Genomic DNA, 72,089 nt, shown 5'->3' with positions numbered 1-72,089 from the left:
GTTGATTCTGACTAATAGTGACTCTGTAGGACAGAGTAGAACTGCCCCACAGGGTTTCTAAGGCTGTAACCTTTACAGGGGAGCCCTGGTGACATAGTGATTAAAGTGCTTGGCCACTAACTGAAAGGTTGGTGTTACGAACCCACCAGTTGCTCAACAGGAGAAAGGTGTGGCAGTCTGCTTCCATAAAGATTACAGCCTTGGAAGCCCTACGGGGCAGTTCTACTCCGTCCTATAGGGTCCTATGAGTCAGAATTGACTCGAGACCAATGGGTTTGGTTTTGGTTTTAATCTTTCCTTCCTTTCTTCCTCCCTCCCTCTCTTCCTTTTTTCCTTTCTCCCAGACACCAACCTCCAGCGCAGATGGCAAACATTGAAGGCCTGCCAATGTTCCCCCTACTCCACGTGGTCTCCCGTTAAACTACCCATTCACGCGCCCTAAGCCAAAGCCCCCAGGTGCTCCAGGAAGAGGGAAGCCTTACATCTCATCCACCAGCATCACCTGGCCAGTGAGCTTGCGCTTTGCTTCCTGGGTGTCATGGATTGAATTGTGTCCCCCAAAATGTGTATATCAGTTTGGCTAGGCCATGATTTCCAATATTGTATAATTGTCCACCATTTTCTCATCTGATGTGATTTTCCCATGCGTTGTAAATCCTCTCACTGTGACGTTAATGAGATGGATTAGTGGCAGTTATGTTGATGAGGTCTACAAGATTAAATTGTGTCTTAAGCCAATCTATTTTTGAGATTTAAAAGAGAGAAGTGAGCAGAGAGACAGGGGGACATCATACCCAAGAAAGCAGCACTGGGAGCAGAGTGCGTCCTTTGGGCCCAGGGTTCCTACGTGGAGAAGCTCTTAGACCAGGGGAAGATTGATGACAAGGACCTTCCTCCAGAGCCAACAGAGGAAGACTTCCCCTGGAGCTGATGCCTTGAATTTGGACTTCTACCTGTGAGAGAATAAACTGTTGAAGCCATCCACTTGTGATATTTCTATTATAGCAGCACTAGATAACTAAGACACTGGGGAATAAAGACCATAGAGGAATGCTGTTCACCCCAGTCTTAGCTGGACCCATCTCTGCTGCACACATGAAGAGCTTTGTCTTCCTCTCTGCCTGGCCAAGAGTCCCAAGCAAGAGAGCCATCTAGAGTCCCACATACCTTGCAGTAAAAAACACCTGCAATGGATTGAATTGTGTCCCCCCAAAATATGTGTCAACTTGGTTAGGCTCTGATTCCTAGTATTGTGTGGTTGTCATCCATTTTGTGATTGTAATTTTATGTTAAAGAGGATTAGGGTGGGATTGTAACACTCTTATCAAGGTCATATCCCTGATCCAATGTAAAGGGAGTTTCCCTGGGGTGTGGCCCACACCACCTTTTATCTTACAAGAGATAAAACAAAAGGGAAATGAAGGGGGAGGGGGCACTTTGTACCAGTTTTGGACCCAGGGTTCCTGCACAGGGAAACTCCTAGTCCAGGGGAAGAGTGATGACAAGGACCTTCCTCCAGAGCTGACAGAGAAAGCCTTGCCCTGCAGCTGACACCCTGAATTTGGAATTCTAGCCTACTAGACTGTGAGAGAATAAATTTCTCTTTGTTGAAGCTAGCCACTTGTGGTATTTCTGTTATAGCAGCACTAGATGACTAGGCACCCTACAGGGCCGTAACCTTCCAAAGGGATGCCCAGCCAAGAGAAGAGAGGGAGAAATAGTCATCAACAGTTAGCAAGCACCTGGGGAAAGGGGCTGAGAGGTATCAGGGTCCCTGATGATGGTAATAAAAACAATGTTTGTTTGTTTTTTTTCAGTTTGCCTTCGAGTCGATTCCGACTCGTGACTACCTCCTGTGTAGGAGAGTAGAGCTACTGCGTAAGTCTTCAAGGCTGTGACCTTTCTTTCATCCAGGACACCTCTGGGTGGGTTCGAATTGCCAATCTTTCAGATAGCTAAACAAATGGCTTGCACTACCCAGGGGCTCCTTAAAAAAAAAAAAAAATACCATGCAAGTATTCTACCTTTTTTTGGTCTGCCATGCCCTCCCTCCACGAGTTATTTTTGTAAGCACACCGGGCTAATTTTTTTTACATGTTGCTGTAAAAAATTTGCATAGTGCATACCAAAATACCTGAGGTGGAGGAGGGCTAGGTTGGCAAAAAAAAAAAAAACATAGTGCATGTTATTTGTGTAAAAATACAGTGGTGATGGCAAACATGCTTTGAACCCAGATTTTGTGCCAGGCATGGGGCTAAATGCTTTATTTACATCATCTCATTAATCCCATCAACCACCTTGGTCACACAATGATGACGAGTGAGGAGCGACTCCATCCTAGGTCTCTCTGGCCTTAAAGGAGTCTGAGCTTTTAACTTTGATATACTGCTGCAGGCCAGGTTGGCAAAGCAGGGAGGTGTGGAGAAGAGAAAAGAAGGGACAGAATTTCTTTTTAGAGGTTAGGGGAAGCTTAGCACATGGAGGGGAATGAAAATTATAAAGGAAGAAGCTAGCTCTCGAGTGGAGGGTAGGCTCCCTTGAGCCTCCCAAACTGGCAACCAGCAGCCCAGAAGCTCACGGGCTCCCTTTTTCTCCCTCAGTTCCAAAGTTGAACCAACCGTGAACAAGCAAACACTTTAAATAATGTGTGTCCTTCATCTGCATCTCGTCTAGACTTTCTAACGCTCCTGTAGGAGCACGAAGGTCTTATCAGCATCTATGTGTTTGACAAGCAATAAGCTCACACTTATATGGGCTGATGGCTCTGGGTGCCTTACCAAGCTAGTCAGTAATTTCAGCTGTTGTGGGAGGGAGTTCTCGGCAGAAGAATCACACTTTCAATCCAAAATTAAAGCTCAATTTGGTGTAATTGTCCTTGATTTTATCAGTCACACAAAATGGCTGATTCCATATGCAAAAATAAATAAATAGTTGTGCCGCTTAGAAATTCCTTCTTCTTGGGGACAGATTCTATGAAGTTCTTTGCTGTTTCTCCTGCTATTTTCATCCACCAAACAGTGTTGATCTTTCTCTATCACTTTCTATTTTCTCTCCCTTCTCTGCGCTTCCCCCAGCCCTTACCAAAAAAAGAAAAGCATAGTGTCTCTCTGTGTGTCTATCTCCTCTGCCTGTGTCTTGTATAATTTTAGAATGGAAGTTCCTTAAGAGCAAGAATAGTTCCTTCATGAGAGAATGACACCCAGAAATCTGGAAATACCTATTTAAATGTTAGATTGGATTAAAGAAAATCATAAAATAGCTTTTTGTTGTTCGAGCCACAATTTCTTTGCAACATCCAGCCATAGAAACTGTATATGGGGCCTGGAATGGACTATCCCAGGCGTCTGGTGGGAGAATGTCCTCCCAAGAACAACCAAGATTTACCCTCAGAGGCAGTGATGAAGGTGGAAGATGCCCAGCCCTAGTGGCCAGAAGATCTGAGTTCTAGCCCTGACTCTGCCTCCAGTTAGCTGTGTGACTTTGGCCAAGTTCCTTAACTTCTCTGATACTCAGGGTCCTAATCAGGAGAATAAAGGGCTATAGTATGATCTGAGGTACATTCAAACGGTGGCCTGAGTGACCACTGGGAAGGGGGAAAGGAGGGCAGCCATGATCCAGTGGAGTTGATGGGGGCCCGACATCCGTGACAGGAGGGATGGAGAGGAGCTGAGGAATTTCAGAGAAATTTAGGAGGCAGAGTCATTGGGACAGTACCTGCCACTCCACATGGCAGGGCGTGACTCAGCCCTGGAGCAAGAAAACTGGATGCAATGATAGAAATGCTTTTCTGTGGGTCTCATATGGTAGCCACAGGCAGCTACTGAGCACTTGAAAAATTGTTGGTATGACTGACGTACTGAATTTTAACGTTTATGTAATTTTAACTTAAATTCAATCGTATCTGTGGCTAGTGGCTACCATGGTATTGGATGGCACTGGTAGAGATTGTCCTGAGCAGATTGTTCTATTTTCCTTCTGGGGTCTTCCTGAGGCCTGGAAGTGGCAGGCTCCCTATGCTCTGGAGATCGAAGGAAGAAGTGAACTATCCACCGTTTAAAAGAAAATGCCAGGGCTCCAAGGAAGCTTAGCCAGCATCTGGTCCAAGCCCTAATTTACAGAGGAGGAAGCTGGATCCAGCAGGTTCTGGTGATGTGGTTGGGAGGGGAAGGGGGTGGGCGGGAGCAGATAAATCGGGAAGATTCCCCCCTCCTCCACAATCTAGCAGGCACCTCAAGACCAGAACATAGACTGAGCATAAAGTTGGAGAAGTGATGTAAAGAGTGAGAAGAAAAAGAAAACTGTCTCGTGGGAGGCCACACCCCAGAAGGCCCCGGCTGCACTCCGTGGTTTCGCCCCTGCAGTACACGCGCCCACCTTACCTGCCAGCTCAGAGCCAGGATGTGTGTTCCTCAAGGCATGTGACAATGAGGGAACATTCGCTGGAAGAAGTCTGGGAGAAGAGCTGGTCCTGCCCCCGCAGAGCTCCCGGGTGAGCTGGGGAGAGTGGAGCAGGAGCTGCTCAGCGCTCCCTGCTGTCCAGCCTCTTCTCTGCACTGCTCCGGGAGGGGTCCTGTTGTCCAACGCCCCCAGAGTCACTTACCCAGGCTCTGAGACGGAAGCAGGTCCCAGGGCCAGCCCAGCTCCTGCCCACGCGGAGGCTGGGCTGTTCTCTGTGAGCCCCCACAGGGACCTGGTGCCTAGGGGAGAGCAGAGATGCTGCTGCTCAACTGTTGGGAAGAGGCTGACAGGTCATTTTAACCCGAGCGTTCTAGTTCCTGCTGGGATTGGGAGGGCCCATGGAGGGTCAGAAAACACAGATTTTTTTCCCCCTGTTCTGATGAACCACTTTTAAAACAAGAAGAGAGCAGTGGTAGCTGGTTGATTTTAGCCTTGACATTGAAGAGCTGTGTTTCTTGGTTCTCGAGGACTTTTTCCTATGATTCAGGAGTCCCTAGATGGCACAAATGATTAAGTGCTGGACTACTAGCCAAGATGTTGGTGGTTTGAACCCACCCAAAAGTGCCTTGGAAGACAGGCCTGGAGGTTGCTTCTGAAAGGTCACAGCCTTGAAAACCCTGTAGAGCAGATCTACTGTGCACACATGGGGTCAAATAGACTCCACAACAACTAACAACATCTTCCCTTCTTGAAAGACACCATGTTCTTGCATTAGCCAAGGCAGAGACATAGATGCCAACGTGGGTGAGAGTGCTCATTTTTTAGGCATCATGGTCAGCCAGGGCTGGGTCAGGTAGGAGCTGGGTTCTCCTCTGGGACACTGAAGACAGGGAGGCTCGTGGATTCCCCAGCCACTCACCACACAGGTGCTTCAAGGGGCCTGGAGTCTGCTGTTGCTCCCTTTTACTAAATCCATCCATCCAAAAGATCTCTTTAAAGTTTTAAAAAGCCAAGATGTTACTTTGCTGCCTAAGGCACACCTGACACGAGCCATGGTCTTTTCAATTGCCTCATTTGCGTGCAAAAGCTGGGCAATGAAAAAAAAGCAGAAGAAGAATCAGTGCATTTGAACTGTGGTGTTAGTCAGGAATATTGAATATGCCACGGGCTGCCAGAACAAATCAGTTCTTAGAAGAAATGCAATCAGAATGCTCCTTACAAGTGAAGATGGCAAGGCTTGCTTTGTGCACATCATCAGGAAAGACCATTCACTAGAAAATGACATCATCTTTGGGAAAGTAGGGGATCAGCAAAAACGAGGGAAACCCTCCATGAGATGGGTTGACACAATAGTCGCAACAATGGACTCAAACATACTAACGATCATAAAGATGGTGCAGGACTGACTGGACAATGTTTTGTTCTGTGGTATATAAGGTTCCCATGAGTCAGAGCCAACTTAACAGCAACTAACAGCAACAACAACAGCAACAATCCATCCATCCATCCACCCATTCTGTAACTACTTGTTAGGAAGCTTTTGTAGACACATGGTCCAGAGGGGGTGACTTCTTCAGCAGATTGCATTGCAATGTGGCATGTTTGTGAATGGAGGAAAGTCCAGCACAGTGAAGTAGCACCAAGGAGGAGGTGACTGACGAAGGATGACATGGTCCAGTTTACTGTGAAGGGCCGTAGAGTCAGGCCCAGCTTTCCCATGAGGTGGCTGGCCATTACTACGGGGAAATCTCAGGTGTAGTTTTAGTCTTGGAGGGAATCTAATTTCATGGAAGACCCACTGGAAAAATTAAGAGCCAGAGCCACAGTCCAGCCACTGCTGTCCATTCAATGGAAGATTTACTGGGTTTGAGATATATATATATATATGTAATATAACAAAATATTTGCCATTTCAATCATTTTTATGGGACAATTCAGGACATTAATTACATTCCCATATTGTGCAACCATTGTCACTATTTGTTTCCAAATTTTTTCATCACCCTTAAGCCCTTAACTGAAATTCTCCAATATCCTGTATTAACTCCTTCACCACTAGAGGTATGATCACCAAACATCACATAAGAAATTCATTTTGCAGCTTATATACCCCAATTACATTTCTTTCACAGATGTGTGTGTCTGTACTTTTAAGATTAATCTCTAATCCAGCCGCCTTCCTCAGGAAAACATTCTGAGGCCATGAAGAACATAGAAGGGAAGAAAACAGGTATCAAGAACGTGTGTGAGGTGCATGAGATCTCCTGGAGTCATTAAGAGAGAAAGCATGTCCATCTGCATTTAAAATGCACAGATTTTAAATAAAATTCCTGGGATTTGGCTCAAGAAATGGCCATTTTTTTGTCCCTCTGCCCTGAGTGGTTTTTGTTATCAGTGGCCAGAACAGGAAGCCATTTTTAGGAAAAGGCAGGGGGTGTGGAGGCCTGTGCGTGAGGGCATCCCCTGGGCTGGGTGAGCATGGGGCCCGATGAACAGTGAAGCAGGTGGGTGTTTTCTGCCTGGTGCCCGCCCAGATCCAGCTTTCTGTCTCATCAGGAGCTGAGGCTGGCTCTCACATTCCTGAAGAAGTTTGTCAGTTTACTCATGTTCTCTTCTTTGAGCAGCCAGGCAATGTGTTGTCTTAAATAACAAAACTCTACAAATGGCAGTTGAGTCTCAAAGGAAATGCCTCGCCTAAGAAATAATCTCAGTGCCAATTGTGGGATGATCATTTTCCACTCCAAAAACACACTGAAAATGTTGGCTTTTAAGACACATAAACAGTAGAAACGTGAATTCACTTGCTAAAGCTGGGAGAAGAGAAACCACATTTCCTTAGGGTGACAAGCCGAGAAAGCTCAGCTTCTGTCTTGCTTTTTCCCCAGCAGAGTTTGCCATGGTTGCTTAGTAAAGGCTACTCGTGCCTTTTCGGAGGAGGCGCTATTCCCAGCGAAGCCCCTGGGTGGCGCAAATGGTTACATGCTCTGCTTCTAACTAAAAGGTTGGCGGTTTGAGCCCACCCAGAGGTGCCTCAGAAGAAAGGCCTGGAGATCTACTTCCAAAAGGTTGCAGCCTTGAAAACCCTGTGGAACACAGTTCTCCTCTGACACACATGGGGTCGCCATGAGTCATAATCAACTTGATGGCAACTGTTTGTTTTCGTTTTAAATTATTCCCAGCACTATCTTGTAGTGTTCCTCAAGGTCATAAAGGTTAGGCACCTTAACCAACGTCATCCTGAAGGCTGGTTTTGGAGTGATGATTAGACTCTTGGGTGACGCTGCAGTTGTTTGCACCATTCTCACTCAACTTTACTAATCTGCAGTGATGAAGTGACTTGCTACCTTCCTAGCTACCTAGTGCAGCTGTAACACAAATACAAGTGGGTGGCTTTAAAGAACAGAAATTTATTTTCTCACAGTTCTGGAGTCTAAAGTCCAAATCAGAGTCTCAGCCATGTTGATTCTTCACTGTCAGTAGCCCCAGGTGTTCCTTGGTTCCTAGGCATTCCTTGGCTTGTAGATGATTCTTACCTAGTGTCCATCTGTCTTCTCCTGTATGTTATGTAACTGTGTGTATTCTGGTCCTTTTGTAACTCAGAAGTGGTTAGTTTTAGGATCCACCCTACACTGGTATGACATTAGCATAACAAAAGAAATACCCTGTTTTTAAGCAGGATCACAACTGCAGGTACAAGGGCCAGGAATTCAACACACGTATTTTGGAGACACGATTCTATCCGTAATAGTTTTGTAGGATTTTCTGTTTTTGTTTGTTTGGTTTTGCTTCTGCCTGTTGCAAGTTGCTGGAGCCAATTTGTATTCAAATTCAGAGCTGAGTTGCTTTTGCTCAGCAAGGAGTTGGAAGGTGTGCATCCAATTTATGACATTGTCACACACGTCCCCTCTCTGGAGATGGCTGGAGTGCACTGTGCATGAACTAGAACTGCAGTTCTCCCACCAAAGGAAAATGCCTGGCATTGCTTCTCAGCCCCTTCCCAGCACTGCTGTTTACAAGTGGGAAGTTGCAAACGTGCTCCATTCGCCTCGTTTCTTGTCACCTCTCTCACGCACCCTCTGAGCACATTGAAGCCTCTGTGGGCTTGTTATTGCTTTGTCTAGCTAACTGAATCATCTCCCAAATCTCACCAAATGCTGGTCTGCACCCTGATACTGTCTGGCAACAGGAATTAATTTTCCTCGTGAGATTAAGAAAAACAAAACATAGTTATTATTTTCTGTGTTTGGTAGAGAAGTAAGAATTGATGCAGTTGTATTGCCAAAATGTAACTTTATTAGTCACAATTCTTCAGAGAAACAGAACCAAAATATATATGTCCTTTCTCTCTCTTTGAATATATATATTTATTTTAAGAAATTGACTCAGCGATTGTAGGGGCTGGCAAGCCCAAAATCCATAGGTCAGGAGACAGGTTGGAAACTCTAGCAGGATATCTATGTTACAGTCTTGGGGCAGGAAACCTCCCCTCAGGAGACCCCAGTTTTTATTCTTCAGGCCTTCAACTGATTGTCTGAGGCCCAGCCATATTATGGAGGGCAAGCCACTTCACTTAAAGTCAATTGATTATAAATATTAATCATATCTAAATACCTTCACAGTAGTAGCTAGACCAGTATTTGACCAAACAACTGGGCACCATAGCCTAGCCAAGTGAGCACATAAAATTAAGCATCACAGTCACCCACAGACATCAGAGATATCCTCAGTGAAAGAGAAGGTCTATGGATCAATGCTTACCTCACTGAGCTTCTGTTTACAAGGTTAAATTTACCCTGATGTCTGAGCACAGGACTTTCTATTAAAATCACACGAGGACTTCTGATACCAGACAAAATGGAGTAAATACATTCTGCCTATTCTTCCTGCTGATTACAACTAAAAACTCTGGACAAAACGCATAATGCATTAACCACCATAAGACTCTGAAAGGTGGATCAAAGAAGACAGATGGCTTAGGACCTTGCAGTTTGAGAATAAGGAGACTGGTGGGACAAATTGTCAAGCAGTAGACTATTAAAGGTTTCAGTTTGAACCCACCCGGAAGTGCCTCAAAAGAAAGGCTCGGTGATCTGGTTCCAAAAGGCCACATGCTTGAAAACCCTATGGAGCAGTTCTAGTCTGTAATACATGGGGTTGCCATGAGTAAGAACTGACTCAATGGCAACTGATTGGTTGTTTCCTATAAATCCTGGGAAGCCAAAAATCTGGAAACACCAACTGGCTCAGACCAAAACAAACAAAACAAAGAAGAAAAGCCTGTCCCCTCTAGCCAAGCAACAGAGAAAAGGGTAGCCCTACATGACAGAGCTCTTCTGACTATACCTTCTTTCTAAAACCCATAGCCGTTGAGTCAATTCTAACTCATAGTGACCCTGTAGGACAGAGTAGAACTGTCCCATAGGGTTCCCAAGGCTGTAATCTCTATAGAAGCTGATCGTCAGATCTTTCTGCTGTGGAACAGCTGGTGGGTTTGAACTGCCAACCTTTGTTTTCTCTGGTTCCTGCATCTGGCTCGTCATCATCTAACCTCCAGTTCTTGGAACTTGAGCCGGCAGCCTGCCATCTGACCTGCTGTCTTGGGTTCATCAGCCCCTACAGCTACGAGAGTCAGGAGAAGTCTCCAGCCTGATGCCTGATCCACAGACTTGGGACTTTCCAGCCTCTACAACTGCATCAGCAATTTCCTTGAGATAAACCTCTCTCTCGCTCTCTCTATACAAACACTTCACTGGTTTTGCTTTTCTAGAGAACCCAACCTAAGACAAGAGGGTAGGGTGGAACCCTCTTAACCATCACCTTCCTGCACTAAATGAATGCCTGCAAAGATGAGGTGCCCCTCTCCTTTTCCCTTCCAACTTAAGACTGGGTAGGGGGTTATAGAGAAAATGGAGTCAAAGAAAACGATTTTTAAAGTCTGTGAAAATGAAGTCCTGGGCAGACTCTCAAGTGGCCCATGAGTAAAACTGACCAAAATCAACAAAAAATAGGTTTGAGAATGGACCTAATACTATGCAGGTTTCAGGTTGACCTCTGGGTAGCACATTCATAGGGGAGACCAGAATAGCACTACAAAGGCCTTCAAAATGACATCAACATTTAAACCACAGCCCACAGAAATGGGCTAGGATGTGTGTTCTGAACCTAAACAAGTTAACTGTCTACTTAAGTTTTAAAATTTTAATTATTTTTTTATATATAAATAGGTAACGGATCTCATAATACTCAAAATGTCCACAGTGTAACCCAAAATACCTTTTCATACCAAGAACCAGCTTTAATCAACAAATGCCAGCACTGAGATGTCACAGAATGATCTGACAAGGATTTTAAATTAGCTGTTATAAAAATGCTTCAACAAGCAGTTATGAATATTCTGGAAACAAACAGAAAATAATAAACTCTCAGAACAAAACAGAAGATATAAAGAAAAACCAAGTGGAAATTTTATTGTTGAAAAATATAATAACCAGGATTTAAATAGTCACAGAATGGGCTCAATAGCAGAATGGAGACGATAAAGGAATGACTCAGAAACTTGAAGATAAGTCAATAAAAATTATCCAACCTAAAAAACAACTAGAAAGAAAATAGATTTAAAAAATGAGTAGAGTCTCAGGGATCTGTGGGACAATAACAAAAGATTTAACATTCAGATCACCAGAGCCTCAGGAGAAAAGGAGAGTAAGAGGCTGAACATATTTTTTAAAAAAAAGGCAGAAAACTTCCCAAACTTAGTGAAAGACATAAACTTACAGATTCAAGAAGCTAAGCAAATCCCAAAAAGGATAAATCCAGAGAAATTCATAGACAGACACAGAATCAAATTCCTTGAAAATTAAAGACAAAGAAAACATCTTGAAAGCAGCCATAGATAAATGATGCATTACCTGTAGGAGAACAATGGTTCTATGACAGTGAATTTCTCTTCAGAAAACACGGAGGCCAGAAGGAAGAGCAAGAACATCCTTCAAGTGCTGAAAGGAAGGAACTGTCAATCTAGAGTTCTATAGCTAGCAAAAATTTTCTTCAGGAATTAAGGTGAAAGTAAGACCTTCTCAGATGAAAGAAATCTAAGAGAATTTGTTGTCAATGGATCTGCTGTAAAGGAATTACCAGAGGAAGTTCTTCAAACAGAAAGGAAATGATAACCGAGGGAAACTTGGGCTATCAGAAATGAAGCAAAAGCAAGAGTAAAATACCTAGGTAAACATGATAAGACTATTCTTCTCTTGAGTTTTTTAATTATTTTGATATTAAAAGGAAAAAAATTGTAACATTGATGTGGTCTCAATGTATGTAAAGGTAATATTTAGGACAACTATATTATTAAGGAAGTGGTGGTGGTAAATAGACCTAAATTGTGGTCTTAATATTTTAATATACCACTTGAAGTAGTAAATTCTTGTCATGGATTGAATTGTGTCCCCCAAAATCGTGTGTCAACTCTGCTGGCCCATGATTTCCAATATTGTGTGATCGTCCATCATTTTGTCGTCTGATGTGACTTTCCTATGTGTTGTAAATCCTACCTCTATGATGTTAATGAGGCAGGATTAGAGGCAGTTATGTTAATGAGGCAGGACTCAATCTCCAAGATTAGGTTGTGTTTTAAGCCAATCTCTTTTGAGATATAAAAGAGAGATGTGAGCAGAGAGACATGGGGACCTCATACCACCAAGAAACAAGAGCCAGGAGGATGGCATGTCCTTTGGACCTGTGGTCCCTGTGCTGAGAATCCCCTCGACTGGGGAAGATTGATGACAAGGACCTTCCTCCAGAGCTGAGAGAGAGTGAAAGCCTTCCTCTGGAGCTGGTGCCCTCAATTCAGACATCTATCCTACTAGGCTGTGAGAGAATAAATTTCTGTTTGTTAAAGCCATCCCCTGGTGGTTTTTCTGTTATAGCAGCCCTAGATAACTAAGACAGTAGTTGATACTAGTAGACTGTAATGAGTTACGTATATATGTTGTAACCCCTAGAGAAACCAGTAATTTAAAAAAAAGTACAAAGAGATACACTAAAAAACTTTATCCTATTGCCATCGAGTTGATTCTGACTAGTAGCAACTTTACAGGACAGAGTAGAACTGCCCCATAGGGTTTTCAAGGCTGTAAATCTTTAGGGAAGCAGATTCCCACATCTTTCTCCTGAGGAGTGGCTGTTTTTGAAGTGTCGATCTTTTGGTTAGCAGCCAGCGCTTAACCACTGCCTCACCAGGGCTCCTCCAAAAACATTACTGTAGGTAAATTAAAATGCAATACTAGAAATTATTCTAGTAACTTAAAAGAAGGTAGGAAATGAGAAACAAAGGAACAAAAAACAAAGGGGAAACAAACTGGAAACATAGTAAAGTGACAGGCTTAAATCCGGAAATATCAATAGTTTCCTTAAATGTAAATGGTCTAAATATGCCAATCAAAAGACAAATTTATCTTTTGGCAGAGTGGGCAAAAAAACATGATCCAACTGTATGCTGTCTATAAGAAACTCATTTCAAATATAGTGATATTGGTTGGCTAGAAGTAAAAGAATGAAAAAAGATACACTGTGTAAAACTGAATCAAAAGAAAGGTGGAGTGGCTAGATTCCTGTCAGGCAAGGTAGACTTTGGTGTAAAGAAAATTATGAGGGAAAAAGAGGGACATTACATATGATCCACCTGTTGCCATTGAGTCAATTGTGACTCACAGCAAGTCCATGTGTTTCAGAGGAGAACTGCACTTCATAGAGATTTCGTGGCTGTGACTTTTTGGAAGTAGAAACTGCACTTCATAGAGATTTCGTGGCTGTGACTTTTTGGAAATAGATCACCAGGCCTTTCTTATGAGCTGCCCTTGGGTAAATCAGAACCACCAACCTTTCAGTTAACAGCCCAGCACTTAATGATTTGCACCACCCAGGAAATCCTTACATATGAAAAAAGGGTGAATTCACCAAGAATACATGACAATTCTAAGTGTGTATGTATCAGACAACAGAACTTCAATTATTTGAAGCAAGAACTGATATAACTGAAGTGAGAAAATAGACAGGTAGTCAGAGACGTCAACACTGCTCTCTCAGTAATTGAGCCTGTTGGCAGTCCTTTCTTCTGTTGTACCACTGGGTGGGGTCGAACTGCCAACCTTTCTGTTAGTAGATGAGTGCAAACTGTTCATGTCAGCCAGGAACCTTACTAGACAGAATATTAGCCAAGAACTCAATACCACCATCAACCACCAGAATGTCATTGACATTTATACAACACTCCACCCTACAATGGCAGAATATACATTCTTTTCAAGTACACATGGAATATTCACCAAGGTAGACCATATCTTGGATCATAAAACAAACTTTAACACACTTAAATAAATCGAAACCATATAAAGTATGTTCTCTGAATATTAAATTAATAATAGAAAAATCTCCAAACACATAAAAATTAACAACACATTTCAAAATAATCTATGAGTCAGAGAGGAAGTCTCAAGAGAAATTTAAAAATATATTGAACTAAATGAAAATGAAAATACAATATATAAAAATCTGTTGGGTACAATTAAGGAAGCGCTTAGAAGGAAATTTATATCACTAAATACTTATGTTAGAAAAGAAGAAAGGACTCAAATCAATATCTAAGTTTCCATCTTAAGATACTAGAAAAACAAGAGAGAGGAAACAACAACAACAACAATAAAACAAACCAACAACAAAGTAAGCAGAAGGAAGGAAATAATAAGGGCAGAAATCAATGAAATTGAAAACAGAAAACCAACAGAGAACATAATTAGGGTTCTCTAAACTAAATGGTTCTCGAACTAAAAACTGGTTTTTTGAAAAGATCAATAAAATTGATTAACCTCTAACAAAACTGTTGTTGTTAGGTGCCGTAGAGTTGGTTCCAACTCATAGCGACACTATGTACAACAGAACTAAACCCTGCCTGGTCCTGCGCTGTCTTCACAATCGTTATGCTTGAGCCCATCATTGCAGCCACTGTGTCAGTCCATCTCGTTGAGGGTCTTCCTGTTTTTTTTCTTGACCCTCTACTTTACACCACACATGATGTCCTTCTCCAGGGAATGATCAGTCCTGATAGCATGTCCAAAGTATGTGAGATGTACTCTCACCATCCTTGCTTCTAAGGAGCGTTCTGGTATACTTCTTCCAAGACAAATTTGTTCATTTTTTAGGCAGTCCGTGGTATATTCAATATTCTTCACCAACACTGTAGTTCAGAAGCATCAATTCTTCTTCCATCTTTTCTTATTCATGTTCAGCTTTCGCATGCATACCAAGCAATTGAAAACACCTCACTTGGGTCAGGTGTGCCTTAGTCTTCAAGGTGACATTTTTGCTTTTTAACACTTTAAGGAGGTCTTTTGCAGCAGATTTGCCCAGTGCAATGCGTCTTTTGGTTTCTTGACTGCTGCTTCCATGGATGTTAATTGTGGATTCAAGTAAAATGAAATCCTTGACAACATCAATCTTTTCTCCATTTACCATGATATTCCTTATTGGTCCATTTGTGAGGATTTTTGTTTTCTTTATGTCGAGGTGCAATCCATACTGAAGGCTGTGGTCTTTGATCTTCATCAGTAAGAGCTTCAAGCCCTCTTCACTTTCAGCAAGCAAGGTAGTGTCATCTGCATAACAAAAGTTGTTAATGAGTCTTCCTCCAGTCCTGACGCCCGGTTCTTCTTCATACAGTCCAACTTTTTGGATTGTTTACTCAGCATACAGATTGAATAAGTACGGTGAAAGGATACAACCCTGACACACACTTTTCTTGACTTTAAACCATGAAGTAGCCACTTATTCTGTTTGATAATTGCTAGTGTGATTGGAATGAGAAAGTTTGAAACAAAGAAGAAGGATTGGTAGTTGGAAAATATGGCCTTGGCGATTAGAAATGATGCTGGAGATCACATGATAGTATTTTGCAAATACTTTTTTTTTTTTTTTAACAACATAAACAGTGACTATACACGTGGACCATGCCAGATGAATACACAGGAATCAAATCAACTACATCTCTGGAAAGAGACGATAGAAAAGCTCAATATTATCAGTCAGAGCAAGGCCAGGGGCCAGCTGTGGAACAGATCGTCAATTGCTCTTAATTTAAGTTCAAATTGAAGCTGAAGAAAATTAGAACAAGCCTATGAGAGCCAAAGTACGACCTTGAGTATATCCCATATGATTTGGAAACCATCTCAAGAATGGACTTGACTCATTGAACACTAATGAACAAAGACCAGACTAGTTGTGGAATGACATCAAGGACATCATACATGAAGAACGCAAGAGATCATTGACGAGACAGGAAAGAAAGAAAAGGCCAAAATGGCTATCAGAAGAGACTCTGAAATTTGCTCTTGAATGTTGAGTAGCTAAAACAAACAGAAGAAATGATGAAGTAAAAGAGCTGAGTGGAAGATTTCAAAGGGTGGCTCAAGAAGACTAAGTAAAGTATTAAAATGACATGTGCAAAGACCTGGAGTTAGAAAACCGAAAGGGAAGAACACGGTCGGCATTTATCAACCTGAAACAACTGAAGAAAAATTCAAACCTCGTGTTGCAACATTGAAGGATTCTACGGGGAAAAGTATTAAATGATGAAGGAAGCATCAAAACGAGATGGAAGGAATACACAGAGTCACTGTACCAAAAAAAGCTGGTCGACATTCAACCATTTCAGAAGGTAGTAAATGATCAGGAACTGATGATACTGAAGAAAGAGGTCCAGGCCGCACTGAATGCACTGGTAAAAAACAAGGCTCCAGGAATTGATGGAATACCAACTGAGCTGTTTCAAGAAATGGATGCAGTGCTGGAAGTCCTCACCCGTCTATGCCAAGAAATTTGGAAGATAGCTACCTGGCCAACTGACTGGAGGAGATCCATATTTATGCTTTTTCCCAAGAAAGGTGACCCAACTGAATGCAGAAATTATTGAACAATATCATTCATATCACAGGCAAGTAAAACTTTGCTGAAGATCATTCAAAAGCGGCCGAAGCAGTACATCAGCAGGGAACTGTCAGAAACTCAAGAAGGACTCAGAAGAAGATCTGGAATGAGGGATATCATTGCTGATGTCAGATAGATCCTAGCTGAAAGCGGGATGTTTACTGTGTTTTATTGACTATGAAAAGGCATTCAACTTGTGTGGATCATAACAAAATATTGCAAAGATTGGGAATTCCGGAAAAAGACGGACAGTGAAAAAAGATAGAAGACAAAAGTTACTAATATTGAGAATGAAAAGGAGAGTATTACTACAGACAATAATAAGGGAATACTACACAGGTAATAAGGGAATACTACAAATGACTCTACACACATAGATTTGACAACTTATATGAAATGGGCCATGTTGTGGATTGAATTATGTCCCCCCAAAAATGTGTGTATCAGTTGGGCTGGGCCATGATTCCTGGTATTGTGTGATTTTCCTATATATTGTAAATCCTTCTTCTATGATGTTAATGCAGGAGGATGGGCGGTAGTTGTTAGTGAGGCAGGAGTCAACCTACAGGATTAGATTGTGTCTTGAGGCAATCTCTTGAGATATAAAAGACAAAAGCAAGCAGAGAGACAGGGGAGCTCATACCACCAAGAAAACAGTGCCCGGAGCAGAGTGCGTCCTTTGGACCCAAGGTTCCTGTACAAAGAAGCTCCTAGTCTGGGAGAAGATTGATGAGAAGGCTGACAGAGAAAGCCTTCCCCTGGAGCTGACACCCTGAATTTGGGCTTTTAACCTACTTTACTGTGAGGAAATAAACTTCTCTTTGTTAAAGCCATCCACTTGTGGTATTTCTGTTAGAGCAGCACTAGATGACTAAAACAGGCCAATTCCTTGAAAACCACAAGCTACAAAAACTCACCCAAGCCCTACAACTACTAAAGAAATTGAATTCATAGTTAAAAACTTTTTGAAAAATCTCCAGGCCCAGGTGGTTCATTGGCTATTTCCACCAACTTCAGGGACTAACACAAATTTTACACAATCTCTTTCTGAAAGTAGGAAAAAAGAGAACATGGCATAATTCATTTCATGAGGCCAGCATTAACCCAGTACCCAGACAGATAAGAACAGTACAAAAAAAAAAAAAACAAAACAAAACTACAACAAAAGTCAAAACAAAACAAAAAACCAAACCAGAACGAAACAAAGTGAAAAAACAGAGAGAGACAGAACTACAGACCAGTAACTCACATGACTATAGGTGCAAAAATCCTCAGTAAAATACTAACAGTTGAACCCAGCAATATAAAAATATAGTGATACACCATAACCAGTAAAAAATAATACCATTTCTATAATATGGAATCGACTCAATGGCACTGGGGCCTGACCATTTCTATTTGTAGATGACATAATCGTGTTTGTAGAAAGTCCCAAGAACTACAGAATAGCTCCTAGAACTAAAAGTTGAATTTACCAAAATTCCAGGCTACAATTTTAACACATAAGAATCAATCATATTTCAAATGGAACAATTGGAATGGAAATAGTGATAATGTTCACCCATTGAGAAGAATGTAACCAAAGTCACAGAACACCTTTTGTAGAAATTGTTGAATGGGAACCTAAACTGCTGTGTAAACTTTCACTGAAAACACGATAAAATATTATTTTATAAAAATGATCATATTTCTATATACTGAAACCAAAATTAAAAACAAATACCATTTACATTAAAATAAAAAAAAAAAGAATATGGGATCTGAATGCTGAAAACTACAAAATACTAATAAAAAGAATCAGAGAAGACCTCAATAAAAGGAGAGGCATACCATAATCATGGATGAAAGACTCAATACAATAAAAATGTAAATTCTCTCCAAACACGCCTGTAAGTTTAACACAATTCCTATTAAAAGCTCAGTGGGATTTTTTGTATACATAGTCAAGCTGAAAGGCAGTGGAACTAGAATAGTTGAAATAACAACAACAAAATAAAGTTGGTGAAATCACATTACCTAATTTTAAAACCTTCAATATGACTACACTGGAGCCCTGGTGGCACAGTGGTTAAGAGCTCAGCTGCTAACTAAGAGGCCACCAGCCACTTCTTGGAAACTCCATGGGACAGTTCTATAGGGTCACTATGAATCAGAATAAACTTGATGGCAGTGGGTGATATAGCTACAATAACACAATATGGGATGGTCACATAGCTTGATAGAATAGAACAGAATAGAGAGTCCAGAAATAGACCCATAAAAGTATAACCAACTGATTTTTCATAAAGGTGCAAAGTCAGCTCAAAAGGAAAGGATAGTTAGTCTTTTCAACAATAGTATTGGAAAAATTAGACATCTGTTGGGAAAAAATAAAAACAAAAACAAGAAGAACCTCCACCTAAACCTTACACCTTACACAAAAATTAACTCAAAATGGATCATAGATCTAAATGTAAAGTGTAAAACTATAAAATTTTAGAAGACATATGTTGTGGATTGAATTGTGTTCCCCTAAAAAGACGTGTTGAAGTCCTAACCCCCAGTACCTGTGAACAAGACTTTGTTTGGAAATAGGGTCATTAAAGATGTTATCAGTTAACATGAGGTCATTGTGGAGTAGGGTGGGACCTAATTCAATCTGAGTGACCCTTACAAAGGAGGAGAAGAGACATAGAAAGACAGACAGCGGGGCAATAGGCATGTAAAGATGCAGACAAGAAAGAATCTTCCCCTAGGTCTTTTGGAGAGGACATGGCCCTGCTGATACCCTGAATTTGGACTACTAGCCTTCAAAACTGTGAGACCGTAATTTTCTGTTGTTATAAACTATCCAGTTTGTGCTGTTTTTTTTATAGAAGGCCTAGGAGACTAATACAACATAGGAAACAATCTTTGTGAGCTAGAGCTAGGCAAAGATTTCTTAGATAGGACACCAAAAGCATAATCCATAAGAGGAAGATTGTTAAGTAGGACTTAATCAAAATTAAAAACTTTTCTATGTGAACCAAAAAAAAAACCAAACCAAACCTGTTGCTATCAAGTTGATTCCGAGTCATAACGAACCTATAGGACAGAGTAGAACTGCCCCATAGGGTTTCCAAGGAGTGGCTGGGGAATTTGAACTGCCAACCTTTTGGTTAGTAGCGGAGCTCTTAACTACTGTGCCACCAGAGAGAAGAGATGTGAAAGATACTGTTAATAGACTAAAAAAACTAGCTACAGACTGGGTGAAAATATTTGCAAATCATATATATGAGAAAGAACTTCTATCCAGAATAAACAAAGAGCTCTCTAATCTTAACTGTAAGAAAACAAGCCATGCAGCTAGAAAATGGGTAAAAGGCTTGAATGACTCTTCACTAAATAGACTAAACGGATGGCAAATAAGTATATGAAAGATGTTCAACATCACTAACCATTAAAGAAATACAAATCAAAACCATGGTGAAATACCAATACACACCTATTAAAAAAGTTTGGCTAAAATAAAAACATATTGACAATACCAAGAGCTGACAAGGATGCAAGGCAACTGGAGGTCTTATACATTGCTATCGGGAATGTAAAATGGTACAATCGCTCTGGAAAAACAGTTTGGCAGTTTCTTAAAAAGTTAAACATACACTTATCACAAGACCCATTAATCACACTCCTGGGTATTTATCTTAGATAAATAAAAGCGATGTTCACCCAAATACCTGTACACAAATGTTTATAGCAGGACACAAATGTATACAAAAATCCATTTGCTATCAAGTTGATTTCTACTCATGGCCACCCCATGCATATCAGAGTAGAACTGTGTTCCATAGGGTTCTCAGTTACTAATTTTTTTGAAAGTAGATCACCAGGCCTTTCTTCTGAAGTGTCTCTGGGTAGACTGAACCTCCAACCTTTTTGTTAGCATCTGAGTGTGTTAATCATTTGCGCCAACCATATGGAAGCTTTACTCATAATAGAGAAAAAATGGAAACAACCCAACTGTCCTTCAACAGGTACATGGTTAAACAAACTGTGCTACATCCATTATTGTTGTTCTTGTGTGCCATCGAGTTGACTTAGATTCTCAGCAACCCTGCAGTCAGAGTAGAGCTGCCCCATAGGGCTACCTAAGCTGTAATACTTATAGGAGCAGATTGCCAGTTCTTTTCTTTCTTGGAGTCGCTGGTGGGTTCGAACTGCCAACCTCTGGGTTAGCAGGTGAGCACTTAACCATCGCATCACCAGGGGTCCTTGTGATACATTCGTATCGTGGAATAAAACCAAGGGAACAAGCTATTCTTATACGCAACAACTTAGATGGGTCTCAAGGGCGTTATTCTGAGTGAAAAAAGCCAATCTAAAAAGATTACATGCTGGATGATACTTTCAAAATGACAAAATTATACCAATGGAGAAGAGATCAGCAAGAGCCAGGGGTTAGAGATGGTGGGAGAATTATAAAGGGGTAGTTGAAGAGATTTTCATTGTGGTGATGGAACACTTTTGTATCATGATTGTCATGGTGTTTACATGAATATGCTCATGTGTTAAAACTTCACAGAACTGTAAACACACACACAGAGTACAGGTAAAAACTGGTGAAATCCAAATCTGAATAAGGTCTGTACTTTAGTTAAGAGTATTGAACCCCTGTCAGTTTCTTAGTTCCTATGATGTATTATATGTCTATAAGATATTACCATATGGGGAACCCTTGGACAAATAGGACATGGGAACTGTCTGTACTATTCTTGCAACTCCTTGTGCTTCTAAAGTTATTTCAAAATAAAAAGTGAAAAAAAAAAAATCAGAAAGGAACCAACTTCTGAATTTGTTGTTTGTTGCTGCTGAGTCATTTCTGACTCGTGGTGATCCCGTTTGTGCGCAGTAGAACTGCTCCATAGGGTTTTAAAGGCTGTGACCTTTTGGAAGCAGATTGCCATGCCTTTCTTCTGAGGCAGCTCTGGGTGGATTCAAGCCACCAACCTTTTAGCTAGTAGTCAAGTGCTTAACCGTCTTGCTCTGCAAATAAGTCTGCACGATTCCTAGTGCAGGCTTCGGACTCAGGACTGAAGAGAAGGCCCTCTCCTGCCTCTCTTCCCTTTGAGCTATCAAATTCACCCAATTTCTTGGAAACCCTCCATAAGATGGACTGACACAATGGCTGCAACAACGGACTCCGACATACCAATGGCCACGAAGGTGGTACAGAAATGGCAACGTTGCGTTCTCTTATACATGATGTTGCCGTGAGTCAGAGCCGACTTGACAGCAACTAACGACAACAACTTGAAAAACTTTTTGAGAGTGATTCAGGCAAACACTGCTGTGTCCAGATAACTGTGTGAGAGGCTGAGGATCCCTTTTCAGGTGCTGTAGAATCTTTAACCCTGCTTCGTTCACCCACTCCTCTCACTAATTTTGCTGAAAACCAATGTTTTGTGGAACTTTGTGACTAATTTTCACCAATCAACACAAGGTAAGTACAGACACAGTCTGTGCAAAAAGAAACATAATTTATTATTTTGGTGACTATCTGTGTTTAAAGGACCCTGGCGGTGCAAGGGTTAAGCATTCAGCTGCTAACAAAAAGGTTGGTGGCTCAAACCCACCCAGTGGCTCTGCGGGAGAAAGGCCTGGCAATCTGCTTCCATAAAAATTACAGCTAAGAAAACCCAATGGGGGCAGTTCTACTTTGTCACACAGGGTCACTATGAATGGAAATTGACTTGACAGCACCCACCACAACAACAATGTGTGTGTATAAACTCCAGTAGATGTCAGGGCTGTCCTTAGGAGGGTCCAGGGTTCAGGGCAACTTCTCAGGGTAGAGCAAATTACTCCATGTGCTCCCTCGCTGCCCTGAAAACTCTCCCCTCAGGGGTTCCCACAGACATGTCTCATTGGGGTGTATCTGCTTTCTTTTTTTTCTGTCTGCCCCTTCTCACTGTACACCCCTTTTGAGGGCAAGGATCTTTTCTTCTATGAAATCCCCATCCAAGCCAGTGATCACATTTGCAATATGAACTGGGTCCTGTGATGGTCACTATAGACTTCTGTCCCAGCTGATGTAGTTATAACAGCTCCCTTTGATGTGCAGCTCAGTCGGACAGAATCCCCCCAGAATGTTTGGCCACCAAGGCTGGATGTCACCATGTTGACCTCAGGACCCAATGGGAGGACTTGTCTAAGGGTATAATGAAATCCATATGATACTCCTTGTGGCAGAGGCTCCTAGTGCCCCCTAAAATCCCTTCTCCTCCTCTTCCTTTGTAGAAGAATCCCTACTTATTTTGGGAGGTGTCAATATGCCCAGCAAATAGACCACATTTCCCAGCTTCCTATGTAGCTAGGTTTACCCCTATGACTAAATTTTAACCAATGAGATACACAAAGAGGTTCTTAGGTGGGACTTCCGGGAGAGCATCTCAAAAGATAGATAATTGTTAAGTGACGTTTGCCTCTCTTGCTTCTACCTCCTGCCTAGAATCCACATGCAATAGCTGGTATTTTAGCAACAATCTTTGGTTATGAGATGACCTTCAGGATGGAAGCCAGAAGGTAAAGGTGATAGGAGCAAAAGATGGAAGGTGCCTTGTTCCTTATGACCATTGCTACGCCAGCTTGGGACAGGCTACCTGTAAACTACTATCTTCTCTTCGCTCTTACTGGCAGTTGAACGCAGTTCCTAAAAGATACACTCCTGTTTTAGACATTGCCTGGGCTGTCAGCTTTGGAAGCTATTACAAAAAGGGTATGAGGTTGCTTTGGCAGGTCTTGTTCTTAATGAACATGTGCTAGTTTCAAGAGAAACTTTGAAGAAGAACAGTTAGAGAGAGGAGAATGTAGATGCAAGAGGAATTTTGCCTTGGGAAGTATGAGCGGGGTGATGACTGAAGTAATGTGTAGAAACTTTAAGCCATACTTTCTAGGTTCAGCTGGGAGAGGGGTCACCTTCTTCTCCACCTGGATGCTTCTCTGAGTCACCCCACTGACCCCAATGAAATGAAATGAGGGAGAAGGGCAGCTGGGAGCGGGCTTCCTGTGCTGACTGTTAGCTCAGCTCCCCATACCTCGTTTTGCCAGACATGCACACACAGTGAGACTGCATTAAGCAGCAGTCAGCTTATTGCTTGATATAAGTCCGGGCCCTGATTTACAAAAGAAATAAGATGTGCAGGAAGGGAAGATTCAAGTGCATTTAGTATGGGACATTTAAATATGGAAATTTAAGGCTGTGGACAGCTCACAGCCGGGAGGAGGACTTATTTAAGCCCTAGGCTTGTATATGGGTTGCAAAGTCTGTGTCCAGGTCTTTGTGTGAAGAAACAATGAAAAAGAAGCAGCTTTTGTTCTCCCTGTATGTCACCGCAGCTCTGACTGGTGACATTTCCATAGAAGAAATCCTCTTCCCTGCCAGGCTCATGTGTGCTCTTGCCATGGTGGGTCCTGCTCTCTGCCATAATGGAGGGCAACCACCAGGGACACGTTTATGGTCGTGATGAATTTTATGGCTTCCAAGCTGAGTGAAGATTTTTTTTTGTTTATTTCTGAGAGAGAAGAAATGACATCTCATCTCTTTCTTTTCTTCCTCTACGTTTCTCTCAGCAGTTTGGCTTCATTTTACAGCTCAGTCCTGTGAGGACCATTACCCCCTGCCAGTGGCGAGAGCAGGAGCCCAGCCGATGTTGAGCCGGCCCAGACCTTGCTTGTACTAATACAACTCGAGGGTGCAATGAACCTCTTCTCTCAGCTCGAGATAGGAATTTAAATTAAACCTCATTTAGCTGGGCGCTCCCTTTTGATTTATCGGCAGATGCCTCTTGCCGTTTGAGCCTTGTTAAATTGCTAGCAAACACTTCACCGACCAGCTGTTTCTATTAAGCCAAAAGAGTGCCGTGGAGCAGGGTCAATCCCCTTGCACTCTGGATGATTCTTATATGTCATCCCTGCGGAGCGGCCACAGGGAAGGTATTATACCCAGCACCCTGGGAGATGGCTGGTTAATGGGAATGAGGGATTCTTCTGCCTGTGGGTGGGGGTGGTAGGTAGCAGGCTGCCCTGGTCGGGGACCTGCTGCTCTGTTCTGCATTCAGGGTTCCTGCAAGCCTCTGGAGGAAGGCGAAGGCCCGATGTCCAGCCCTTGGCTGACGTTGGATAGGGACCTGCCCTATGGATTAACAAGCTCAGCACGTGCATACCACTTTCCTCCACCTGTGAGCCAAGGATGTGGTTTTCCTGAACCACAACTGGCTCAGGAAAGCCCAGGCACAGGTTCACCTCACTTTATGTAACTGATGTGTTCCAAGATTGTTGTTGTTAGCTGCTGTTGAGTAGGCTTCAACTCACAGAGGCCTCATGTATAACAGAATTAAACATCACTCCGTCTGGTGCCATCTTCATGATCGCTGGTATGTTTGAGTCCATTGTTTTGGCTAGTGTGTCAATCCATATTATCGAGGGTTTCCCTTATTTTCGCTGACCCTCTACTTTACCAAACGTGATGCCCTTTTCTAGTGATTGGTCTTTCCTGATGACGTGTCTAAAATAAGTCAAAGCCTCACCATCCTCGCTTCTAAGGACATTCTGGTTGTATTTGTTCCAAGAAGAAGGTGTAAATCTACTTCCATCAGTTGTGTCACATGTATACGAATGATACCGAGTGTCCTTCTGTGGGAAGCCCTGGATGTCTGCTTGCACATGCTGCATCTCCGTGTGAACAAGGACAAGTCCCCACCCTCCGGTGGGCACGGCCCTGTACCTGCAGCCTCCATCTACTCACAGCCTTTGTGGGGTGTCTTGTCAGTGCAGGAACTGCACAGCTGCATGGGCCACCCCATTGGTCACTCTGGACTAAAGGAGCTTGACATATAGCAGAAGGCTGCCTGACCTTTTCCCTTCGCAACATGCCTTCCCCACTCCCCTGTGTGCCCTATGCCCTCTCATTGCCTGCACTCAACTCCCTTCTCTTTTCCCAAACCGGAGCCCCACCAGGTCATCACCCTTCCCCAGGGGACGGAGCACAGATCAGAGTGCGGCCCTCTTTGGGCTCTGGCCTGGCTTCTGGATCACAGGGCTTGTATGCCAGACCCAGGGACAAGGGAAAAACTTACTTCTAAGTGCAGGGACAGTGGTGATATCAATGCATGGACTTGGGTGGGACCGAGGAAGGCACAACCACCAAGATCGCTTTCCTCATCTGAGACTCTTGCTCCAGGCAGCAGAAATGTCACTGGATTTGGATTTCAGCAAAATGTCTCAAAGGCAAGATCCTGAGAATGTTCTCCTTGAGCCCAGCCTGGGACCCTTCTCCCTGCAGCTGTGGACTCGGGAGGCAGAGCCAGGTTTGGTTTAACTTGCTTGGGAGTTTTTATTGATATCCCAGGAGTTAGGCCATGTCCTGGCCGGAGTCCATCCCAGAGAGAAAGTCTACAAAGAATCTGTAAGACCTGTTATGAGAACATCATCTCTAACCCCCTTCTACTCTTGACCACTCTCAACACAAAGAACTGACATAAAATAAAACCTGGGGCCAAAGAAGAGGCTCCCGGATGTAACCTCTCCAGGGACAGCACCTTCTCCGACCACATGGTCAGACTCTTAAGGTGGGCGTTGTGCTGTGAAAGTCCCAGGTTCCTGAACTAATTCTCCCATGCAACCCCAGCCTCTGTGGCCAGGTATCCTTTCCTGCACCCTCATCAAATCCACGCTGGCTTTCCTGACATGTGACAAGGGAGCCACACACAGTGGTCCAGGGTTGTGCATGCGGGGACAGGCTCAAGGTGGGGCTAGGTTTTTGGCTTCCTCATCTGGTCGTCTCTGATGATGCTCAGCATCTTATTGAACTTTTTGTTTCCAGCAACAAGTCCAGATATTTTCAAAGAAAAGCTTCCGTTTCTTCTCTATGCCTCAGAGTGGGATTTACTTACCCTCCTAACGCAAGCCTTATTTTTAACCCCAATAAGGGTTTTGTCGTGGTTTTATTTTTGTTTTCTACTTTGTGGCTGTCTTAGTTACTTAGTGCTGGCATAACAAAAAATACCGTAAGTGCAAGGCTTTATAACCGCAAAATTACATCATTGCATAACTGCCAACCTACTGAGAATCATGGCCCAGCCAAGTTCACACACAACCTTAGCCATCCCAGTGCCCTTCCTTCCACTTCCACTTCTCTAAAGCTCACCTGCCCTTTTTCTTTCCATTCACCAGCCTTGAAATGCTTCCTGGCACTTCATTCCCTTCAGGTCAGCATTTCTGTGCAGACGTTGAGAATTCTTAGTCCCTTTCAGTTTTGTTATAGGTAGTTAAGTGTGTTCTGGTCTGAGAGGCAGGTTTCATCTCTGGGCCCTTTTGACTCAATTCTTTGTCCTCCATTATTGTGGCGGTTGCTAGGTGCTGCTGAGTTGGTTATGACTCATAGTGACCCTATGTATAACAGAGCTAAACACTGCCTGTTCCTGCGCCATGCCCACAATCATTGTTATGCTTGAGTTCGTTGTTGTAGCCACTATGTCAGTCCATCTCGTTGAGGATCTTCCTCTTTTTCTTTGACCCTCTACTTTACCAAGCATGATGTCCTACTCCAGGGACTGATCTCTCCTGTCAACATGTCCAAAGTATGTAACATGTAGTCTCATCATCCTTGCTTCTAAGGAGCATTCTGGTTGTGCTTCTTCCAAGACAGAATTTGTTCGTTCTTTTGGCATTCCATGTTATATTCAATATTCTTCGTCAACACCTCAATTCAGAGGCGTCAATTCTTCTGTATTCCTTATTCATTGCCCAGCTTTCACATGTATATGAGGCAATTGAAAACACCATGGCTCCGGTCAGGTGCACCTTAGTCTTCAAGGTGACATTTTTGCTTTTCACCACTTTAAAGAGGTCCTTTGCAGCAAATTTGCCCAATGCAATAAGTCTTTTGATTTCTTGACTGCTGCTTCCATAGGCGTTGATTGTGGATCCAAGTTAAATGAAATTCTTGACAACTTCAACCTTTTCTCCATTGGTCCAGTTGTGAGAATTTTTGTTTTCTTTATGTTAAGGTAGAATCCATACTGAAGGCTGTGGTCTTTGATCTTCATTAGTAAGTGTTTCAAGTCCTCTTCACTTTCAGCAAGCAAGGTTGTGTCTTCTGCATAACGCAGGTTGTTAATGAGTCTTCCACGAATCCTGATGCCCTGTTCTTCTTCATATAGTCCAGCTTCTTGGATTATTTGCTCAGCATACAGATTGAATAGGTATTGCGAAGGATACAACTCCAGTGCACACCTTTCCTGACTTTAAACCACTCAGTATCCCCTTATTCTGTTCGAACAACTGCCTCTTGATCTACGTACAGGTTCCTCAGGAGCACAATGAAGTGTTCTGGAATTCCCATTCTTCCGAATGTTATCCATAATTTGTTATGACCCACACAGTTGAATGCCTTTGCATAGTCAATAAAACACAAGTAAACATCCTTCTGGTATTCTCTGATTTCAGCCAGGAGCCATCTGACATCAGCAATGATATTCCTGGTTCCACATCCTCTTCTGAATCCAACCTGAATTTCTGGCAGTTTCCTGTTACATACTGCTGCAACTGCTTTTGAATGATCTTCAGCAAAATTTTACTTGCATGTGATGTTAATGATATTGTTCAATAAGTTCTGTATTCGGTTGGATCGCCTTTCTTGGGAATAGGCATAAATATGCATCTCTTCCAGTCAGCTGGCCAGGTAGCTGTCTCCCAAATTTCTTGGCATAGATGAGTGAGCACTTCCAGCACTGCATCCATTTGTTGAAACATCTCAATTGATATTCTGTCAAAACCTGGAGCCTTGTTTTTCTCCACTGTCTTCTGTGCAACTTGGACTTTTTCCTTCGGTACCATCGGTTCCTGATCATACACTACCTCTTGAAATGGTTGAATGTTGACTAATTCTTTTTGGTGTAATGACTGTGTATTCCTTCCATTTTCTTTTGATGCTTCCTGTGTCATTTAATATTTTCCCCATAGAATCCTTCACTATTGCAACTCAAAGCTTGAATTTTTTCTTTAGCTCTTTCAGCTTGAGAAATTCCGAGCTTGTTCTTCCCTTTTGGTTTTCAATCTCTGGGTCTTTGGACCTGTCATTACAATACTTCACTTTGTCTTCTTGAGCCACCCTTGAAATCTTGTGTTCAGTTCTTTTACTTCATCGTTTCTTCCTTTTGCTTTAGCTACTCGATGTTCGAGGAACTTGAGAATAGACACATAGGCTGTGGGAGGGTAACATCTATCTATTCACCATCCATCCATCCACCAATCCATCCATCCATCTACCATTCTTCTATCCAAGCTTCCTTCCTTCTTTTCTCCCTCCCTTCTTCCATCCATCCCTTCCATCTACCCATCCTTCCTTTCTTCTTTTTTTCCTTCCTTCTATCTTTTCATTTTTCCTTCTATCCATCCATTCATTCTTCCATTTATTTATTCAGCAAATATTTATTAAGTCTCTACAATGGCTCAGGCACTGTGCTGAAATATAAAGGTAAATATAAAGGTAAAAAAACTCCCCAAATAGTGGAGAAATAGACAGTTACAACCTGGTGGGGAAAGTACTGGGATAGAGGTGTTTAGTCACTGGTGCCCAGTGAGATGGGAAAAGACCAAAACCCTGACTTAGATAGGGGTGGGTGTTGGCATGGGAGTGACAGGGGAAGACCCCTAGAAGATACGATGCTTAAGCTAGGTATTGAGTGGAAGTTAAACTGGCAAAGAAAGTGGAGGGAGAGGAGAAGTGCATTCCAGGCAGAAGGAACAGCATGTACATAGACAAAGATGTATAAGAGGACAAGGCGCATTCAGGGAATTGCTACAAGCTCATTTTGACTGAAGGGTGGCGTGCATGTAGCAAGCATCAAAGTAGAGGAGTTTTGTCTGCTCCTGTACAGGAGGAGCTTGAGTTCTATTCTAGAAACAGTAGGGAACCAAGGGGAGGTTTTAGGCAGGCAAGGGATAGGGTTCTCCTCGGTATTCCAGCATGTTTTACTCATTATTTTGTTTATTGTCTGCCACATCCTCTAGAATACAAGCTTCCTGAGAGTAGGGAGTTTTGTCTATGTTGTTGATTGCTGTATATTTAGCATTTAGAATGTTCCTGGTACACAGTAGGAGCCTCACGAATATGTGTAGAGTGATTGATTTGATAAGCTTTTAGACGGTTCAGCCTTACAGACAATGGGTGGACCCCATAAGTGAAAATGTTATGAGAAACTGTAGAGGTGTGAAGAGAGGTAACAGAGTGTTTAAGCAGATGGGGATGTGGATGAGGTCTCCTGGAAGTCCTGGCTCTGGAGAGGCTGCCCAGTCCTCTCCTCCTCCATGTGGTGACTCTTCCCCTGACTCTAGCAGACAGTGCCATGAGGGTCATCTCCCCCCAAGTCCCTACAGCTCTTACTACTCTGCTTGAGCCTGGGAAGCCCATAATTAGTCTAATGCGTACTTGTTCATGCATTTAGCAAATGTTTACTAAGCACCTACTATGTGCCAGGCACCACTCCGGAAAATAGGAACTCAGCAGTGAGCAAAACAGACAAAAATGTCTGCCCTTGTAGCTTATACTCTAGCTGTGGAGACATTAATTATGAATAAATATAACTAGGTAAATGATATGGTTTATTAGAAAGTGGTAAGTGTTGTAGAAAAAAATCAAAGAGCAGGGTAAGTGGATCTGGGAGTGTGGATGTGGGGCGGGGTGAGATTGCAGTAGGAATGAAGGTACTCAGGCTGGGCGTCGGTGAAAGACGTGATTTGAATAAAGATCTGAAAGAGGTGGAGGGGTGACCAGGGTGGCATTTGGGGCAGAGAGTTGCAGACACAGGGAACAGCTAGAGCAAAGGCCCTGAGGTGGAAGCTGGCATGAAGAGGAAAGGCAATGTGGGGTGAGTGAGGAGAGCAGTAGTGCAGACGATGGAGATGTCATAGCTTGTGTGTGTATGGGGCTGGGGGCAGACAGATTGTGCAGGACTCAAAGGCCATTCCATGGACTTTTGCTTTTACTTAGAGTGAAATGGAGAATCACTGTGAGGCTTTGTTGTGTCTGCTCCTGGATCTTGGTAATCTCACAAAATCTTAAATCTGTTTATGAACTCCTAAAAGACAAGGCCTATATTTGAGTGAGTCAGTATAGCTTGAGGCCACATCATGTGGGACCAGTTGCCATGGGGTCGACCCTACTCATGGTGATCCCATGTGTGTCAGAGTAGAACTGTCTTCCATAGGGTTTTCAGTGGTTGGTTTTTCAGAAGTGGATCACGAGGCCTTTCTTCTGACATGCCTCTGGGTGACTCGAACCTCTAAACTTTCGGTTTTGCTTAGTAGCTGAGCGTGTTAACAATTTGCACCACCGAGGGACTCCACATCATGTGGAAGTGCTCCCCAAGTACTTCTGGCAGAGGAGAGGTGAGATGTGAGACAGACCCAGCTCCTTCCCCCTACAGTAATTGATGGAGGGCATTGGGAAAGGAGAAAACACTCTTTTCCCCATGCCAACTGAAGCAAAAGAGAGAGTTTTGACCCACGGGAAAGAGATTCCTTCTTGCATAATTAGAAATTGGGAGTAGCCACGGGTGAGTGTCTAGAAGGTCAGTCATCTCTCTTGACCAGGACAGATTGGTCAACCTGAGGTGACCAGCCTGAGCCTTCAACTGGACCAGATAGACTGTTCCAGCAATTGCCAGTTCAGAGGCCCTACAAAATGTATTTATTTCATTTTGTTAAAATAATTTCTGGTGTCAACTGTGGTATCAGTGTGAAATTATATTCTGGAGTCATGCTGGGGCTTCCCTCTCCCCTCACTGGCTCTTCTCCTCTCTACCAGTGGATTAACAAAAAATTAACATTGTTACTGTCAAGGTCCTCTCACAGAAGTCTCTGTAAAAAGAGATATTACCAGAGCAAAATGAATTATTTATTCCTTGGAGTCAGCAGATTTCAGAGCCTGACTTGAAATCGCCAGGCTGGTGGTGAGAGGCTGGTGGGGCCCAGGGCTGTCAGTCCTTGTCAGGCTTATGGGTGCTGCCCTAGCGTTTGGAGGAGCGGCGTTTGTTGCCGGCCTGAAGCAGAGAGAGGCAAGCTGTGGGGAAAAGCAGGCCTGCAAACAAATGAACAAATCTTCTGGCGCTCACAGCGTCCTACCATCGTGGGCTGTCAAAACAGGCAAAAGCAGCCTTGAGTGATACTTCTGACAATGTGGAGAGCTTCACATTTATTTAATTTTCTAAAAGACAATTTTATACCAAGAGATTATTATCTGCTTCGTCCCAGTGGAAGCTATCGACGTCCCATCTTCAGGGCTGACAAAGTAATGTGCAGTTTATGGCATCTGTCAGCCAGATGGAAGGGAAGACCCTTTTCTACCAGTAAGTAGATTGAAAGGAATTTGGGAGATTAGAACCAGCAATATCATTACTCTGAGATGAGGAGATGACAGTCAGGAGCTATCTGCTTGTTAAAGAAAGGGAAAAGAGCATTATATACCTTGACTGCAAAATTGAGTGAGTCTGACTTGCACACACGAGTAGTATTATTAAGGTTTTCCCTAGCATCTGAGAGGCTGAGGAGAGTGGAAAGAAAACTGATCTTAAGGCCAAAAGTTGGCTTTGATTCTGGTCAAAATTTATCACCTTTCTGGAAATTCTCCCTGAAGACCCCAATAATGTGGTGCTATTCATTTTCTTTGGCAGCACCCACAAATCAAAGTTTTGAACTTTTAACTGACGTCTTAAATAGACACACTTATTATTGGAAACATTACATAAGTTCAGCTCAGGTCTTAAATGTCGTCAGTTGACGTTTATGTTCTAATGCAATTTATAGTTCTTTGTGGAAAGGTTAACAATTAAAGTATTGCTGGAAATTGCCTTTTTGATAAACCTGGGCTTGGTGCTTTCCTTTGCTTAGAGTGGAGAAAAAATAATCATCCATGATCTGTTGGTTTCTTGTTAAACATAGTCATTTCAGGACCCAAAAGGAAGCCAAAGGCAGAATGGAAACAGAGTTTGCTGCTCAAAATTCATCTCTTTAGGCCCTCAGACAGCAGCAGCACTTGTTGAAAACTTTCCTGGCAAGGGAAGTGGTTCGCTGGGCCATTGGCCAAGGGCTGGATTCTTCTCCTTTTGTGTTTAGTTGGAAGCCAACAAAGGTTAAACCAAGGGCAGATTGCTGATTTCTCCTTTAATTAAGTACTCTGAAGGGAAACAGTATTGGTTATGAAAAGAAAGCCTGAGAGAGAATAGGCTGGGGAACCAGAAAGATGTTTTACATAGTGCTCACCACTTTCTTTTGAGGAAGAAAGTATTCTGTAGCCTGAAAACCGCTATTAATCTAACCCATTATTAAAAAATTTAAAACCACAATTTATCCACCTGGAGTGACGTTATTCCACGCTCAATTAGGGAGAAGGTCTTCCTAAACCATTCCCTCCTTTTGATCACATTTTAAGCAGGGAGTGGGTGAGCCAGGACATCACCCAGGGCATTGGGCTTACTGACCTCAGGAGGAAAAAAGGATCACCACCTGGACGTGTGGACATGCGCACAGAAAACAGGGAACAAGTGTAAGGATCTCCTTGTGCATTTTCTTGGAATTCGGTTTATTAAACTGAGTGTAGAAAAAATTTGCCTGTGACTTTTTTTTTTTGCCCAAGGGAAGCATTTCAATCTTAATAAAGCAATATGATGCCAATTTCTATTTTCAATTCCTTGCCTGTACAGAACTTGCTGAAGGTATTAAAAAGGAGGGTGTAAGAGTTTTATCAGGATAAAAAAAAAATTTTTTTTTAAACAATCTGGCTTTTTTTAAAGAAAACAAATGAAAAACTCAACATGCCAGTGACTATCAAATTATTACAAGGGTTAATGCCTTCTGAAAATGTATTTTGAAACAATAAATATATTTATATACAGATCAATAAAATATCATGATTATCTAATCTGTGGAGATGGGACAAATCATAGGAGACTGCAGATGTACCTGACAACAGGGCTTATTCATAGCCCGCTTCTTGTTTGATAGCATCACACGGCTCATGGAAAACTACCAGTGAGCGCTAAGGTTGACTAATGCCTGATGGTTATAAATCTGATGTGACTGGCTTCTGTGTATTGTTACTTCTTTGGATACATAATCTGATAATGAATTCATTGAATATATGTGCCGTATTGTAAACTTACTCAAAAGCTTCTAAGTGAACCTGGAAGAACTGTATTGGATGAGGGCCCAAGGTTTTTAGCACATCTGATTTGGAAGTTGGAAATCCAGCCAAATCACAAATGAGCTAAATGAAAGCAGGAGGCAGAGGGGAGCACGGGTCTTAAGGAGCAGGGGTTGGGGAGGGGGACAGCTAGTATTGCTCGTCTTTTCAGCCCCATACCCTTTGACACTAATTGGAGGCCACTGGGTAAGTCCGTCGCTGTTGGCGTTAGTTGTTGTCAAGTTGGCTTCCTATTCATGATGACTCCACACGTAAGGAAATAAAATGCTTCTCAGTCCTGAGCCATCCCCATGATGGGTTGCGGATCAGATCATTGCGAGCCATGGAGTTTTCATTGGCTGACTTTTGACAGTAGTTCATCAGGTCTTTCTTCCTAGTTCTTCTTAGTCTGGAAACTCTGCTGAAACCTTCACTGTCCAGCATTACAGCTACATGCCAGCCTCCATCAGCAGATAGGAGAAAGATGTGGCAGTCTGCTTCCATAAAGATTACAGCCTTGGAAACCCTTAGGGACAGTTCTACTCTGTCCTATAGGGTTGCTATGAGTCGGAATCAACTCAATGGCAATGGACCTCCTGCATAAAAAAAAAAAAATTACCTGCATAGAAGGTGATAACTCTACCAATGAACCACCAATGCCTCATGTATAATCATTAAAACATTAATCATTAAACATTAAAATCATTTAAGTCATGCACTATCTTAAAACCCACAACAGTGTTGACGCAGAGGCAGCATCAATAGTGACCAAGAGCAGCACCACTTACCAGCAGTGTGACTCTGGGCAAGTTACATAGTGCTGCTGTATCTCAGTTTCTACAACTGTAAAATGGGTATGCTAATGATACCTACTTCATAGGGTTGTGAGGATTAAATGAGTTAGTCCATGTAGAGTGCTTGAACAATACCTGGCACATAGCTCAATAAATGCTAGCTCTAATCATTACAATGTTTTAATTTGGTTTGCCTGGTAAAGGGGTGGGGTGGGGGGGTGCTGCTGGTCTTTAATTGAACCTCCTGAGCAAAAACTGCCAGACCCTGACGTTTGGCAGGGCAAGTGAGAAAGAGGTTAATTGTTTTACCCTTCCTAATAAAAGCTTTGATGTGAAATCTCAGCTTTGGCAATTGAACTAGGAACAGATAAATGTACTCGATGTTTTTGGTCACATCATCTATTATTAGTAAGAAGCACATTTCCTTTTGGGGTGAACATTAGGGACAAAAATAAGGCTCTTCAGATTACCACCCCTTTTATTAAAGCTGTTGAAGCACTTGGGCTTGCATTGAGGACGATTGGCAAAGGCAGCGTCACAAAAGCCAATGTGGAGCATTTCAAGTCCTACTGGCTTCTAGCAGAAAAAAAGGAGGTGGCGGAGGGCGGGGGGGGGGGGCGTGGATTTTGGCACTGGAAATACAATGCTTGATCTCTGCGAAGTTGTTAACCTTTTTAGATGGGGGGGTTCAGGTCACAGCTCTCAGGGATCATAAGGTAGGGAACAGCTGAATGTTACACGGAAGATGCCAGAAAGGTCTGCAAGCATGCGGCCCTGCATTTCCTGCCCGCGTTCAGGCAGATTTATCTTTGATAGCAAATGATTTCGCTGGAGCGTATTTCTCAACTTCAGCAGGCAGGTTTTATATCTTTCAGTGAGTTTCACTTTTATTTGGAACCAGTGAAGGAACAAGGAAAAAAAATCAAAGTGTTGCCTAATGGCATGATTCTACCCAAATCCTTTTAATCAATTTTGCCTTTCCCAGCATTATCAAGCTCTGTGACTTCTTGCATTATAAGAATTCACAATGCTGAAAAGACTTTTCTTGAACATTCAGAGTTGTCATCTGAAGAGAAGCCAGCAGCTCTGCGGGTAGCGGGTAAACTTGTTTGTCTAGGACACTCAGCCTTGCTTCGGGAACAACGGGACAGTGGGAAGCCCTTTGGAACAAGATGTCCTCAAGCAGCCTTGCAAATTAGAAGGAGGCCCATCTCCTCCGTGGCTTCAGTGATCACCCAGATAAATTTCTGCCTTGAGCTGAGGATTTGGGGATGTAGATGAAATGAAGCTGAGTGGATTTTGGCCAAATGCCTCAGGAGAAATATCAACTGCTTCAAAAATGTTTTAAATAAAACCTCACATGTAAAACTAACATAGATTAGTTTCCCTCTCAAGATGTTTTCTGGCTATAAAACTTGTTGTTAGCTGCCATCCAGTCAGCCCTGACTCATGGTGACCCCATGCACAACAGAACAAAGACGCTGCTCAGGCCTGCGTCATCCCCATGGCTGGTTTTGGATAGGACCACTGTGATCCACAGGGTTTTCACTGGCTGATTTGCAGAAGTAGATTGCCAGGACTTTCTTCCCAGTCCATCTCAGTCTGGAAGCTCCACTGAAGCCTATTCAGCATCATAGCAACATGCAAGTCTCCACTGACAGGCAGGTGGTGGCCATGCATAAGGTGCACTGGCCAGGAACCTCACTGGTCTCCCTCCTGGAAGGTGAGAATAAACTGGGTATAACTAATTTGGTTCCACTATGATCAAAGAAACTACCGACTAACTTACTACTATCATGATGATCTCAGAATTCCTAGGTGAATTTGGGAACATATGGTGCTCGGACATTTTAAAGTCATAGGCATAACACTGACATGAAGTTCCCAGAGAGGCTGTGAAATTCCTTTTCTTGGAGATTTTGAGAAGAGCATAGTCTGTGGAGTGCTAGGAGCTGAAGGGAACTTCTAGCTTAATTCTTTTCTATGATTCAATAAATTACAGCTAGAAACTTGTCTTTGTAAATATTCCAGTTACATTTAATCCCAACCAAATGATTAGAGGGCTGATTCAGTATTTAAATTGTTCTAGAAAACTTTTTTGAAAAACTGCTTTTGCATTTATATTTTACAGAGTAAAAAAGGCAATCATGGAAAAGCACAACCAACTGTGACCAATACAAGTGGAAAAAAACCTGAGCATATTAACAATGAGAAGCCTTATGGGCGGAATCACAAGAAGGTAGTCTGAGCTCTCCTCTTCCACGTGTGCAATTATGTATGGATGAAGAATTACAGGGACTAATAATTACAGCAGCAATTGTCCACTTGCAGAACAATTAGCCCTTTGCTCCTCATTTTGAGAAAGTGACTAATTGTACCCACAGCAAGCCAACTATTGGCGCATTTGTTTTGGAATGAAATTTTATTCTTTTCAGAAAATGCCAACTCCAGGAGCACGACACCTAGGACACTATAAGTGTCCCTGCCCAGGGAACCAGGGCTTTGACATACACAACTTCTCATCCAGGGCAGGCACTTAGGTAGGGAAAGGTGGGTAAAAAATACTAACGCCAGCACTCTTGTGGACATCATGCCATTTTATATTAAAAAAAAGAAAAACACAAGGAAAGTAAAAAGAGAATTCAGGTAATGATAACAATTCTACTTAATGACTACCTTTCATCGGATACCTTAAATGCCTTCCGGTTAAATTTCACAGCCTCCTTTTAGACAGAAAGGAAAAATATTTGTAAGTTAAGCTTTACTTTTCAGTCAAAGAAACAGAAGCACTTTAGGCATCAAAAAATACCATTATTTCTGAAATGGGCAGAGGATAAAATCCAGAGGTTTCCGACTTCTTGCTCCAGAAATGATACTCCTGTATATTTTGTTTAGGTGAACATTTTTTCAGGGCAAGATATGTAATGTGTCATGAGGGTTATGGATTTATAAATTGGCAAAAAGAGATCCTCCCACATCCCCACTTGATCCCCCACACAGTCACATTCACAATGAGGTTACATAAAATTTTTGGTTTAATTAGTCAAGAGCACAAAATCTTATGAGCTCTAAGTAAGATGGAGATTTGGCCTATCTCTGAGTGGCTTCCCGCGGCCCCCAGATTTTTGTATGATGCACACAGCTGCTGGCACCATTGTCCACAAACCCATGTCTCCACCAGCCTGGAAAACTCAGTTTTTGCTACTACAAAGACCTCAGGCCTAGGCTCACATTGCCCTTCCAGAAGGTCTTAATCAAGCAACTATGCCCTTCCACTTGGGGAATATTCCATTTTTTAAGGCTATTGGTTTCAAGAACACAAAGACATTGCCCCAGATCCTTGAACAGCCTCTTTGCCTCCCACTTTTGAGGGTTATGGAGCAGTTACCCTCTGACTCCAGGTATGTTCCTTTATATCTGTATGCTTTAATAGTTTGGTCTGAGGACTTGATTACAAACCTATTTCGATGCAGTCCACCCCCGATCCAGAATACCTGCTCAGATATTTGCATTTTTGCCTTTGTTATCAGACATGGATGCACCAAAAAAAGAAGAAATACAGTTGCCATAGAGTCGATGCTAACTCATGGCGACCCATGTGTGCAGAACTGAGCTGCATAGGGTTTTCAAGGCTGTGACCTTTTGGAAACAGATCACCAGACCTTTCTTCCAGGGCATCTCTGGGTGAGTTCAAACCACCAACTTTTCAGTTAGAAGTTGAGTGCTTAACCGTTTGTACCACCCAGGAACCCCTGAACTAATATACCCATTAAACCCATTGCTAAAGGGTCGATTATGACTCATAGCGACCCTATAGGACATAGGAGTGTTTTCAAGGAGTGGGTGGTAGATTTGAGCTGCTGACTTTTTGCTTAACAGCCAAACTCTTAACCACTGCGCCACCAGAACTAATGTACAGGGCCCTCTAAAGTGTTGGGCTTAGGCGAGGGCTCATTTTGCCCAGGTCCAAGGGTGGTACAAGGAGCCCTGGTGGGCTAGACTGCTAACCAAAAGGTTGGCAGTTCACCCTGTGGGAGAAAGATGTGGCAGCCTTGGAAACCCTAAGAGGCAGTTGTATTCCGTCCTATGGATCACTGTAAGTTGGAATTGACTTGACAGCAATGGGTTTGAACAGGAAGGGTGGTAGTGCTGAAGCATGCAGGCTTCTCCTCCACATTCTCTTTTCCTTTGAAAGCTGGGGAGTTTCTTTTCTCATTCTCCTTCTTCTAATTAAGTCTTAAATCAGCTTCCTCTCCATCTCACCTCTTGGCTCATTCAGCTTGAGCAGGTCTAGCCTGGGTCTAGGCTGACATCTCTGTTTCTCTAGCATAAGGGGTGTTGAATGGATGGGTGGATGTGGGTGCATAGTTCAACTGGGAGCAGGGGTCAGGGGCTCCTCCTGCTTGTCCTGTCTGCTCCGTCTCTTGTGTTTGTGCAACAAGTAATGGTGCAGAATCTCTCCAGGGAGCCTCTGTCTCTTTTCTCTTTCTCAACTCCCTTTGTTTATTCTTTCCATCAGACATATTTTCTCATAAATACCCTTATATTTTTTCTTCCAATGCTCAGTACTGAACCCTCTGCTCAGCACTATCCATTTCACATTCCCCCAAATTCTACTATACTCATTTTCCATAGCATTTTCCCACATTTTATTGAAGAAAGGACGGGGGCACAGCTGTCTAGTCACCCTTGTTAGCTTAGTAGCTCAGATACCAAGGAAATTATGGCCTTAAGCCAAGATTCTAAGGTGGCCCCCAAAAAGGAAAAATACTTATTTTTCTAAGATTTCTAGCTTTGGAGACACTGGGCACTTTGCCAGCCTTCCCATTGTCTCTGTTGGCTCTAATCCAACAAGATCATTTATTCCCTAAACAAAACCATGTCTTTTAAAACACAGAAGTTACATACTCAATGCTTTAGTTGAATTGTCTCAAGGCAATTTCAATTCCGTGTTCTTGGAAACCATGAGTATCCTTACTTATACACTTTCACTTCTCCTACATTTAGCCCAGATTCCCAAATAGTCTACTAGGCCAGGTTACATATGTATGTCTGTTTCAAGGAGAAATTTCAAAAAACAATCACATACCATTTTACCAACAAAAATGCTATGTTACTACTCAAGAAAACCATGCAACTTAGAATACAAATGTTAACCCAATTAATTCCCAGTACATTTGTCCAAATCCTCGTCAAGGTCAGATTTGCATGTAAGAGAACTGTTTTGCATGCACTTTTAGAAACAGAATTTTTAACTCAGAACCAGTGTTCTCTTTGGATACTTTTTTTCTTGACAGGTCAGTAAAGATAGTGTTTAAAGTCTTTTGAATCTACTTAATCCTCCTTAATCTCTTTCCTTCTAGGCAACAGTTGAGTAAGAAATAAAGTACTTCTCAGCTTCACGCTCACTCCTTCATACTCCCAAACCTCAGCAATTTCCCAATTTGTGCGTGCTGGGAACTCAATGGGGACCTTCACATGATGGTCCCAGATGATGGAGGCAGAGAAGCCCCCTGGGGCCCTGGAGGACAAGCTCTAATCCTCCCTTACCTTTGGAGATCTTCAGTGGTCCCCAATACCATGACTGGCATACTTAGAAGAGCCTGGAGAATTATGCTGTCAACCATCTTGAGGAATGCCTTTTAAAATTATCCACAGGGGCCCACCTGTTGGACGTAAAGAAATAGTAGATGAATGCCATTAATATTCGTTTTCTTCAAAAACATCCTTCCAAAATTTTGGAGTCTCATATTAAGGATTATCTAGTCTCCATCTAGACATTTTTAGCTCACATTCCCCTCCTTTGACCTCTTGCTATCCCTTCTAAAGCCCAACCATGGTAATAGGAGGGGCTTATGGCCAATCACAATTTGACACCAACTGTGATGTTACATTTGGGCATGGGTTGGTGGAAAGAGACCTGCCATACGTATGTATGCATGCCTCCTTCCACAGGCTCCCTCACATATACTCAACTGTGAAGTTATATTAAGTTCCTCTCTTAAATAGCCAAAGATACAAAATCTTATTGGAGGCCATGCAAGGCAGGAATAGACTGAGCATATTTTTCAGTGTAGCTTCTCCCGGCCCTTGAAATCCTTAATGAGGGCTCGGAGTTGCTAGCAATGCTGTCTAGTTCTTGCTAAGACCATGCCCTTTCAATCTCAAGGTTTATATAAACATTACAGAAGAATTCACACTAACATTCTACGTGCTTCTGTTTAAGGAAATGTTTATAAACATCCCTAGGCTCTCCTTGTTCCTGAGCCAAACTCAGCATCAATAAGGCCAGCATTTCAGGAATACTGAAGTCAGAGTTAATACCCGTTTGTCTCTGAATCACATCTCTACCTCCAACTTTCTAGTGTTGCAGAAAGCCCATTTCCTCACAATTATTTTTCACCTTATTTCTCCAAGTCTACTGCCTATTAAATTTAATCTAAACATCCAAGTCTAATTTAAGGCCTTCCATATTTTGCCTGTATTCTGCCTAACCAGTGTTGCCTTCCACTTTTTAATCACAGTATATCTCCTTATTTCCCTCCACACACTTAGATCATGCTAGTCCCCTCACCAATAGCATTTTCAGCCTATCTGGTCTATGTTATAAATTTTGCACTAGATATTCTCTCAACATCCACTTACACTTCTGGGATCCATTCCTCAATTCCCCTCTAAGAACCACCTTTTTTCTTGCTCTCAGCCTATGTGTTCTAAGTGAGGCTTCACTTGACCACTCAAAGATGCATCACGGCACCTGAGCCTAAGAAAATGGCATACTACTATCCCTGACCTCAGTGAGTGTATGGGGATTGGCATGTGACCCACTCAGAACCAGAGTTTTTTGCTGAGCATGCTGGGATAGAGGCAGACACTTTCCCCACTGGTTCTGAATCTGAGAGGAAGTAAGTTTTGAAGCAGTTGACCATCATCTTGAAACTATGAGGGGTAAGCCAAGTGAAGAGCAGAGTGAACCCAGAGAAGGCGGAGCCAGGGAATGGTGAGAGAGAAAAATGGGTCCTGATGACACTGAGCCCTTCATCAAGCTGTGCCTAAAGCCAGCCTTGGATTTTTTATTATGTGATCTAGTAAAGTCCCTTTTTGCATAGGTCAACTTGCATTTGGTTAACCACCCTCTCCATCCCCACACCTCCAAAAAAAGTATCACGTTATATGGAACACTGTGAAGATTGTACAGAAAATGCATATAAAGTGCTTAGCAAAGTGCCTTGTAAGAAGTAATTAGGTGTTAGCTATTACTATACTGATGGACTGAGAGACTAAGTCAATATACTACTGAAACAGTGTAAATGTTCTCTCAACACTTTAAGAATAGATATGAAATGTTTGTTCTGTGCAGTAACAATGAGAAGAACTCAGGAAGGCATGGGGAAAATAGACCAAGGTCTGCATTTGGTGTTGGACTTTGCTTTGTTATTTTTTAGAGGATCAGTAACAGTGCTTCATGTGTAAAGATTTTTTTTTTTTTAATGCTTAAGAAACTCCCTTCACCATCTCTGATTTCCCCGGGCATTTTTTTATGCCCTCTTAGTAAGCTAGAAATGTGTTCAAAGAAGCTTTTCTTTTTGAATTTTGATTTTAGAGTCTCAGATGCAGGATGGCACATAGTTTAAAACCACATGCTAGCTGCTTCAGTCTGACACACTCCATTGGATGCTTATCTGAGTTATCTCACATCTCCAGTCTTTTGGGACCTTAGAAAAGGACTATTTTCCCATGTGGGTAGCTTCCAATCTGGCAGGTCTTCCTCAAATGGTGAATTAATTTGTTCATTACTTCACATGCATAGTCATTTATTTGCTTTAGAGATGCTATCTGTTGCTTAACATTAGGGTTTCCCTTGAATGGTTAATATTCTCTCCATCAGATTTTAAATCTCAGCTTGACCATTCATTGGCTTGAATAATTTTATCGAATGACTTGGACTCTCAGTACCCTACAGCAGCAATATTTATAAAATGTAGAAAGTTATATTCTCCACCAGATGTTGGAATATTTTTGTACTCTGATATTGTGAGATGTTCCAAAGTAAGTGGTCATTATCGCCCTCACCCATTTTTAGCTGGAAGGGATTTAATAATGCTGACTCCAATCTTCTTTTTGTCAGATAATTATAGGACATGTAAGTTAGTCTAAATAAAGGTTAATATTTGTCTTGATTTGTTTCAGTCCTTTTTCCCATTGCCTTATATCCAGAATAGTGACTGTCATCACCACCATCACAGAACTTTTATTATATGCTGCTATTCCCTATGGCATTCTGCAAGACAGAGGTTTCCCAGGTGCTTACCATGTAAGACAATGGTGATGAATGAGTATGATGAATGAGTATGAAAAATTTACCAGTCCACCCAAGTGTTTAGCAAGATTTTCTTTGAGCCTTCCCAAAGAACGCTGGTTACAAATGAAACGAAACTATCATTCCTTATTCTACAACCTGCAGAAATTGTTTCTCCACAGGACAAGTGAACTAGAGGTTGTTAAAGATTCTCTAAAGACACTGAACTGCAAAAAGGTATCATTTACTTTGTTACTGTTATTTACTATTTAAGTTCTGGAATTTAGATTGAGAAATTCTCTTTCTCTTTCAAGAATGAAGACTATTAGATTGTGACAAGGAAGACCAAACAGTCATATGAAGTTGAATATAAATCAAAATGAACTCCCAGGAGAAAACCAAAAATGATTGATAGGATAAGGGATTTGATATGTAAGATAAACTATCAACAGACATTTAACAGGCTGATTCAATGATAATGGTGACCCTAAATTTCTCAAAGTGGAGAGAAAAGGGGGTTTTAAGACTTTCAGTGGTAACAATATTTATGTAAAATTTTCAAACTCACAAAACATATTAATTATATTTATGGATACCTGCACAAATAATGAAGAGTATAGACACAAGGATGGAAACAAAACACACTAGTCTTAGGATAGTGGCAAGCTCTTGGGAGATGGAGTAGAAAGATGTTCCAAAGTAAGTGGTCATTATCGCCCTCACCCATTTTTAGCTGGAAGGGATTTAATAATGCTGACTCCAATTTTCTTTTTGTCAGATAATTATAGGACATGTAATTTAGTCTAAATAAAGGTTTAGAAGTCTTCAAACAGGGTTTCAAATGTATTTGTGTTGTTTTCTTAATTTTTTTTAAACAAAGATCTGAAGGAAACAGGATAATATTTTAAGATGTGTTAAACATTACTCATGGATAAAAAGTTGTCATGTTGTTTATAGTTTTCTGTATGTCTTAAATGTTTCACATGAATAGTACTAAAAAAAAAAAAAAGAACTCGAGGAAGTACACTGTTAACCAGTGTGGAAGAATAGAATCATGGGATTTAAGACCTGATGGTTACTTAAAGTATGAGTCTAGTTCGTGCTCCAGGTTTTATGGATGAGAACACTAAGCCTGGGGAGGTGAAGTGATTTTTTCAAAGTCACAGAGCTGGGCACCACCATCAGGATGTAACTCAGGTCCATGAAAGCCCCCAGCCAAGAGCTCTGTCCACCATCTGTCATAAGCGTGACCCCTAAGCAAAACCTTCTTGATGATGAAATGTGCTTGGCTCTCACTTCAAAGTAAGTGACAGAAGATTCCTCATTGGAGACATTACAAACACCTTTGAACATTTTTTTTTAACGGACTCTTTTGGCTTGAAAGAAATTCAGCAAATATGTTGAGTACTCAGTAAGTGCAAGACATTGTATGCCCTCCCCAGACAAGGTTTTCGTAGATCTTTTCTATGTGCAACTAACTTTGTGATGTCTTTCCTCTTAATGGATTTGACTGAGGCAGAGAGATGTAATAGTGAACCCAAATGTCCTTCGTAAACCAGAGGAGGAATTAAAAACCAAGTGTTGGGGGGTGGTGGGGTGGGAAACTAGGACATGATCGCCTTGAACTCTCTAGGAAGTGAAATCAATATTTAAAATCAAGTGGTAAAGGGGATGGTTATGACCAAGTGAGGCAGAGTAGCATTTAAGGGTCCCCATCACACTGCTGTTGAGGCAGTTTTGGATTTATGGCAACCGCATGGGGTTTCCAAGGCTATAAATCTCTACAGAAGCAGACCGCCACATCTTTCTTCCATGGAGCTACTGGTGGTTTCGAACCACCAACCTTTCAGTTAGGAGTCGATCACTTGAACCACTTCGTCACCAGGGATCCTTAGTTGTCTTCATGAGAAGCCATAAATAATATTGTTGTAGTTACAAGAGTCAGATTTCCAGAATCTAGAAATAATAGGTAGGAAAACCACAAGTAGTTCTTCTGTCTCAATAATCTAGTGCTGCTATAACAGAAATACCACAAGTGGATGGCTTTAACACAGAGAAGTTTATTCTCTCACAGTCCAGTCGGCTAGAATTCCAAATTCAGGGTGCGGGCTCTAGGGGAAGGTATTCTCTTTCTGTCGTCTCTGGAGGAAGGTCCTTGTCATCAGTCTTCCCTTGGGCTGGGAGCATCTAAGCACAGGAACCTCAGGTCCAAAGGATGTGCTCTGCTTCCAGCACAGCTTTCTTGGTGGTATGAGGTCCCCAGGTCTTTTTGCTCACTTCTCTCTTTTGTATCTCAAAAGAGATTAGTTTAAGACACTATCTAACTTTGTAGACCTCATCAATATAACTGCCAGTAATCCATCTTATTACATCATAGTGATGGGTTTTACAACATCAGATGACAAAATGCTGGATAATCATTCAGTCATACAAGGGACTCACGACCTAGCCAAGTTGACAGATATTTTTGGGGGACACAATTCAATCCACAACACCTTCCTAAATCATCTCTCTGGAAGTCCATGCAACCAAAAATGAACAAGAAACCGCTTGGAACAAGAAAGATGATTAAAGTATTAGAAAGAAAGGCGTAGAGAAGGGGTTGTTCAGCAGAGGATGCTCCATGCCGGCAGACAACAGGAAATTGTCCTAAACTCCAGGGCACACAAAGTTTCTGGTTGCTCATGTTGGCAAATATGAGGACAGATTTTTCAAAAGAGGCTTTGAGAGCTCCGTTTCCAGATAAATTCTAAGAATAAAATATATTCTGATGTGACTGAAACAATTTCCTTGAGGGCCGGTAAATGGAGAGCAGCCATGTTATCAAGGGATCTCCCAAATCTATGATTCTAAATCAATTTCTGTCATCAAGGCTAAATGCTGGTCAGCCAGAAGAGTGTTGTTAATTGCTGTTTGCCTTATTTGCAAATTTGGGTGCTTCTAGGTTCTACAAGGAGTTCCTGGGTGGTGCAGATGGTTAACTTGCTTGCTGCTAACTGAAGGATTGGAAGCTTGAGTCCACCCAGAAGTCTGGCAATCTACTTCCAAAAATATCAGCCATTAAAGACTCTATAGAGCACAGTTCCGCTCTGATACACATGGGGTCGCTATGAGTAGGGGTTGATTTGATGGCAGTTGGTTTTTTTTTTTGAGTTCCACTGTACAAATGGGTTGAAGGAGCTGGTGTGGTGAGGTGGGTAGTCATGCAGTGAGGCAGGTGTTTGTAATGGAAGACTAGACTGAGGGCTGAGAAAGCTTTCCCACAGACATTCCTGCTGAGGACATCACTAAACAATCTCGATGAGGTCTCACATGTTGACAGTGGCAGAATCTGGATGTGGGAGAGATGGCCGCTACCAGTATCCCCCCACCCCACCACTGCTATCTATAAGGTCACCGAGGGGGTGAAGGTTTGAATGTCCAGGGCTGAGATGGGATAAGACAGAGGTCTTGAGGGAGGAAAGAGAAGAGTGGTGAGTTGACCATATTTCCCAATTTTCTCAGATAGGCCTTGTTTATGCCTGTTTTTCCTGGCAAAGTATTAAAGGTGGCCCCTTTTTCTCTCAGACATGTTCCTGTTTGGATGATAAATTATGCAGTGGTTACAGAGGGGCCATGGGGCACAAGACAAGCATATATATGGCCCGTTCTCATCAAGCTGAGAACATTAAAGTCATCCCTTAAAAATTTTGGCACTGTGATAGTTTGTGCTCTGACTCACAGCTGAGTTAAGGGGCAAAATGTCAGCATCACCACAATTCCTTATATCCAACTCTTATGAAGGCTGTGAATTTAAACGCTTCCTGTTTTTGAAGCTGCAAATGAGCCCTGTCAAATTCCCAGTGTTTTCAGCGTCCTCGCTGAGGTGCGAGCCCGGCATGGGCAGACTGACTCTCCCCGCTAGTTACCTCCCCAGCTCTGTACACAAGAGCTGGAATGTCCTCTGCCAAAACAGCTTTTATAAAAGTTACCTTTCCATTTGAATATGGAAAGCTGAGCCACAGATACCCTCCAGCATGTGAGAGAATATATTCCTAGAAAATTTAACTGATTATTGTTAAGATCAGCCAACACTGAATATCATCCTGGCACAAATGAAAGGATGAATGATTAAATCTGAAAAGAAATGTGGGCATTTTCAACGGATTGGATACTTTTGCTGTCATAAACATCTTCTTCATGTATTTTCCTCCCTCTGGTAACATTTTGATACACAGCACATGTACGAAATCACCAATAGAAGCAGGCACAGAAATGAAAAGAAATGAGCTTCAACAATAGACAGTTTTAGATATTCTGGGCATTTATCCTTGTAGGCCAGGGAGTGCCTAATAATGAAATAAAGGTCTCAGGGCTCACCAGCAAACCACAAAGCAGCTAATTTGGTATTTCTTGCAGAAAAAGAACTGGAAGCTGCACAGCGTTTGTTTAGGAAAGAACTTGGCCAAGTTAGTTGATTAGGGTGTTTCAGGAAGGACAGACTATACTTCAATTCCTGTCAGAATGCAAAATAGAGATGTGAAGTGAATTCTATCTAGGAATGGCCTTTTCCAGAGCCCCATGCTGGGGCTGGGTAGAATTATTTCACATAAAGGAAAATCGGACCTTGCTCTCCTCAAACTTCAGGCAAAAAAAGTCAACATAATTATCAAATAACCTTTTCCCTCAGGCCCCACAGAGGTGAAAGAATAAAAGACACCAAATCCTCTGTGTGGTTGTGGCCATGCCCAGCACCTAGTAGTTAGAAACCAGACTGGGATAATAAAAGAGGATTAAGAATTTGCAGCCACAAAGGTAAGATTCGTACCATTTGGGAGGAGAAAGTTCACACGGAAAGGGGGTGGGATCCTAGACCTTTTCTGGTATTTCACAGACAAAGGTGGAGTCGGAATAGAAGCAGGAAGGAGTCTGGTCTGCCTTGTTTCTAGCCAGTTAGAAGCCAAAACAGGAGAGAAAGAAATTCTGGTGGGGTGGATGCTGAAGAAGAACAAAGGGACAACCATGAGGGAAAATTGCTTTTGACACCCTTGCCAGCTTTAGATATTATGAGGTTGGAGGTGGTGACGCCATGTTTTGTGACTCTTATGTGTTTCTAGAACATGGGCGGTGGGCTGCAGCTGCTGGGAGTGAATCCCGGGTGTCGAGATAATGATCCCTTCAGCTTGGGCCCTGGGGCAGGCCTGAGGCAGCCAGATTTCTTCAGTGGCTGCCGCAGGCCGTGAGTAGACATTCCTGCCACAGTATACCACTGGAATATTATCATTTCTTTGTGGAGTCCCTGGTGGTGAAAACGGTTAACATGCTCGGCTGCTAACAGAAAGGTTGAAAGTTCGAGTCAACCTAGAGGCACCTTGGAAGAAAGCCCTGGCAAATCTACTTCTGAAAAACCAGCCACTGAAAACTGTATGGAGCCCAGTTCTACTCTGACACACACGGGGTCACCATGAGACAGAGTCAACTCCATGGCAACTGTTTGTTTTAATGAGTGCTCTGAGGTGAACAAGGTTGGGAAGCCGTAGAATGGAGTGCCTCACTCTGGGAACACCTAGGTGGTGGTGTGGGGTTGAAGATGTTGTGTTTGTTTCTGTAGTGGGTTAAATTGTGTCCCTCAAAAGACATGTTCAAGTCCTGACCCCCAATACCTGTGAATGTGGTATTATTTGTATACAGGGTCTTTGCAGATATAATTAAGTTTAAGGATTTTGAGACTTAACCCATCCTGGGTTTAGAGTGTCCCCTAAGTTGTGACCCTATAGGAGAAAAGATGAAGGTTTGACACACACTGAGAAGTTGGCCATGTGAAGATAGAGGCAGAGATTGGAGTGATGCTGCCACAATCCAAGGAATGCTTGGGGCCACCAGAAGCTGGAAGAGACAAGGAAGGATTTCCCCTAGGGTCTTCGGAGAGAGCATAGTCCTGCCAACACCTTAATTTCAGACTTCTGGCACTTCAGAGCTGTGAGAGAATACATTTTTGTTGTTTTAAGTCACCAAGTTTGTGGTAATTTTTGTGGCAGCCCTAGGAAACTATTATGATTTCCAACTTGTCACTCATTTTTTAAGGGCCTGTGATGGCTCAGTGGTTAAAGTGCTCTGCTGCTGACCGGAAAGCTGGTGGTTCAAACCCACCAAGTTGCTCCTTAGGAGAAAAGATCTGGCAATCTATTCCCGTAAAGATTACAGCCTAGAAAACTCTATGGGGCAGTTCTATTCTTCACATGGGGTTGCTGTGAGTTGAGAGTCAACTCAGCAGCACGCAACATCCATTCATTGAGGAAAACTTCAATACATACTCACTTCACTGTACTGGACTCCATTTTTTATTTTTTCCCTTTTATTTTTCCTCCCCTCTTCTATTCTTTATTTCCCCTCCTCTCACAAAGGCCTCCACTGACTAGTCTGCTTCAGAGACTGTGAGGCAGCGGGACTCCAGAGGTGAGCACACAAGCTTTCTGCCCGCAGCTCAGTTTGGTGGAGGAATCAGATCTAAACAGGCCATTCCAAATGCAGTAAGTGCTGGAGTTGTGGCAAGTATGAAGTGCTGCGGGAATCCAGAAGAGGGAGCAATTAATTCAGTGGGTGTAGGGGAAAGGTTTCCCAGAGGTGGGAGCATTTGAGCTGCGTCTCTTGAAGGTTGAGTGACAAGAAGATGGAAGAAAAATGGAAAAAAGCATTCTAAGCGGAGGGAGAATGTCATTTAGGGAGGATCTCTGATGGATGATTCATCAGTGATAAATCATTTCCTTGTGCTTCTTTCTACTCTGGTGGCATGTGATGAAATACTGGGCTGCTGGGTACATTCCATTATCTACATTCCACTTTCCCCAAGGTCATTTCTAGGTTCAGAGCCTGGGCTGCTTTGGAAATGGGAATTGATTATGGCTCAGAGCTGCCCTGGGAGGTGTGGTCCTTTCTTGGTCTGGTGGGTCTGGAGGTGCCCATCAAGGTGCAACTTGCTGGAGGGAAACAGAACTAGCTCAAACTGGATCAGAGCCCCGGATCTATTTGAATACAGACCTCTCCTGAGATGTGGTATATAGATCAGAGCTCTCAAAGGCTGTAGTGGTATGTACAGAAAGGCACTAGAAGCAAACTGGCCCATAAAGGATTCTACAAATGTTTCTCGACCCCAAGGGAAGTAGAAAACTATAGTAAGGCTGTCTCATTTTAAAATTAAAAGTGCCTTGAAGGCTGAGACTTTAATATTATCCTATTTTGAAATGTATGCTTTTGACTTAAGTTGGATTTTGTGTCTGAGTTTAAGAACTTAGCTTGACTTTCTTGGCATTCCACATTTGAACAAGATGCAGGCTGGCTCGTCCCCGAAACATCAGACCTGTGGACGGTGCTCCAAAAAGCACAGTGCTCCAACTTAGGCCAAAACCAAAAAACCAAACCCACCGCTGTTGAGTTGATTTCAACTCATGGTGACCCCACAGGGTTTCCAAGGCTGTAAATCTCTGTGGAAGCAGACTGCCACATCTTTCACCCGTGGAGCTGCTGGTGGTTTCAAACCGCCGACTTCTTGGTTAGCAGTCGATTGCTTTAACCACTGTGCCACTAGGGCTCCTAACTTAAGCCAAAGGAGGTTAATTGTGGCTCCCACCTTGGAGGCAGGTCACTGTTAAACAAAAAGGAACCAGCTTAGGATAAGGTGGGCCAGGATGAGAGAAGCAAAATGCTAAGTTCTTAGGGATACGTTAGCTTCTCACGTGATGTAAAACCCTTAGTCTATATGGTGCAAATCTTGACTTAACTCTTGTAAGTCTTGAGCAAATTGATTAAATAATTTGTGCCTCAGTTTTCTCACCTGTGAAATGGGAATAATATTATTGCCTCCTTTACATGTATTTTGTGAAGTTGCAATGAGTTAATACATGTGAAGTGCAAGCACTGTGCCTGGCACATGGTCAAGCAGTCATTATTGTTGTGTACCATTGAGTCAATACCTACTCATAGTGACCCTATAGGACAGAGTTGAACTGCCCCATAGGCTTTCTTGGCTGTAATCTTTACGGGAGCAGATAGACAGGCCTCCCTCCCCCTGCAAGTTGACCTTTCCGTTAGCAATCGAGTGCTTAACCATTGCACTACCAGGGCTCCTTACAGGCCTGTTATTACAATTATGACCATGGTTACTGCAAAGAATTAAATGGGCTGATGGATGTGAAGTGCCTAGCATAGTGCTAGCAGTTAGTAGGTGCTCAACACATGTCGATGCCCCCTTGCTTTAAGGCACTCCCAGGTGACCTGGAGTCACAAGGACTCAAGAGACATAATGCACCTGAGTGGAGAACAGGTATGGCCCAGGTACCAGGAGATCCATGTCACGTACCGCTCAGGGCAGTCCTGGGAGCCTGCCTGACCACGGAGGACGGGATGGTTGTTGCAGCACCCCAAGATGCCAGTCTAGGGACACAGCAGGAACTATCACCAACCACTTTGTGCCTGACTTGGCAATGGACACAACCACCACCAGGGGAAAATCTATTTCCTTAATACCATTTCTAGAAACTACCAATAGCCCCTGGTAAGGTGCACTGGGTTTGTGTCCCATGAGGATTTACTAATGGGTGGGTAGGTAGGTGGGTAGTGGTGAGTGCTAGGGATGAGGTGAGTGGTGCAGATCGGCCCAAGGCAAGTGCTGTTGGGGTGGGGGCGGGGGATGGACATCTATTGCTCATCGGCTTAGTGCTCACACAGGAATTATCTCATTTGATTCTCACAACAACCTTGAACTCTGGGTATTAGTATCCCTGTTTTTATAGGGGAAGAAACAGAGGTTTAGAGAGAATAGTGAACTGCCCAAGGCCACACTGCTGATTAAAGGCAGAGCTGAGAATCAAACCGAGTCTAACTCAAAGACCAAGTTCCTTTCCCTCCACCGAACTGTCTCTTGGTTCTGACATCCCTATGATAAGCATACATTTCCATTTCCCAGTAAGATATTTTCTTCTAAATCTCATTTTAAAGGGAAAAGCAATAGTATTTTTGTTCAGTTAAATAAAAATGTTTTTGTGCCCAGAGGAATACCTAGGAAACTTAGGGAATAATTAAACCGAACATACAAACTTCTTAATTTAGTGAAAATACCATATTCCTGTAAAGATTTTACCTAGTTTTACTTGCAAAGTAGAAATAAACTGAGAAATAACAGGAAAAGCCTTGTTTTCCTTGTGAATCTGGAACAAATTGAAAATAGGATGTTATTGCTACAATTATCTACAGGGAAAAATATTTTGGAGAGAGAAGCTCTGAATCGTTTTAGATCTTCATTTCTCTGCCTTAGAAAAACTTGCATTAAAAAGAGAGACAACAAGAGGAACCTGTAGCATTTTGGTTAGATCAGGGTTTCTCAACCTTGGCACTGCTGACATTTTGGGCTGGATAATTCTTCGCAGAGAGGGCTGTCCTATGCATTGTGAGGCGTTTAGCAGCTTCCCCAGCCTCTACCCACTACTAGATGCCAGTAGCATACGCCCAGTCATGACAATCCAAAACACCTCCAGACATTGTCAAATGTCCCCTGGGGCAAAATTGCACCCAGTTGAGAACCACTGATGTAGATGAAAAATGTTATCATCAATTAATATTTGTGCTTATCCTCATGGTTTGTGGCATCGGACCAAGAGCACATCTGCTTCCTGGCAGTTCCCGAGGCCTGAGGGGGATGGGCAGAACAGAAAGACTTTTCCACAAAAGGATCATATCAGGGCTCCCTGGTTCTGCTTTTTTCTAATAACAGCTTTATTGGGATGTAATTCACATACCATAAAATCCATTCTTCTAAAGTGTACAATTCAGTGATTTTTAGCTTAGTCATTGGGCTGTGCAGCCATCACCACTACATACGTTTAGAACATTTTCATCATTCCCAAAAGAAACTCCATACTCATAAGCAGTCCCTCCACATTCCCCCTTTCTCCAGGCCCTGGCAACCACTAAGCTACTTTCTGCCTTTGTGGGTGTGTAGGGCTCCATTTTTAAATGTGAGCTATTAGCCATGAAATCCTACTAGCTAATTTGGACATTGACCCCCTCCCTGTCCCTGACCCGGTAGCTGTTCTTTTCCCTTATGTGTTTTTAAACTTGCTTTAAAACCCAGCTCAAGGTTTACTCCTTCCAGGAAGCATGCCCTTGTTTCCTCTGTGGTCTGTCTAGTCCCCACCCCACTGCTCTCTCCCCTCAGCTGTGGAGCACCAGTGGGCAGTGTCAAGGAGTCAATTTGGTTGGTTGGTTGATGTGTCCTGGGCCTCCAAGCATGCCATGTGGAGTTAAAAAAAGAAAAGTGATGGAGGGTAGTCAGGGAGGAGATAGACCAGCTGGGCCTGTTGTCAGTCAGACTCTCAGGAAGTCATGTCAGTGACTGTGACTTCTTGGGGCCGGGACAACAAGGCTATGGGCAGAGGTAGAAAAGACATGGTGAAAATCCACAAATAGCCTTGGTTGCAACATGCATCTTCAACAGGCTACCAGAGGGGGCTAGCTCCTAAAGGTCTATGTTTAGGCATTTGTGGAAAGCCAGAGCAAGGAGCTAGTACTGTTCTTACAGTTGCTTCCAACTTACCACCTTCTGACTTTGGTGAAGTGGCAGTAAACCCTCAGGACCCAACACTGGTACCTCTGAGAAGGAAGTGGGAAGGGAAGGAATCTAACCTTCCAGAGCTTTTACCATGTGCCAGCACTGGGCTGGTAGTGATAATAGCTCAGAACGTAGCATTCGCTGAGTACCCCACTCAGCTGTAAGTGACAATCTGATGAGATAGGTGCTGTCACTATGTCCATTTTAGAGATGATGAAGCTGACACCCAGGGAAATTGAATAAGTTGCCCAATGTCACTGTCATGGATTGAATTGTGACCACCTAAAATGTATGTCAACTGGGCTAGGCCGTGATCCCCAGTATTGTGTGGTTGACCTCCATTTTGTCATCTGATGTAATTGTCCTATGTGTTGTAAATCCTAATCCCTGACTGTGGTTAATGAGGCAAGATTTTGTTGTTGTTGTTAGGTGCCGTCGAGTCGGTTCCAACTCATAGTGACCCTATGCACAACAGAACGAAACACTGCCCGGTCCTGCACCATCCTTACAATTGTTATGCTTGAGCTCATTGTTGCAGCCACTGTGTCAATCCACCTCGTTGAGGGTCTTCCTCTTTTCTGCTGACCCGGTACTCTGCCAAGCATGATGTCCTTCTCCAGGGACTGACCCCTCCTGACAACATGTCCAAAGCATGTAAGATGCAGTCTCGCCATCCTTGCTTCTAAGGAGCATTCTGGTTGTACTTCTTCTAAGACAGATTTGTTTGTTTTTTTGGCAGTCCATGGTATATTCAATATTCTTCGCCAACACCACAATTCAAAGGCGTCAACTCTTCTCCGGTCTTCCTTATTCATTGTCCAGTTTTCATATGCATATGATGCGATTGAAAATACCATGGCTTGGGTCAGGCACACCTTAGTCTTCATGGTGACATCTTTGCTGTTCAACACTTTGAAGAGGTCCTTTGCAGCAGTTTTGCCCAACGCAATGTGTCTTTTGATTTCTTGACTGCTGCTTCCATGGCTGTTGATTGTGGATCCAAGTAAAATGAAATCCTTGACAACTTCATTCTTTTCTCCGTTTATCATGATGTTGCTTATTGGTCCAGTTGTGAGGATTTTTGTTTTCTTTATGTTGAGGTGTAATCCATACTGAAGGCTGTGGTCTTTGAGTGTTTAAGTGTTTCAAGTCCTCTTCACTTTCAGCAAGCAAGGTTGTGTCATCTGCATAACGCAGGTTGTTAATGAGTCTTCCTCCAATCCTGATGCCCTGTTCTTCTTCATATAGTCCGGCTTCTCGTATTATTTGTTCAGCATACAGATTTAATAGGTATGGTGAAAGAATACAACCCTGCTGCACACCGTTCCTGACTTTAAACCAATCAGTATCCCCTTGTTCTGTCCAAACAACTGCCTCTTGATCTGTGTAAAGGTTCCTCACGAGCGCAATTAAGTGTTCTGGATTTCTCATTCTTCTCAGTGTTATCCATAGTTTGTTATGATCCACACAGTCGGATGCCTTTGCATAATCAATAAAACACAGGTAAACATCCTTCTGGTATTCTCTGCTTTCAGCCAGGATCCATCTGACATCAGCAATGATATCCCTGGTTCCACGTCCTCTTCTGAAACTGGCCTGAATTTCTGGCAGTTCCCTGTTGATATACTGCTACAGCCGTTTTTGAATGATCTTCAGCAGAATTTTGCTTGCATGTGATATTAATGATATTGTTCTATAATTTCCACATTCGGTTGGATCACCTTTCTTAGGAATAGGCATAAATATGGATCTCTTCCAATCAGTTGGCCAGGAAGCTGTCTTCCATATTTCTTGGCATAGAAGAGTGAGTACCTCCAGCTCTGCATCTGTTTGTTGAAACATCTCAATTGATATTCCATTAATTCCTGAAGCCTAGTTTTTCGCCAATGCCTTCAGAGCAGCTTGGACTTCTTCCTTCAGTACCATCAGTTCCTGATCATATGCCACCTCTTGAAATGGTTGAACACTGACTAATTCTTTTTGGTATAATGACTCTGTGTATTCCTTCCATCTTCTTTTGATGCTTCCTGCATCATTTAATATTTTCCCCATGGTATCCTTCACTATTGCAACTTGAGGCTTGAATTTTTTCTTCAGTTCTTTCAGCTTGAGAAACGCCGAGTGTGTTCTTCCCTTTTGGTTTACCATCTCCAGCTCTTTGCACATGTCATTATAATACTTTATTTTGTCTTCTTGAGAGGCCCTTTGAAATCTTCTGTTCAGTTCTTTAACTTCATGAATTTTTCCTTTTGGTTTAGCTGCTTGACCCTCAAGAGCAAGTTTCAGAGTCTCCTCTGACATCCATCTTGGTCTTTTCTTTCTTTCCTTTCTTTTCAGTGACCTCTTGCTTTCTTCATGGATGATATCCTTGATGTCATTCCACAACTCGTCTGTTCTGCAGTCACTAGTGTTCAATGCTTCAAATCTATTCTTGAGATGGTCTCTAAATTCGGGTAGGATATACTCAAGGTCGTATTTTGGCTCTCGTGGACTTGCTCTGATTTTCTTCAGTTTCAGCTTGAACTTGCATATGAGCAATTGATGATCTGTTCCACAGTCGGTCCCTGGCCTTGTTCTGACTGATGATATTGAGCTTTTACATCGTCTCTTTCCACAGATGTAGTCAATTTGATTTCTGTGTGTTCCATCTGGCGAGGTCCATGTGTATAGTCGCCATTTATGTTGGTGAAAGAAGGTATTTGCATTGAAGAAGTCATTGGTCTTGCAAAATTCTATCATTCTATCTCCGGCATTGTTTCTATCACCAAGGCCATAGTTTTCAAGTACTGATCCTTCTTCTTTGTTTTCAACTTTTGCATTCCAATTGCCAGTAATTATCAATGCATCTTGATTGCATGTTCAATGAATTTCAGACTGCAGCAGCTGATAAAAATCTTCTATTTCTTCATCTTTGGCCCTAGTGGTTGGTGCATAAACTTGAATAATAGTCGTATTAACTGGTTTTCCTTGTAGGTGTATGGATATTATCCTAACACTGACAGCATTGTACTTCAGGATAGACCTTGAGACATTCTTTTTGAAGATGAATGCAACACCATTCCTCCTCAAGTTGTCATTCCCAGCATAGTACAGTATATGATTGTCCGATTCAAAATGGCCAATACCAGTCCATTTCAGCTCACTAATGCCTAGGATATTGATGTTTATGCGTTCCATTTCATTTTTGACAATTTCCGATTTTCCTAGATTCATACTTTTACATTCCAGGTTCTGATTATTAATGATGTTTGTAGCTGTTTCTTCTCATTTTGAGTCATGCCACATCAGCAAATGAGAGTCCCAGAAGCTTTACTCCATCCACGTCATTAAGGTTGACTCTACTTTGAGGAGGCAGCTTTTCCCCAGTCATCTTTTGAGTGCCTTCCAACCTGGGGGGCTCATCTTTCAGCACTATATCAGGCAATGTTCTGCTGCTATTCATGAGGTTTTCACTGGCTAATGCTTTTCAGAAGTAGGCTGCCAGGTCCTTCTTCCTAGTCTGTCTTAGTCTGGAAGCTCAGCTGAAACCTGTCCTCCATGGATGACCCTGCTGGTATCTGAATACTGGTGGCATAGCTTCCAGTATCACAGCAACACAAGCCCCCACAGTACGATAAACTGACAGACACGTGGGGGGAGGCAAGATTAGGTTATGTTAAAGACGATTAGGGTGAGATGCAACACCCGTACTCAGGTCATAGCTCCAATAAGATGTAAGAGGAGTTTCCCTGGGGTGGAGTCTTCAGCACCTTTTATCTTACAAGAGATAAGAGAGGGAGAATTGAGCAGAGAGAGGGACCGCCTACTACCAAGAAAGAAGAGCTGGGAGAGGAGCAAGTCCTTTGGACATGGGATCCCTGTGCTGAGAAACTCCTAGACCCAGGGGAAGATTGATGACAAGGACCTTCCCCCAGAGCTGACAGAGAGAGAAAGTCTTCCCCTGGAGCTGGCATCCTAAATTTGGACTTCTAGCCTGCTAGACTGTGAGAGAATAAATTTGTGTTTGTTAAAGCCATCCATTTCCGTTATAGCAACACTAGATAACTAAGACAGTCACTGAAAAGTTGTGGAGTGACCTTCTGGTTCAGAGCCTGGGTGTGTAACCATTGCATGTAACTGTCTCTCTGAGGAACACTGCAGGTAATTTGCCATGTATAACCCCTTGAGTTCTCACGGCAATTCTGTAAGATGACTATTATTACCCTACTTTCCATATGAGGAACCCGATATTCAGAGAGATGGTCACACAGCTCCCAGGTGGCAGAGCTGGGATTCAAACCCTGGTTAAAATGTGCTCATTTCACAGGGAGGCTGCCAAGTCAGTGCCAATGATTGGATTCTTCCAAAGGTCATTCCAGAAGCCTTAACTCCTATCCCATTGGGGAGAAGAGCCACTGATTATTAAGGGAAAATTGCTTTGTTGTTTTCTCATATTCAAGTGCAGGTGAGAAATAGGATGTTTCCTCTAGAAGGATCTGGGAATTTAGCCCTGGCAGAGAGAAAAAGAATGTAGAAAAAGAAAAATGGTGCTCTACCTTAGGAATACAGTTAAGAGAAATAAGGATTCAACTGTTTGCAATCCTTCAAAGACTCTTCCAGAGTGGAGGACTGGCAAGTGCGAGCACTGAGCATGTAGAGGAAGGCCGATGGCCAGGTCATTCTTGGTCAGCTGATGTGACACTTTCCCCTGGAGGCTCACCTGTGCTTGGGCGAGTCTGTCTGGGAGATAAGCACACCTAAAGCCTGATAAATATAGATTAACTGAACGGAAGCTCTTCAAAGAAGAGAGGTAATTACGGTGCTAGTTATTTACATAATTTAGATGACAATCTTGAAAACAAAGTTATACTTCAGAGATTCATGACTTTAATCAGGTTTCAAATAATGAAGAATAACACAGATCAAATCGGGCCAATTTGCGTGAGTATTAAAAATATAGGTCAACACTGTACGTAGAGCAAAATGCCAGAGATTGCAAATTATCTTAGAGCAATTCTGGAGAAATGGGATAATGGATCAAAAGGGAAGGTATGAAAAATAAAAATTGATTGGGACAGTTATTTGAATGTGGAATAAGGTGGATTCGTAACTGCTTTAACCAAAGTATAGAGCTGTAACATAAAAGAGTCCGTCTCAGTGAAAGCTTAGTGGGTATAAATGAAAGGATTTTATTACCATAAAGTCATAAAGTTGAATTTTATGCAAAAATAAAAATGACAGGCAATATAATAATTGGGATTTCCAAGAAATAATACTGTACAGTCATAATCTACTTTTGGTCTGGCTACAGACAATTTGATTGCTATAGTAACAGATAACTGACCATGAATGTTATTGTTAGATGCTGTCAAGTCATTTCTGAGTCATAGAAATGCTATGTACAACAGAACAAAACACTGCCTGGTCCTGCACTATCCTCACAATTGTTGCTATGCTTGAGCCCATCGTTGCAGCCACTGTGTTAATCCATCTTGTTGAAGGCCTTCTTCTCTTTCGCTGACCCTCTACTTTACTAAGCATGATGTCATCCTCCAGGGACAGATCCCTCCTGATGACATGTCCAAAGTACATGAGATGAAGTCTCGACATCCTCTCTTCTAAGGAGCACTCGGGCTGTACTTCTTCCAAGACAGATTTGTTCATTGTTTTGGCAGTCTGTGGTATATTCAATATTCTTCACCAACACCGTAATTCAAAGGTGTCAATTCTTCTTTGGTCTTCCTTATTCATTGTCCACCTCTCGCATGCATATAAGGTGACTGAAAATACCTTGGCTTGGGTCAGGTGCTTAAAGTGACATCTTTGCTTTTTAACACTTTAAATGCAATATGTCGTTTGATTTCTTGACTGCCGCTTCCACAGGTTTTGGTTGTGGATTCAAGTAAAATGAAATATTTGACAACATCAATCTTTTCTCTATTTTATATATGTATATATATATGCTTTTTTATATATATGTATATACATACATACATATATCTACATATATATATATACTGGAAACCCTGGTGGCATAGTGGTTAAGTGCTATGGCTGCTAACCAAAGGGTCGGCAATTCGAATCCACCAAGCGCCCCTTGGAAACTCTATTGGGGCAGTTCTACTACCTTGTCTCCTCTTGTTGGTCAGCAAATGCCTATTCATCTTTCAAGATTTAATTTAAGGCAATCTGGTGGCATAGTAGGGAGAGAGCTTTGAGCTTGGAACCCCAGTTTAGCAATTGACTAGTTTTCTAGTTTTGGGCTGTTTACTTAGTATCGTTCTTTGACTGCCAGTTTCTATCTGTAAGACAGGGGTAGTAACAATAATTCTGCAGGAATGTTACAATTAGCTGTAGTGTATGTAAGGCTAAGGACAGGGTAGTGTCTCCGAATTTGATAGCCACTGTTATTGTTATTATTACTCAAGAGCTACTTCTCTAAAGATCTTCTTTGATCCACCATTTCCTGTAGCCCCCAATCAATAAATGTTAGTCTCCGTTCCCAATGAGTTCCTCTGTCATTTTGCTTCCCTTGTCACAGCACTCCCAGTTAGAGTGTATTTGCTGTTTATGTGAATGTGGCATTTGCCTTGCCGTCAGAGGACTTGAGTTCAGATTCTGGAGTTGCCACTTACTGGTTGAGCCTCAGTTTCCTCATCTGCCAATAGGGTAATACCTGTTCAGGCAAAGACGGATAGCTGATCACCAAACCCATTTCTCTTGTTCCTGGGCATACAGCTAGATTTTATTTCCCAGCCTCCTGTAGAGTTGTACGTGGTCATGTGACTGAGTAGACAATGGAATATGAGTGGAAGTGATGAGGACCACTTGTAGTCCTGGACCTTATAAACCTCTGTGTATGATCCTCCATGCTCTCTCCCCCTCTGCTTAAGGCAGTTGACCTAATAAGCCAATACCTGAAGGCAGCAGAGACACAGGCGGGGGAGCATTAGCTCCTGAATCATCACTTGGAAAAGAGTTATCACTCCACTGCAATTAGGAATAGCCATTTGGGGCTTCATGTGAATGAGAAACAAACGTCTCTTGCAGCAAGTCACTGATAAATAAACAACCAGTTGCTGTACAGCCGATTCATACTCATGGCAACCCCATGTGTTTCAGAGTGGAACTGCGCTCCACAGAGTTTTCAATGGTGATGTTGTGGAAGTAGATCGCTAGGCCGCTAGGCCATATTTACAAGGCACCTCTGGGTGGATTCAACTGCCAGTGTTTTGGTTAGTAGCCAAGTGCTTAACCGTTTCCGCCACCCAGGGACTCCAAGTCACTGATAGCTGGGGGGTTATCTGTTATAGAAGCTGGCCTTACTTTAATAAAGCAATCTCATGGAAGTGTGCATTGTTATAAAGACTGTGACAATGCTTGGCAGAGTTTCTGGCACAGAATAGGCCCTTAATAATGTCTAATACTTGAATGAACTGTTAAGTTCTCCAAAAGACAGAGAAAATCAAATTAGCGTAACTAATGGTTTTCCCCTATGCCAAGTCAAGCTTAATTTTTTTCTGTCAAGTTAGACACAAATAATTGGGATGACTCACAGGTTTGTAAGGATTGTACTCTCTTGTGGCTAAATTAGTATAACTTATAATCAAATTTCTCACAGATTTCCAGATATTGGGGCTAAATGGGGAACCTTAGTGAGCAAGTCACACATGGCCTTCTCATTTCACAGATGAGAAAACCAAGATTTAGAGAGGTTAATTACTCTTGAGTAATCAGAGGGTAGAGCAGGGAGTTTTAATTATTTTTCTAGTTAAAAGATATGTTTTTTGATTATAAAAGTTAACGAGTGATGTTTGCTGAAAAATTGGGAAAAGAGATGTTTTATTTTAGAAGAAAATGAGAATAGCTGTAAGAGTAGACGTGGGTTATATTTATAGCCTCTTATTAAAAAAAAATTTTTTTTTTTTTTTAATCTATGTATATAAGGAGCCCTGGTGGCATGATGGTTAAGCACTTGCCTGCTAACCTAAAGGTCAGTGGCTCGAACCCACCAGCAGCTCTGTGGGAGAAAATACCTGGCGATCTGCTCCCATAAAGATTACAGCCTAGGAAACCCTATGGGGCAGTTCTACTCCTATAGGTTCACTAGGAGTCGGAAACGACTCTGGCACGCAACAACAACATCTATGCTTATATTCTACATATAGTACATCAGAGATCACAGTGCTTATACAGTTTTAAATACTGGGCACCAAGACCTGACCTTGGACCTCGGAGAATTTGAGGATCCCTGGGCCACTTTTGGAAACCTGGTGCTGTAGTGGTTAAGAGGCTGGCAGTATGAATCTACCAGCCGCTCCTTGGAAACTCTATGGGGCAGTTCTACTCGGTCCTATAGGGTCGCTATGAGTTGGAACTGACTCGATGGCAATGGATTTATTAGGCCACTCTTAGGTGCTGAGATCAGCTTGAGGTAGTGTTGCTGTGCCTGTTTTGACAACGTGGCATCACATAGGATGAGTCAGCTTTTACTTCCTGCTGGAGGAGGCCATGGGATGAGACCTGGAGCGTTTACTTCTGGGTCAAGCCCTCTGCTCAGCCTGGGGCTTCCAGTCTCCCTGCCCAGGTGATAGGCTCTTTGGCTCCAGTAGGCTCAGATACAGCCCCAGGTGAACAGCTTTCAAAGGCCATGAAGCTGGAGTGGAGTCAAGGCTGGGGAATATCCCCTGCCCACTGCTCCAGCAACTCTCAAACAGTTTTTTTCTCGGATATCCTAAATGATGAGCTTTGGGGGCTAATCACTTCAGGTTTGCTATAAAATGGCTTCTCGCCTATGAATACTTTTTTACTAATGTCAATCGACCCTAACAGGGGTTGTCCTCTCACAGGCTCCCTTTAGCCGCCAAGGTGGTGAATATATCCAGATAAACTGCAAAAGAGAGGGCTAAGAAAAGGCCCCATCCCCCCTGGTGAGGTGTGGTTCTAGCTTCTCTAACCCTCATTACCGTGGTGTCTTCCAATTAGCCAGTGAATGGGGTATGGAGAGGCCAGCTTCCCAATCTGGCCACAGGGAAAAATGCTAACAATAAGGAGGTTTTTGCACAGATGGGCGATCTGGGACCCTGGGGCTCTTGGGGTCTCATGATTGTCTCTGCTCCAGAGTGACAATTTTAGTATGCAGGGAAATTTGAGCCTGAATTCTTCACACAATTATGAGAGTCTTACAGCCCCTACTTTTTGCTGAACACCCCTCCCCTACCAATTCCACTTTCCTTGCCAGCTATTATTCAAACTTAGTTTCTACAATGATTTTACACCTATCTGTAACCCATATGTTGTGTGTTGAATTGTGTACCTGCGCAAAAGATGTTGAAGTATAACCCTGAATGTGACCTTATTTGGAAATAAGATCTTTGCAGATGTTTTTAAGTTAAAATGTGCTTATACTGGATTAGGACATAACCCAATGACTAATGTCTTTATAAACCCATAAAAACCTATTGCTGTTGAGTGGATTCTGACTCAAAGCAACTACATAGGACAGAGTAGAACTGCCCTATAGGGCTTCCAAGGAGCAGCTGGTTAATTCGCATTGCCAACCTTTTTGGTTAGCAGCCAAGCTGTTAACTACTGTGCCACCAGGGCTCCAACGTCCTTAAAAGAAGAGAGAAATTTGGACACAGACACAGAGACACACAGGGAAAACACCTTGTGATAACACAGGAAGAGATTGGAGTGATGTGTCTACAAGCCAAGGAACACCAGCGATTACTGGCAACCACCAGAAACTAGGAAAAGGCAAGGAAAGATTCTTTTCTAGAAGCTTCAGTGGCAGTATGGCCCTGCCGATATCTTGATTTGGCCCTGTCAACACTTTGATTTCAGACTTCTAGCCTCCAAAACCGAGGCAATAAACTTTTATTATTTTAAGCCATTCAGTTTATGGTAATTTGTTACGGTAGCCCTAGGAAAAACTAATACAGTGCATACAGTGACTTGCCACCTGGCTCTTCCTCAACACAAAGTCACTGTCACAATAAAATCTAATAAATATAAATAACTTGAATAGTTACTACAGTTTATTAAGAAAATGCTGAAGACAGGATAATCATAATGCACAGAAAATCTGTCAAAATCCTCCCCCCACCATCCCACTGCAAATACAGCAATTTCTGCCTCTCACTACCCACCTGCAGTCTCTCTTCTTCCCCTAGTTGTCCTAACCAGGTGTTGGGAGGAGGGTCCCTCACTTCTTGCTCCTTTACCTAGCTATTCTTTACTCTTTCTAAAGTAAACCCAGCCAGGCTCTGAGATTCTCCCTGCACAGCTTCTGTTATGCATGTAGAAAAAGCCCAAAACTCTCTCAGGCAGGAAAGAGGGCAGCAAGGTTCTGAATATTTATGTTAATATTTTTTCCTGCCTTATAACTTAAATTCTTCCCTTCAGTTTTAGTTGTGTTTTCTTGCAACATAGCTTCATTTCCATGACGGATACTTTTGCCAGGAGTATGCTTAGACATGTATCAGGCAATTTTAAAGCTGAATCAGGCTAACAGAACAGAATAAATGAGGTGATGACTGAGTTCAAGACTTTGAAATCAAAAGCCCATGGCAGACCATGGATGCCAAGGAGTTGTTTTCAGGACCATTTCAACAACTCCTTTTTGCCTCTAGAGTCCTTTTTCCTATTGGCCTCTTCTTTACTTCTCTCCTTCCCCTAGTCTCTCCTTTTCTTTTCTTTTTACTCCCTTAGCTGCCAACAATAGCTCCCATAGACTGCGCTAGTGCAGAATTTTGCTGACTTTTGATACAAAGGAAATGAGAAATGGAAAAGAAAGACCTGCAGGGCAAGAAAAGTGAATACGAATTTATACTGAATTTCATAGCTATGGAAAGGAAAGCCCACCCCCAATTCTGGAAACTGTAAGTTAACACTTGCAGCCAAAGAGAAATGTGAAGATGACGCATTCACAGCCTTGCACACAAAGAAGTCCGGATGTTGTACTTCTAATTGGCGACACAACGCTGTCCCCTGTGGGGATCGGAGTGGATGGCAGTAGTCAGGAGGGGGAGCTGGCAAACAACAGAAAAATCACACAGGGAGATTTTATGTGAAAAATATAACTATAGCTGACATGATCAATTTCCTGTTGCAAGAGGGATCAAACTACTTACAAAGCATCTGTAAGGAGTGGTGGGGTTGGGAACATCAGGTCAAATGCTGCCTAAGACACATTGAAGGTTAGACAGGTGAGGTCTGGGTTACCCCCCAGTTTGCACGCTGGGGAGTTCCTCTGTGGAATGCACATAGCAGCTGTCTGATAATCACTGTCTATTGATTGACTGATTAATTAAGCATATTCACTGTGCCATGCCAGGGAACTCAGGAAAAGAAAGGGATGTTTCAGGGAGATCTGAAAGCAGAGAATGGCAGTTCTGAAGAAGAGGCACAGAATCTGTCCTCCTGGCCACCATCATGCATCCTGTTCAAAGGGATTTTTCTTGAGCCAAGTGGCATTGCCCCCATTTCCCCGGGTTCAGCTGGCCAAGTCCAGTCCTTGGCCTCCTTCACCCCAGGGTCTCCATGACAAGGGAAGACACAGGCTCTGCTCTCAGGCTCCCTTCCAGGTTCAGAAAGACAGCAAAGACCATGGACAAAGGCTTTCGTCAGAGGCTGCCCACCCTGGAAAGCAAGCACTGCACGGACAGGGTGACTCAGGCCTGAAACCATTCTTTATTAACACTTCTCCGTGAAGGACCATGCAGACATCATCGTGGTCATGTAAACCATTTACAGCCCAGGTGAATCAGGAATTTTGGCTCATCTTTATAGGAAACAGTCTTCGCCATAAGGCTGACTTGGTAACAGTGAGATTCCCCAGTGAGGCTGTTTTCAACTACATGATACCACTCCTCTTTTTAGCAAAAATGTGTTGTGTGTCTATTACATGCTTACTGTGCTAGATGCTGCAACTAAAAAAAGCAGAATAATACCAGCAGTCCCTGGCCTTCAGCAGGTCAGAATCTAGACATAAATACAAATGACTGCAATTCAAAGCCAGAGTACCAGCTCTAATGTCCCCTCCCTGTAATCTCCTCCAGCCCTTGCAGGGCTAGGGTGAGATGCTCTTTCTTCTCCGAATAAGTTGATTTTATTTTTGTTAATTTTGTCATTCTTAACTTTTTATCTCCATCTAGATTTTTACTCTCAATTCCATCCTAGCCCTTACCCTAAGATATGTTGTTGTTGGGTGCTCTTGAGCCGATTCCAACTCATAGTGACTCCATGTGACAGAACAGAACTGCCCCATAGGGTTTTCTTGGCTGTAATCTTTATGGAAGCAGACTGCAGGTCTTTCTCCCATGGAGCTGTTGGGTGGGTTTGAATTAAACGCTTAACCCTTTGCGTCAGCAGGGCTCCTCACCATAGGATAATTATACAATTATCAAATTTGTTGGTTCAATCTCAAACATGCTTTTGGACTCCCTCCCATCTCCTCCAATCCCCGGGGCCCTTCGTCCCATGGCCTTGACAGCCCACATCATCAGTCAAGTACTCAACTTGTCTCCTTGTCCTCTTTCACCAGTCCTTCTGCCATTCTGCCTGCATGGTTATTTTCCTAAGGTGCAATCAGGTGACATCACTCCTCGTTTAGAGTCAGTCCCTGACTCTCTTAGCTTTTAGTGAGACTGGGCTTTGTATCGGCTGTAGGCGCTTGGTGGAAGAGGGAATATTAATGGCGTTCCTTGGCCCAGCGAGAAATATGAATGGAAGGTAAAGGAATCAACATGAACTAGGATGGGCCAAGGCAGGGCTCTCTTTGTGAGTGCACACTAGAACCACCTGGAGAGCTTCTGGAAGCCACAGATGCTGGGGGGGGAGGGGCTGTAGGGGGGAGGGGCTATGCCACGCCCCTCCCACCCCAGAGCCATTGGATCCAAGTCTCCGGGGTGGGGCCTGAGCATTAAAGATTTAAAGAGCTCCCCAGGTGATCCTGACGAACAGTGATTGTCACCACCCACTGTGCTGGTAGACTCAGCAGGGTCTGACCTTTGGGATGAGCTATGTGCTTTAAAAAGGGCGCTCACATCAGCTCCAGCTCATGGGAAGGGAAGCACAATCCATACAAGTCTCTCGGCGATCCTTTGGCTCACAGTCCAAATGAAACAATGGCCAGGCGACCCATGAAGCGATCAAAACCCTTATCCCTAACCTTGGGGAGCCCACGCTCCCCAAACTCTACCCAATTTATGTAATTTGCCAAAGCCGGGCTGTTTCACAGGTAATACGTATTTTAATATACAGCAATTGTTCATGCTAGGTGAATTCTCTCTAAGGGGATATAATCCACAAAATTTTGGTCATGTCATTAAAATAGTATAATAGTGCGTTTATAAAGCAGGACTTAAACCAAATCCCAGCTTGATTCAGAAAACTTCTTGATGTTCTGGTTTTGTGATACTTCAGTAGTTTTAGAAAGTATGTAGGTTGGCTTCTAGTGCACTAGGTGCATTCTTGAGGGGCGAAAATCTAGTTGATCTTGAGGTTCAATAAAAAATATTTTGATTTGTTTCATTTCAGAGTTCAACAAATGTATGTGTTGGCAGGAATGAATTTATTTGATTATTGGTTGGCATTATTAATTCACTTCTTATTAGCAAACACATATTTCCTGTGGCCACACAGTGGCCACACAAACCATTCCATGGCCACAAAAATGATAGTGTGGGAAGCCACATATTTTCTTTGAGGAAGGCAGATAAGCCAAAGACTTGTTTTGTTACAAAATTCGCTGCTACTGGCCTCAGGTTAGTCCAGACAGCCTCATTATTCAAGTCAGGGCTGGTCAGGCTTTAGGAAGCTGCCTGGGTGGAAATGTTTTTGCTTCTTACCCCCAAATGCTCCACACTCTATTTGTCCTGCCCCCATCAGGATCCAAGTTTAAAAATACTCCATGTGTCTGCACACATCTCTGCCTGCTTTGCTTTCTTAACACAGGCCTTTAATTTAGCCTCAGTTGCTCTGTCCCTTCCCCCACTTTCTTCACCAGTTTTTCCCACCTAATAATTATAAAGAAGAACATTAGCAACGAAACCTTTCCCTCCCCCCTCTCTCTTTTATCTACTTAAGTATCCTTGACGGCAAGACATCTAGTACAGCACATTCATTAATTTTTAATTTGTCTTTTCTTGTGGTTACTGTGTTCCAGGGAATGAAGGACCCCTAACAATGGTCTCCAAAACCTTGGGCTGAGCCTTTTGTTGTTGTAAGCAGGTATATAGCTGAGGGCATAATGGAGTCTGATCAAATAAATATCTGAAATAGCCTGTTCAAGGTGAATATGGATTTTCATCACATTAAACCCAAGCTTGTGAGCCAGAGTTTCTGTGCCTGAATATTATTAGCAAATAGAAAAATAATTTTGAGAGATAGAGGACTGAAAGAATTATTCCTCACAGGAAAGCTGTTCTGGAGGGAGATCAGAGGACTCTAAGGACAGGCTGTTGTAGATCTGCAGGCAACTTCATGGTAGTTTCAGAGTCAGGAAAGCCAGGAAGGGCTGAATGGAGAAGCTGTTGCTTGCTAGTGGTGTTCCTCAGGGGTCTATGGACAGCCCTCTTCTCCTTTTGCAGTGGACACTGTCCTTGGAGGAGCTGACCTACTCCTCAGCCCTGACCACCCCCTACCTGGGCCTCAGCACCTCCCAAGGCTGTATTTCCTCCTGATATCTCTCCTGAGCTCCAGAGCCACATATGCAACGGCCTCCTGGTGGTCTCCAAGTATGTCCAGAGCAGAACTCACTTTTTGCATTCCAAATATGCTCCAAACATGCTCTTTTCCCCAGTGTTCCTCTGGTGATGGATGGTACTATGGCCCACCCATACTAATTAGCTGAAAACCTCAGGGTCCTCCTTCCCCACATTTTGCCCTGCAATTTGGTTGTGAAGACTCCTGATTGTATCTCAGACTAAAAAAAAAAAGAAACAAAAAAACAGCCAAACCTGTTGCCGTTGAGTCGATTCCGACTTATAGTGACTCTATAGGACAGAGTAGAACTGCCCCATAGGGTTTCTTGCCAAGGAACCCCTGGTGGATTCAAATTGCTGACCTTTGGACTAGCAGCTAAAATCAACTACTATGCCACCAGGATTTCCATATCTCAGACATATCTCTCGAATCCACTTGTGCTACCTGTGTTCTAGTTCACTGGCTTGTCATTTATTGCTTGGAGGGGGCAAATGCCTCCCAAGTGAGTTTTTTGATACTTAGACATTTTCCACCTTGGCATTTCTTCTCCACTACTGTAAAAACCATTGTTCTGCAGCATTGTTCTGCAGAATTGTTCTGCAGCATTGTTCTGCACCCGATCACGCCACACATGGAAAACTTCCACGGATGTTACATAGTCTTGAAAATATGCCATCCTTGACCTCAACCACGTGAGTGTTTTAATAAGGTGTGCCAATACAATTCAATTTATGGAGTGCTTGCTACGGCTGCTAACCAAAAGGTCAACAGTTGGTATCCTCCAGGTGCTCCTTGGAAACTTTATGGGGCACTTCTACTCTGTCCTATAGGGTTGCTATGAGTTGGAATTGATTCGACAGCAACGGGTTGGGTTTTTGTTTTTTATTTTGCTCTGTGTTAGAGTCCCTGGGTGGTGCGAATGGTTAATACCCTCAACTGGTAACAAAAGCGTTGGTAGTTCGAGTCTACCCAGAGGCACCTCAAAAGAAAGGCCTGGCCATCTACTTCCAAAAAGTCAGCCATTGAAAACCCTATGGAGTACAGTTCTCCTCTGACACGCATGGGGTTGCCATGAGTTAGAATTGACTTGTGGACAACTGGTTTGATCTGTGCCAGCCACTATATTACTACACATTCTGTGGAACCAGGGCAGAGAATTGATCCAGGACAAGCTTTTCCTTCAGTATTCAGTGGAGTAGTTCATATTGTCCAAGATTTCTCGTGGAAAACCTTATCTCAACCAAAAGACCCCAAACAAACAAACAAACAAAAACCAAGCCCATTGCCATCAAGTCGATTCTGACTTTTAGCAACCCTATAGAACAGAGTAGAACTGCCCCATAGAGTTTCCAAGGAGCGCCTGGTGGATTCGAACCGCTGACCTTTTGGTTAGTAGCCGTAGCACTAAACCACTACACCACCAGGGTTTCCAAAAGACCCAAAACTATATAATTAATAGGAAATGGAACAATCCCATGAACATCTTTCATTTGAGCCATTTTATTAATCCAGTCAGGTCCCCGGGTAACACAAACTCTTTGCACCCATCTACTAATCTAAAGGTTGGTGGTTCAAACCCATCTAGCTGCTCTGTGGAAGGAAGGCCTGGTAATCTGCTTTTATAAAGATTGCAGCCAAGAGAACCCTATGGAGCAGTTCTAGTATGTAACACATGGGGTCACCATGGGTCAGAATCAAGTTGATGGGAAATGGTTTGGTTTGGTTTATTAATCCAACCAACATTTGAGAGTCTACTTACTGTAAGGAGGGTCACCATGACCTTTATTGCCTAGGACAGTCTTGGTTGATGGGTGTTGTCCTTGTATCCCTTCCAGTTAGCACCCCCTCTCACCCTCAAAGCTTCCCAGTTGGAATAATAAGTCATCTGGTTTCCCTAACAATTACAGAGCCACTGTGGTGGATGCTGGATGTGCAAAAATGAAAGGAAGATCCTGCCTTTAAGAGGCTCACAATCTGCTGCTGCAGGAGGGAAGGAAAGTGATGTGGGCTCTGCCTGAATTGGGAACAGGATATCGAGATGGTGCAGAGGGGTTTGAATTGGAGGGGTCTAGTCAGTTCATGGAGCCCTGGTGGTGCAGTGATTAAGAGCTCAGGCTACTAACCCAAAGGTTGGCAGTTTGAATCCACTAGCTGCTCCTTTGAAACCCTACAGGGCAGTTTTACTTTGTCCTTTTTTTTTATAGGGTCGCAATGAGTTGGAATTGACTGGAAAGCATTGGGGTTGTGTTTTTTGTTTGTTTGTTTTTTAGTCAATTCATATATGGAGCCCTGGTGGCACAGTGTTTAAAGCGCTTAGCTGCTAATCGAAAAGTTGACAGTTCAAATTCACCAGCCGTTCCACAGGAGAAAGATGTGGCTGTCTATTTCCGAAAAGATTTCAGCCTTGGAAGCCCTATGGGGCAATTCTACTCTGTTCTATAGGGTCATTATGAGTCAGAATCAACTTGATAGCAACAGGTTTGGGTTTGCTGACTCAATTCACTGCAAATAAATTAGATGAGTGGGTAATATGCCTCAACTACAGAGAAATAGCTTTTAATAAGTGTATGGCCACTGGCTGGAGTGGCACCTCTCTTTCTCTGCTTGGGGGAGCACCCCTGTCTCTTTCTGTCTCTAGAGCCCTGGGCACAGGCACAGGTAGGGAGTCCTGTCTACTCTAGGCAGCACCATCCCTCTGCCATGGCCTGGCAGCTATGTAACAAAGGATTGGGTGGCCCGAGGGCAGGCGTTGATGAAGACAGGACACAGGCATGATACGAGGTCAGCATCAGGAGAACACTGTTGCTGTAGAGAGGCAGGGAAGCCTGCCTTTCCCCCACCAGGCTGGATATGTTACCACTAAAACCTTGGGGAAAAAATTCTCAAAGAATTTTGAAACCCACTATGGACCATGGTTGGCCATAAGCTCTTTAGGTAGTAATGAAAATTTTCGTTGACTTGATAAGTTGACAAATTAGCTTTTGGCAAACTTGTTTTTTGGGGAACTGGCTTTTGGAGAACTAGTTTTTGGAGCATTGGGCAGGTTCAGATTATTAGGTTTCAATAAAGGAAATGGGTGAAATGTGAAGCAAAGTGGTTAAAAGCTCGGTCCATGGACTCAGATGTTCTTGGTTGGAATTCTGGCACTTTCATTTAATAGCCAGGTGACCTCAGCAGTCAGTTAACTTCTCTCAGATTGTTCACTGTTTTTAAAATTGAGATAATACTGTTTAAGGTTTTTAGAGGATTAAATTAGATAATATATGTAAAGCTCTTTCCATAATGTCAGACCCAGGGCATGTGGCAGTTATTCTTATTATTGTGAGCTAGATCAGTGTCTCCAATCGCAAATTATAGGCAGGGACAATGCCTTCAGTAAGGATTGCACCTCAACATAAATCAAAAATCCTTATCGCTGGACCAATAAACAACATCATTATAAACGGAGAAAATACTGAAGTTGTCAAGGACTTCATTTTACTTGGCTACACAATCAATGCCTATGGAAGCAGCAGTCAAGAAATCAAATGAAAATTGAAAATACTAGGGAATGTACAAAGTATGCTGTCAGTCACAGTGGAATTAAACTGGAAATAAAAAATAATATGTAACTAGAAAAATCTCAAAATATCTGGAGATTAAGCAACACATTTCTAAATAACATAAGGATCAAAGAAGTCTCTAGAGAAGTTTAAAAATAAAAACACAACTTATAAAATTCTGTGGGACGCAGTAAAAACAGTGTTTAGAGGAACATTTATAGCGTTGAATGCATATATTAGAAAAGAAGATGTAAAATTAACAATCAAAGCTTTCATCTTAAGAAACTAGAAAAAAGAGCAAAGTAAACTCAAAATAAATATAAGAAAATAAATAATAAAAATTAGATTAGATAATATTTACATTAGAAAGAGGAAACCAATAGGGAAAATCAATGAAAGCAAAAGTTGGTCATTTGAAAAGATCAATAAAACTTGTAAACCTGCAATCAAACTAATAAAAAAAGACAGAGAGAAAGAGAGAGAGAACATATAAATTACTAGTATTAGAGATGAAAGAGAGCCATCACCCTGATCCCATGGACATTAAAAGAATAGTAAAACAATAATATGAAATCTCTATGCCCAGATATTTGATACCTTAGATGAAATG

Source organism: Loxodonta africana, chromosome 1 (assembly GCF_030014295.1).
Source record: "Loxodonta africana isolate mLoxAfr1 chromosome 1, mLoxAfr1.hap2, whole genome shotgun sequence".
In the NCBI taxonomy this organism is placed as follows: Eukaryota; Metazoa; Chordata; class Mammalia; order Proboscidea; family Elephantidae; genus Loxodonta; species Loxodonta africana.
This window is presented reverse-complemented; position numbering follows the sequence as displayed.